Consider the following 70,154-nt stretch of genomic DNA (forward strand, 5'->3'; position numbering starts at 1 on the left):
CCAGCCTGTGTTCCAGGAGATTCTGCAGCTGGTGGGCCGAGGGAAGGCTCCGAGGGAGGGGATGTGGCCCCTTCTGAGCTGAGGGCGCCTGGCTAGTGGAAGGACCGCACGCAGGGCAGGTGGGCAGAGAAAGAAGAGGCAGGGAAGCCTGGGTGGCAGCCGTTGGGATGGTCCTGGCTGGACTAGAACGGAAGCCCCCAGAGCAGAGAGGAAGGGACAAGGCAGAGCTGGGACAGAACTCGGAAGCGACCTGGCTTTGGGGCAGAGAGGCCAGGGGAGGGGACTCATTCATGACCCCATTGCGAATTCCATCCTTCTTCATCAGGGGTTTATTGAGCACCTAGTTACGTGCCAGGTGCCGGGAACACAGACATGGAAGGCGTGGCCCTGCCCTCGAGGAGTCTGCAGTCTGGAGGAGGGGATGGGCTGTGTCACCTGATAATGACAGTCAGCCTGGTAAGGGTGGCTTGCAAGGGCTTACTTAGAATGGGGTCTGGTGCGTGGTCAGCACTCACAAGAATCTTAACCGTTGCTACTAAGTGGCCAGGGAGGGAAGAGAGGAGAGCAGGTTAATGCAGAGCAAGGGGGTTCGGGTGTGAGTAGCTCCATCCGCCGGTCCCAGACTGGAAGCTTGGTGAGGACAGGGCCAGGTCCCTACCCTTCCCCCTTCCGGCAACCCCCCCCCCCGCCCCCCGCCTCGCCCTCCGTCGATAGCCATGGGCAGCCTTCCCAAGCCGGAGTTCCCTGGTCAGGTGTCTAGTCAGGTGTCAGGCCTGGGACGGCGAGGGCGTGAGACGCAGGAGTGGGGCCGTGGTGGGGATGTGGGGAAAGGGGCGCCCAATTCCTGCAGAGCAGACGGTGGGCGGTCGTACTCCCTCCTCTCCCACTTGGTCTATCCAAGCAGGCGCTGAGTTGAAATCGCTGCCTTCCCAGCCCACCCCGTGCCCTTTACCTACAGGGGAACTTCAGGGAAGCCAAGGAAGGGTGAGGAGGGGGTTGGTGGGGGGTCAGCGGACATTCCGTCTCCCAAAGGGAAGAGCTCCAGGCTGTGTGACGGCTGGAGAGAGATGGACAGACGCAGTGCGGGCTGGGTTGGGTCTGCGGAGACAGGCTCGCCCCCGCTGCTGGTCACTGGTGCAGAGCACAGTAATTACCCCACCTCGGGGACGGCTCTCGAGTCACGGGCTGGGAGTTCAAAGGCACCACTCCCACATTCCTTAATTAAGAGAGCAGCTGGCAGCTGGGCCCTTCTGGGAAGCCTGACCCAGGGAGACGCTGGGGCTCCAGGCTGCGGCCCCCTCTGCACCTTGCCCTCAGCCTACCTCCACTGCGGGCGGGGGCGGGGAGCAGGTGTCCCCAGTGACCACGCGGGCCGCCTGAGCTCTGTCCGGGGCCAGTGGAATCTGGGGGAGGGTGTGCGTGTCAGGGAGGCACCTGCCCTGCCCACTCACACTTGTTAATTCTCGGACTGGCCTGGACACAGAATGGGGCCACCCAGAAGAGGGGAGAGGTGGAGGAGGGACAAAAAGGGGTGCAGGCAGGCAGGGGGGCAGGAAGGAGGGGCATTCAGCAGGCTTTTTGGGAGCCGGGGTGGGCGAAGGGGGCAGAGATGTTACCTTCTGAGGGGTGGGGGGGTGGGGGCTGAGAGGCCAGGTAGAGCCCCGCCTAAGCCGACACGGTGCCACCGGGCGCCGGCTGGCCCCCAAGGCTGCCCGGGGTGGGGCAGCCCATGCCCGCCACTCCCTCCGCAGCCAGCTTGGGCAGCAGGGGCAGTGCCCGCACGTGTGGAAACGGTGCACCTGACCTCCCACCAGAGGACACTGTCAGCCTGCGCGCACGGCCTGAGCTGCCTCTTTAATACTTGTGCAGATGGTGCCTGTCTTGTCCCACCCTGGTCCTGGCCTTGCCGGGGACAGGGACAGGGAGCGGAGTCTTTGCTCTTTGGTGCCCGGGAGCAAGGTGCAGGCAGCTTGAGACGGAAGGTGGGAGAGAAGGGGACCAGCCCGTAGGAACTGGGTGGGGCGGTCCGAGGATTGGTAGGATTTGCTTTTGAGGCACAAACGTACTTCCCCAGAGAGCTGAAGGCAGGCTGCATACAAAAGCGACAATGCCAGGACTGTGCTTCGTGGGGGTAGCGAAGGAGGGGCTGGACTCTCATTCGCTCATTCAGTCGTTCAGCAAACATCTGCGGGATCCCCACCCTGGGCACCTTGCGCCGGTGAGCGGGTGTGTAGAGCACTCAGCTCGGTAAGCCCGTGAGCGGAGGACTGGACGGCGGTTCTCGGCCCCAGTCACCGCCCATCTGCACCCCGCAGGCAGAAAGAATCCCCAAACAAGTACAACGCAGGCCGATCTTTCAAAGAGCCTGAGAGTCAATATAAAGATGGAGGATACAGGGCTGTTTCTGTTTTTTTTTTTATTTTTTATTTTTAAATGTTTATTTATTTTTGAGAGAAAGAGACAAGTGCAATTGGGGGAGGGGGAGAGAGAGAGAGAGAGAGAGAGAGAGACAGATAATCTGAAGCGGGCTCCGAGCCGTCAGCACAGAGCCCCATGCGGGGCTCGAACTCAGGAACTGAAAGATCGTGGCCGGAGCTAAAGTCTGATGCTTAACCGACTGAGCCACCCAGGCGCCCCCTGCAGGGCTGCTTAGCGGATGCTTGCTTAGGACAAATTGTCCAAGACCTTACTTTCTAGCCAAATCTAAAATAAACCCAGAATTTAAAGAAATCCCAGGATCTGCAACCTGCCCGGTTCAGGGAAGGGCCACGTTTCATTTTAGTCGTTGGCATCTAAAGCGTTTAGCCGCACACAAAGCAAGGCCCGGTGCCTGATGGCACCGCGCGGTGAAGCTGTCCGGCGGGTGGTCGGACCCAAGGGGGCCAGCAGAGGGCAGCCGCGAGGCCCCGTCCGCTCTCAGTCTCCCCGAAGGGGCGGTGGCTGCCTCCGCCCTCAGCCCGGCTGGGCTTGGAGTCCTTTCCCTCCCGCTCACCCAGCGGGTGATCTCTGTCGCCTGCCCAGCAGGTGCTGCGGCCCCTCGGCCCCTCGGAGCCCCTGTCCCTGGAGCAGGCAGACAACTCGCAGCGGCTGGGGGTGCTGTTTGCATTTAGCTCTGATTCGGAGAGGAGAATGATGTTTTGCAGTGCAGGGCCTTGCGGGCAGCGGTGCTTGGGGATGCCATGTGTCTCCTTCCTTGGTGTCTGCAGGGTCTGTCCCCAGAGACCCGTGACAGTCCTCTTCTCCTCGCCACCACTACCTTCCAGGGCCTGCAGCAGGTTCCTGCTTCCAGGGCTGGCAGCGAGCCCTGGGGCCCGCCTGCTGCAGCCAGAGTCTGGGGTCCCGTCCAGGGTCCCCTCTGAAGGCTCCGCCTTCTCTGTGGTCTTTTTTCCCCCCTCTAAAGTTTATTTATTTATTTTGAGAGAGGGAGAGAGTCCCAAGCAGGCTCTGCACTGTCATCGCAAAGCCCCATGCAGGGCTCGAACTCACCAACCGTGAGATCATGATCTGAATGGAAACCAAGAGTTGGACACTGAACTGACCGAGCCACCCGGGTGCCGCTGCTTTCTCTATGTTCTTTTGGGGGATTTTCTTTGTCTTCACTTTTCTGAGTAATTGTTCATTTTTAAAAATGGCGGCTCATTCTTTTCTAAACTGAGGGGAAAGGCTATTTTTGGCTCTGTCAATAGAAGTGGGGGTGGGGAGGAATTCTGGGGGAGGAGCATAGTGGGAGGGGGGCGGAGACCCGGCCAGGCGTGTATGTAGACCGAGTCTGTGTGTGTGTAGGGTGGGACTTTTCACCTATCTGGGTCAAAGGAACTGTTTTTCTTTATTTTCCCATCCATCGCAGACCCATACTTTTGTAGGATACAATAAAAGCAATGTACTAAAAACTAAAAGAAAAAGAAACATACAAAATCTAAGCGCTTTTTTTTAGGACTATATTAAACAAACAAAATTGCTCCGTCAGGGTGCTATAAAAGGGTGTAAGTTCTTGCTTTTCATTGTTCCCCGTAGCCCATCCTGGGCCGGTAAAGACCATCCCCAGCTGGGCCCCGTGTCGCTGGTGTAGGGCAGAGGGCAAGAGGCGTGAATTCTCAGGGAGGAGGCGGTCCGTGGGGATGACCGGCAGGGCCGGCTCCTTCCGGGTCCCCAGCATCAGTGTCTCCTTCATGAGCTGTCCTGTCTTTGACCGGACTGTTTACGAGGGGCCCGGCCCGTTTATAGAGGGCGCGGCAAGGCTTGGCTTCTACAGTTGCTTCCTGATTGACCAGATAGGACCCTGTGCTTCCAATGACCTGGCATGTGCTTCTCGGCCTGGCAGACAAGAAGCGACGGGGAGGGGCCCCGGTGTATCCTGGATGTGGATTGGAACAGCCAAGAGAGAGATGGGGAAGAGGAGGCAGAGGCTGCGGAAGAGGAAGGTCAAGTGGGGGGAGGGAAGGAAGAGAAGGCATAGGGAAGTGAGAAACGCCAGCACATGCGTTGGCCTAGTAGCTCTCTGGGCCCCCTTGTGTCATCCAGTGACGCTCCAGAAGGCGAGTGGACAGAGGTATTCCCATGAAGTTTGGAGGCAGACCAGGCTTTTTAGACTTTACTGGGCAATACGAACCGCCTAGAAATCTTATTTTCTTTTAATTTTTTTTTTCAACGTTTATTTATTTTTGGGACAGAGAGAGACAGAGCATGAACGGGGGAGGGGCAGAGAGAGAGGGAGACACAGAATCGGAAACAGGCTCCAGGCTCTGAGCCATCAGCCCAGAGCCTGACGCAGGGCTCGAACTCACGGACCGCGAGATCGTGACCTGGCTGAAGTCGGACGCTTAACCGACTGAGCCACCCAGGCGCCCCTAGAAATCTTATTTTCAATGCGGACTGAGATTCAGCAGATGTGGGGTTGCCTCTGAGTGGCTACGTGTCTATTAAGCTCAAGGATGAACCCTGACCGTGTCCAGCTCCGGGAGTCCGGGCCGGAGTCCTCTGAAAACGTGGACCTCTTCCCAGGAGAGGCGGGCGGGGTCTGCGGGACCCCACTCTGTGACCCGGGAGCAGGGACCCGGAGGGAACCGGGGTTCGGAGGAGAAGCAGGGATAATTGATCTTCCTAGTTACTAGTGCGACACTCTCAGCGTCACGGAGTGTGGGCTCCACAACCCCAGACCAAACTGAACCAGCAGGCACTACAAGCGATTGGTATTGGTGAATAATATTGATGCTTTTCTATGGACAAATACGTTCTACCAGCATGCATCTTTGCAAACACAAGGGGTAACAGTTTTCTGCGGTGCTCCCCACGGGGGGATTCGGGGCAGGCCTCATTCCATAAACGTGGGTAACCTGGGAGCCTGGAAGGGGTGTGGACAGAAACGGGTTGCATGCGAAGGCAGCGTTCTCCGGGCCTGGGGGGGGGGGGGGGGCTCTGGCTCAGGAGTTAAGAGTTGTGTGATATTGTGGGCTCTAGGCCCTTTCCCCCGACCCTTGATGCCCCCGAGCCTCTGAGAGGCCCTCAGCCCTCTGGTCACTCAGGGGCCTCAGCAGAAGCTTGGAAGTTGGAAATGCTTTATGGGAGCTGCCCAGGGCCAGCCCTCAGGGTGTGCAGATTAATTCTCTCCGGCAGGGTGAGGCCAAGCACATCCATGGGGACCGAGGGCTGTGGGAGAAAGCACTTACAGATGTGTAGACAGAAGGGATTGCAATGCTTCCATTCGTGTGAAAGAAAACATCTGTGGCTCCCGTGTCCGCTCCCCTCGTCATGAGTGAGTGCGGATGTCCCTGCCCACACGCTGCCTGTTCTGCTCAGAGGGGGGCTCCGAGATCATTTAGGCGCTCCTCGAGTCTCCTGGGGACCCTGGCCAGGACATGGGGCTCCCTCACTGCCGGACTCAGGGACTGGGGACCTACAGAAGGGGCTGGGGTCCCCGCTGGCCTCCTGGGGAGCACCAGAGGGTGGTGTTGGGGGGAATGCCGTTAATAGTGGAGAACCTCCTCGAAGTGACCAGGGAGGGCCTTGTGGGTCCTGCTTCTCGGATTCCGTTTCGCGGCTGGAAGCTCACCAAGCTGTGATTGTGCCACCTCCGTGTAGATGACAGAACTGTCCTGTGGGAGAGGCGGGTCGGGATCAGGAGGCAGATGTAACACAGAGGGTGGGGGGAGGGCAGGGGGCCCAGCTCACCTGAGTCCCCGAGGCTGAGGCAGCAGGCCCGGCTGTGGGGGAGAGAGAAAAACACTCCGGTTAGGGTGCCTGGCTCATCCGTGCACCTGCAGCCCACCTCCTCCACGCTGTCTTCTCTTACAGAGCACGGACCAGCCCAGGGAGTGCTGCTCCCCCTTTCGCCTCTGGGGACCCCTCGTTCTTCACCAGACACAGGAGGTCTGGGTCTTTCCACCTCAACCACAGCCCAGCCATGTGACTGCGGGCCAGCCACTCAGCCCTGGGACCTCAGCTTCCGTAGCCAGGGAGAAGGGAGGGGGTGGTCACAGGGATTATAAGGAGAAGAAAGAGAGATGAGCCTATCAAAGGTGCCTTTAAAACAGCTACTTCATTAGACAGCTACCATGCACCAGGCAATCCTTCCGGTGTGAGCATTATATTTATTATATTAATCTCACACCAATCCTGCAAAGTAGCGATGATTGATTCCTTCTCCAATTGAGATGAGAAAACGGAGGCTCAGAGTGGCTGATATTCCCTGCGGTCATGTCTGTAAGAAGGGGAACTGTAGACAAATATCAAATCTTTGCATACGTGAAGCATTCTTCCAATGATAGAAGATCCAGCGTCCCCTTCCTGTGAATCTTGGAATACAATGGCCTTTCCTGACTCTGGGATTCCGAACCCCTTGCCCTCCCATCAGGGAGAGCCTATCATGAGCTGGGAGGAGGCCACCCGGCCCTGAATCATGCCTTCGCCTTGTTGCCCTGCTGCGATTAAAATGGCCACATTTCCTTATTGCAGCCAGTGAAAACCATATTTGGAGGTTGGCTTCTTTTTTTGTCTCTCTCGTGTTCAAGTCCCCGTCGTGACTCTCCTCTGAAATGACCCGTGTCTATGTGCGTGTGCCTTCCCGTCTACCCGGCCATGCTAGGGTCCTGGGGAAACTGCACCTGAGTCCAAGAGACTCCTTGTCTGTCCACTTCCCCTGGTGCCCTTCATGGGAAGGAGCAGGAACCCCAGGCTGATTCAAACCCATCGTACAGCCCAGGAATAGAAATAGCAGCAAAACAAGAGCTAGAAGCTTCCTGGTTTTGAACACCTGTGGCACAGCAGATAACCTGTAAAGTGTCGAGACCTCAGTTCCATTCCTAGTAATTTAAAATAGCCTTGCAAAATTAAGCGTTATCTCCATTTTTTTTATACACTAGAGAGCTTAAGAGAGAGAGCTTAAGTAACTTGCCCGGTAGCAGCACAGTGAATACACAGAGTCCAGTTTCGAACTCAGATCCGACTGACTCAGAAACCCATACTCTCCCCATGACGCCATGTTGCTTTCCACCCCCGTTGGAGGGATGACTAGCCTTTCCCTGTCCCTGCCATCTGATTCTGCTGTCGGTGGCCGGAGCTCAGGGTCTCGGCTCCTCTAAGAGCTGGGACTGTCCTGCTGAGACTTTTACTCTGGGGCAAAGGCACACTGTGTTATTCTCTCTCTCTTTTCTTTGTTCCTCCACAGTGCTGAGAAAAAGGCAGAAACACTCCCTAGTTAGGGTGGCAACGGTGGTGGAGATGATGTGGAAGACAGTCATTATGGTGGACGTAGCGTTTTTGGGGGGCATGGTGGTGATGGTGGGGGTGGTGATGGGGGAGGAGGTGATGATGATAATCGTGGTCATGGCACAGCGGTAATGTTGATAGTGATACTTCACTCCAGGCCCCAAACTTCCCCTTTACATTGGCAAAAATGTCCAGTTTCATCCAAGAATACTCACCTTTACTCTTCCGGGAGGTTGCATACACTATAGAGTAATCATCATCTTCATTCTCATTCTGCCAACGAACTGAAAGAAGGAATGGGGCTCGAATAGGACCCACCTGCTCTCCCACCTCAAGACCCCTGTGTCCTGAAGACACCTATGGAGGGAAGCCAGTCGGGGGCTCTGTCATGGCGGTAGCTGGGAGTGGGTGGCAGCCATTAATGTGGGATACCCATCTTGGCAGAAGGTGCCCGCCCCCACAGCAGGTTCCAGTAGCTTCACCAGCCCCAACTAGAGGTTTAAACTCCTTTTCTGTAAAAAAGAGTCAACCCTTGAGGCTTTGCAGGCCATACGGCCTCTGTTGCCTCCACTCAGCTCTGTAGTGTGAAAGGAGCCATACACAAAACATATACAATGTTCTTCACAAATGCAAAATTGTGTGGTGAACTAGATTTGGCCCACGGGCCAGAGTTTGCCAACCGTTGGTCTAACCTCTCCACGCCCTCTCGTCGGAGGCCGGGCTTCCCTCCTACCTCCCTGTGCCTCCACCGGCTTCGTGGCACTGTCCCCTCTAGCTCTCCCCAGAAACCATCCGCTTCCTTCCCCGATGACCGATTCCTGAGACTTGGGGGCTCCCGGGGGGCTCATTCTTGCTCCCCTTCGGAGGCCCTCCTCTGCCGTCCAGGACAGACCATGCGTGGTCCTTCTGGAGGGACTTACCTTCGCCATACAGTAGGTCCTGCTCTCCACCGGGCGCTGGGGGTAGATTCTGAGATGGAAGGGACTCTGGGAGATACAAAGGCGCAATTTGTTGAGTTCCCTGAGAAAGTGTGCTGGAAAGTAGGGGGTAGAGAGTCTGAGAGAAAGAACGTCGGTGGAGGCTGCTGGAGGTCTGAGTCTGGTTTGTTTACGAGGGCTAATTCACAGGTCTGGACACGGTTAATTTTTATGGGATGTTTCCTTTGAAAAATACCCTAGAGGGTAGCATGGCCCCATGGGAATCACAAGCCGGGAGGAAGTAGGGTCCCCAAGGATGGGTCACGTCCCCTGCACGGAGAGGGCCCAGATTCACCAGTCAAGCTGCTTTACAGAAGAAGGAGAAGCTGATAACTGTGACCACCCACTATGTGCAAGACACTGGGCCAGGGAGTCCAAACACGATGTCTACTTCACGGCACAGTGGCTAACCCCGTGCCCAGCACATAGCTGGACGGCAAAAGAGCCTCCCTTCCTAACCCTTCGGGGTCTGAGAGTCTTTTTACAACCGTCTTGCGAAGGTCGACCCTATGATATCACGGTATCATACGTAGTATTATGGAGGAGGTGACTGAGGCTGGGAGAGGCGACTTCTCCAAGGTCATACAAGGTGAGGGGTAGGGACAGAATCTCAATCCAGGTTTATATGCTTTTTCTCCACTGGCGTGCTGCCTATGTGAAAGCGGGTGCTTCCAGAACCTTAGAGATTAGCTCCTGGGATAGGAATTGGGCCACATGTGGATTTTAGAGCACCTGCTCACACCTGGTGCCCAGGAAATGTCCATTAGCTCTGACAGCAAGAATTTTCATGTTTTGAAAATTGCCTTGCGAGATGCAGCCCGTTGGGCATCTTTGGTGGCGGCATGGTTTTTGCTTGTCGAAGAAGTGGCTAGGTTATCTGGAGATGGTTAAGAATCTTCCAGAACAGGGTGTGGGGGATGAAGCTGTTGATCTACAGCTTTTCTCGGGGAGCTTTGGAACCGGGCCCGGAGGTGGTCTTCCGTGTGATACTCTAAACGTTTTGTGTCGCTGAGCTTCTGAGATAGGAGGACCGCCACCAGAAGCCCTATTTTCTCCGGCGACAGGTTCCTTAATACAATAGAACCCAGCTGCTCCCGGGTTGGCAGTGGGGGTTGGGGGAGGGGGAGCCTGGACCGTGCAGGGGCAGAACCTCCACGTGAAGAGGGAGGCTTCTTCCTCTTGAGGACCCCTCCCCAGCGACTCCCCCCACCCCCAACTGCACTGCCTTGTCTTTAATGTTCTGACCCAGAGATGAGTGGACAGAAACAGAAACACCCGTGTTACCGACACCAGGTAAATGGCCAGGCCCTTTGCAGAGGGTTTTGTTGTAGACGCAGGGATGCTAGAAGTCACACGTGCAGTGTTGGTCCGCTATTCCAGCTGCCTCCCCATCTAGCTCTGGGCCTGCCTCCACCTGTCTCCTGCCATCCGGGTAGCTACACCTTAAAGCAAGATAGCCTGCATGGAACCTTGACTCAGGACTAGAGGGAATGTTCGTTGGACAAAGACTGATAAGTCAACAAGGGGAGAGGAAGTTGGAGGCTGGCCCGAGCCCTAAGGCAGGGGAGAGGGTCCAGGGCTAGGGAGAGGCCCTTTCAGGTATCCTGGCTGGTGCTCAGGGAGGAATGCTTTGAGTGTATGACTGGGTGGTCTTTCTCACGGAGTGGTCTGGCCCGGCTCCCGAAAAACTCATCGCGAATTCCTTAACAGAAGGAGCTGCCAACTTGAATAAGTAAACCCAGCTTTGGAGGTCCGTGGGAGCAATCGCGTTTTCCCTTGGCAAGTGGAAAATAAGAATGCTGTCCCTGGGGAGGAGGGGGTGGGGTGGACTTGAGTCTCAGTAGGTGGGTTTGAAGGCCTAGGAGGAAGCTGGGATCAAACAGCTTTGGCACCGATAGGCCTTCCCTTAAATGTGGCCTGAGGCGAAGAAAGATTAGAATAGGAATAAGTGTGGAGCCACCCAAGGTGATGGCTGTGGGAGCCCCCGTTCCTGCTTCATCGTCATGACCGGACAGGAGAGGAGGAGGGTCTCCCAACATCAGTGGGCTCCCTGGAAATGCCATTTATCTGATTGCTTTCCCTTTTTCTCTCTATGGGTCCCACTGCATCTGAATTCTAACCACGCTTCTTATTTTCAGCGGTTCCGACGGGAGAGACTAGGGGACGTGTGGCAGGAGAAGGGGTGGTCTGGGGAATCTGCGTCGACTAGACGGAGAATGTACTGAGCGCCCACCAAGTGCCAGCCCAACACGTCACCTGTCAGGTAGCTGTCATCAGCCAAAATGCTCACAGTAACCCCGGGAGGGAGACACTTCACGAACTGGCCCGAGGTCACAGAATTAGTAAATAGTGGTGTTGGGAGCGGGCCATTGCTTGGTCCTCTCCACCGTGTTCCTTTCGGATGACTGAATGTCCCCTGGGCACTCACCTCGGGCTTGGCGCTGGACAAGAGGGGTGTGTGCGCACAGGTGCACAGACACGCATCGGGCTTCTCATTTTTTCTCTCTCCTCTGCTGAGCTTAGTGACAGAGGGTTGGAGGCCTGGGGTTTCCCTGCTATATTTGCAGCCACAGATTATCTTTCGAAAGTGAAAGAATCTGATGGCGCTTGCGTTTGGCGGGTGAGAATTCCTCTGCTTGTGCCTCCATTCATGCCCAAGCGTGCAGTCGTGTGTTGTGCACATCCTTGGGTGACTGCGTGTGTGTGCGTTTTGGAAGCTGTAAGGGTCCCTCCGTGGACTACTTTGGGTGACATGTAAAGAGAAGTCCCTCCTCTCACCCAACACCCCGGAAAAGGAAGCAGCTGGCCCCGGCAGGCCTTCCAAAGGCTGGGTAATGCCCGGCATAGGGATTCAACCACCAAGAAAGTCAAAAAGGTTACTGACCAGCTTTTCTCCAGGGTCTGAAGCAAGCCAGAAGCGCAGTGGCGATGACCAGCACACCAAGCAGGCTCGCGGACAGCCCGGCAACCAGCCAGTGGGGGCTGTTGGGGGCAGACAAGCCCCGGGTAGGGGTGACCATGAGTGCTGAGGATGAAATTCAGAATTGTACCCCAGATGGACAGAAAGAGGCAGAATGGCTAGCATCAGGGGGGATGGCGTGGCCTGGGGAGCTTTGCAGATGGAATCAGGGATGGCCCCGAGGACGCCAACAAGGACGGGCAGCCGTCTCACCCACCCGCCACCAAGGATCTCCTGTTTTCCCTCCAGGTCCAGTGGACGGATACTCTGAGCAGCGTCCAGGCTCCGTCATGCAGTGCCTGCTGCGGGCCCAGCTTCGTGCAGGGTGTGGGTGGGGGGCACACGGAGGGGTGGGACCTGCCCCCTGCCAGCTTGCTGGGGCTCAGAGCCCAGCTGGGGGACAGGACGTACCATCCAGGGAGAGTATTTTGGGCTCACTGGTCTCTCCGGAAACATAATTCTCTGCCCGGCAGGAGTAAATGGCATCCCGCTCTGACGTCACGGTGACCGGGAAGCAGGTGGCTCTTCCATAGGGAGATGAGATGTTCCCTAGGATCTTCCCGTCCAGGTAGAACAAGTACGAGATTGGAGGGGAGCCCTTCTGGGCCTCGCAGAGGAGCTCCACCATGGCCCCCACAGCGAGGCCGGTGGGGCCAGGTCTCAGGGTGAGTAGCGGCTGGGACACAGGAACTGGGGCAGCACAGAGGGGGGAGGCTTAGCTGTGCCACCCAGGCCCCTGGCCCCTCCTCCCCTGGGGATCCCTCCCCATAGGCCCACGGGTCCCGTTGCCCAAAGCCCAGGCCCCTGGGGAGGGTCTCCATTCCCTCCCCACTCACCCTGCACCCTGACTTCCAGCTGGGGGCTCTGCTTCTGGGCCACACCACCCTCAAGGGTGGCCCGGCACCAGTAAAGCCCAGAGTCTCTCTCCTGGGCTCCTGGGAGGTAGAGCTCCGGGTGGGGGCCCCAGTCCTGCAAGGTGCTGGCATCTCTGTGGAAGGAGAAGAGGAGCCTCGAGGCCGACTTCTGGGGGTGCAGCTTCGTCTGGCATCTCAGGGTCAGCGGGCTCCCCTCACGGAGCTCGGGAGAGGGGACAGCGCTCAGCACAGGAGGCGGGAATGGCTCTGGGGAGACGTGGGCCCAGGCTCAGGGGGGGCCTCCAGAACCCTGAGTCCCCAGAGGCCGGGGTCCAAGCCAGAGCGCATCCCAGGTCACAGCCCCACGCCCCAAGGGAGACCCTGTCATTGTGTCCCAGGACCCGCCTCCCAGCTATGACCCACACCGCCAGAGCCTCTCTGGAGTCCCAAGCCAAAGCCAGAGGGCCGTAGGGGTCAGCTGGTCCCCAGAGGGGAAGGGTCTGGCCCAGGCTGGTTCAGGGCACTTCCTTCCCCTGGCTCTAGACGGGGGCCCTGTGGTCGCCTGGCATCAGAGGCAGCCAGAGGGACAGCTGCTGACCTCTAGAGACCAGATCCCTGAACAGCATCCCAGCCCCACCCCCGACCCTCCTGAACTGGTGACTCACCTTGGACTTGAACCTTGACCAGCTCTGAGGTTTGTCTGCCCAGATATGGGACGTAGGCCACCTTCCCAGAGCAGCTGTACTGGCCGCTGCTTTCCAGGGTAGCCGTCCCCATGGACAGGGACCATCTGGTCTTCGGGGTTTGGAGTAATCTTCCGTCTTTGTAGAACTTCACCTGGGACAGGACCTTGTTGGCCGATCCATGACATCGCAGAGTCAGGGCGTCTCCCTCGAACACGGGGTCTGGCCAGGCTCGGAGGTGCAGCCAGGCTGTGAGACAGGGAAACAGGGTGGCCCCGGAGCCACACACTGTGTGGCCGTTTTCTCCCTCTGTCCCCACATCCCCCCCCCCCCAAGCCCGCCTCAGGTCTCCCCCTGGGGACACAGGCTGCTGGATGGCACCTGTTGAGCTGCCCGCCCCCCAGGCCTTCCTGCCAGACCTGGGCGGGGCCTCTGCTTTCCTCTCCCCTCCCCTCCTCCCCTCCTTCCTCTCCCCTGCCTCTTCTCTCTACTCCCCTCCCACCCTCCTCCCCCTGCCTCTTCTCTTTGGCCTTTATCCCTTGCATTTCCCCTCCGCCCCTTTTACTTCGCCCTTTCGACGTTGCCAAGCTTGGGTCCAGTTGAATTCCTTCTATCCATTGTCCTAACTCCTTCCTTCTCACCCAATCCTCACCTCCCTAGACTGGTTACTTGCCCCCTGGCTCCCCCAGTCGAGCCTTTCTGCAGCGTCCACCTCTGAGAACAGCTGGCCCCGGACCGCCAGCCAGAAGCCAGATGGATGGATGTAGGAAGTGCCCGCCAGGGCTCGTCCCTCCTGCCTTCCTTTCAGGCCCCTGGCCTCTACCTCCTCCCCCAGCAGGGAGTTTCGTTTTCACCATGGTGGGGAGGGATCTGTCCTGTCTGTCCTCATTCCTAAAATGCATTCTATGGCCTGATGTGGACAAGAGAAGAGCTCCTGGGAACCCCAGCCTGAGTCTGTCCCTAGGCCATACTTCTTTGACAGATCAGACACCATTGGTCCCAGAGAGTCTCAGGAGCCAGGCCTGATAAACTGAGAACAATAATGAAGAATCAGATAGGGACTTCCGGTATATCCTGCCTTTGCCTCAGTCCTCAGGACCCGCCCCTGGAGCCTCACGGGGTGACTGAATGACGAGCCTTGCTTTTACTCCTGTTCTGTCGAGCAGAGCTGAGCATGGCTTTGAGTTCTGCCCAGCAGCCCCCATTGCCTCCGGAACCATAGAACATGTCCTTGGAGGTGAAGATGTTCATAGGTCAGGCTTCTTCCTACTTGATAGAAAGCTCCGTGAAGGTCAGGATGGACTAGAAGGCAGAAGGAGCTGAGGGTCAAAGCTGCCTTCTCTGAACATACAAGGGATGGAAGGGAGTCCAGGGCCTTGCTGAGTGGAGAATACAGGAGCTCCAGAGCCACCCTGAGAGGGACAGAGGCCAGTGCCACTTACAAGGGAATAGGATGAGCCCCAGAGCCACTTGCTGGGGCTTGAGCCACCTAGAATTATCCTCAGCCTGAGAACAGTGGAGTCCCAGGTCTCATTTCTGCCTGGGTATCAGCCAGGGCTCCTGAGGAATGGGCCTAGTATGCTGTTGTGAAGACGCCTCCGGGGGACCCAGTGGCCCATCAACTAAGTTTTGGTCCAGAGACACACTTGGAGATGGAAGGGACATACACAAGACTCACCACTTTGCCCAACACAGGGAACTGTAAGAGAACAGAGTGATAGAATTAGGGTAAATAATAGAAACTTTTCACAAAGAGGCCTGTCCCCTCAGGCATGGGTGCTCATGTCCATTCAATAAACCAACCACCCAGCTCCCTAAGCACCTATTCATCCAACTACCCAGCCACTCAACCACTCAGCTACCTAGCCATTCAACCACCCACCCAGCCACTCAGTCCTTCAGTCCCTCAACCATTCAGCCATCCAAGCACCAAACCACTTAGCTTTTACGTTGGACCCAGCGCCTGGAACCCTCTGCTCCCTGTCTCATTCAAATGTCGCTTCCTTAGGTGGTTCTGGGGCTCCCCATTGAAGGACTTCTCCCCAACCCCTATTATAACACCCCACTGTACTGTCATCAGAGCACTTATCTCTATTTGAAATTATCTTATTCTTTAAATTGCCTACTTGTTATCAGCCGCCTCACTCTGTCTGGAACGTAAGCCCCACGAGGCGAGATTTGTTCACGGTCTTGTCACCTATGTCTCGGACCCGTGCCTGGAAGGGTCAGTGTTCAACAAGCATCTACTGAATAAATGCTTTCCTCTGTGCCCAGCCACGTGGGGCAGGGCACGCGACGTGGGAGACACAAGAGTGGACTCTTGCACTAGTGGGTCTGAACGCCTACCCGCACCCGCAGAAGAACTCAGAGAGCAGACCTGGCGTTTCCTGCGGCCAGATCTGTCTACGCGGCTCTGGAGAGTAGAGCCTGGAAGTGACGGCTGAGGGAGGTGAGGAATCCCCGGATGGGCGGGTCAGATGGGACGGGTGAGGGGATAACACACAGGCCAGTGCATCACGCACTATGCTTGGACTTTTATATGTGGTATGAATGTTTTTATTTATTTTATTTTTTTAAATGTTTATTTATTTTTGAGACAGAGAGAGACAGAGCATGAACGGGGGAGGAGCAGAGAGAGAGAGGGAGACACAGAATCCGAAGCAGGCTCCAGGCTCCGAGCTGTCAGCACAGAGCCCGACGCGGGGCTCGAACTCACGGACCATGAGATCGTGACCTGAGCCGAAGTCGGATGCTCCACCGACTGAGCCACCCAGGCGCTCCATGGTATGAATGCTTTTAAATGAATGAATATTTGAAGAGCATAGGTGGCCCGGGAAGAGAGGCCAAACCACAAAGTGATGACAGATGAGGTTAGACAGGTATGAAAGGCACAGGGGATGGCATGGGGGGGGGGAGGCACAGCTGGGCGTGAAGTGGTGGAGAGTGTTCTAGACTGTGTGACAAGGGGTGAAGCAGTCAGTGGCATTGGGCGAGCGTGGTCGGGCCGGCCGTCCTCAGGCAGTTACTGTGTCCTTCACACTGACATGTCCTAGGTGCTGTGTAGACATGGAGGAATGTGGGAATGGCCTTGGGAGGGCCATTGAAGACCCTCTCACCAGGGGCTTGAGGTGTGGCTGTTTGGTGTGTTGAATCACTCGCTGTCACTCTTGCTGTCCATGTGGCCTGGGACCCAGACGGAGGCTTTTAGCCTCAGTTCTCTGCTCAGCTCGGGATTAGCTCAGCCACAGGCTCAGTGTGTACAGAATTATGAGTCTTTCTTGTCAACCCTCTATCTCCCACTGGGTCCATCTAAACATATCTCTTGGAAACTTTTTTTTTTAAGTTTATTTATTTGAGACGGACGGACATAGGACGAGCTGGGAAGGGGCTGAGAGAAGAGGAGAGAGAATCTCAAGCAGGCTCCACGCTGCCAGCACAGAGCCCGAGGCGGGGCTCAAACCCATGGAACCATGAGATCATGACCAGAGCTGAAACCAAGAGTTGTGACGCTTAACCGACTGAGCCCCCCGGGGGGCCCCTAAGCGCATCTCCTCCCTGGGCTTAGTGCAATGGGAAACACGCAGGGTTCGGAGTCATGTGACTTGAACTGGACTCGTGAATCCACCTCTTTCTATGTGAACTTGGACAGCTCATTGAAATTCCAATAGCCTTGAATTCCTGGTCCCGTCTACACAGTGGGAGCCGTCACAGCCATTTCTTCCCTGCAGACTGTTTGAGTAGATTACTGTGACCCACCACCTGGAAAAGTGGTTACCGCGTTGACTGAAAGCAGAAAGGAGGCCTGACCTCAGAGTGACTAATACCTCGCAGTATAGTGATGTCCCTCTTCCTTTTCCCTCCTCACCCGCAAAACACCTCTGCAGCTTCAAAGTGATGAGTAAACAGGAGTGAGGGCAGTGAAGCCCTACAACCAGGGAGGGGGCATCCAGAGAGCAGAGAGACACTTCAGATGAGCTTGTGTCCCCAGACCCCATGAGACCTGGGAGCTGTGCCCGCAAAGCCGGTGCCTGTAACGAAGGCAGTGGGCAGTGGGGCGCACAGAAGGGCAGCGGCCACGTTACAGCACTTCCTACAAAGAGGGCCATGGGCTGAAGATGAGGTGACAACACAGCCAAGAGCTGCCGTTGAATAAGCTGCACAACAGAGTCCTGGACAATGGAGGCCACAGCCCCGCTGACCTTGGCACTACTCAGGCCATGGTGGGGGGCGGGGAGGGGAAGGCACAGCGCCTGGTCCACTGACAAAGGGCATCGAGCCCAAGCAGACCAGGCTGATGAGCAGGGCCAAGAAACCATTCCCCACTCGAGGAAGCAGGGACACAGTAGTCTCCAAATATTTGATGGGCTAAGTGTAAAAGAGGGAAGAGACTTTCAGGTAGAAGTGAGACTAATTCAGAGGAAATGAGAGAGACCAAGGAAGCAGATTTCAGCAAAGCGCAAGGGACTTTGTCACAATCGAGCTCTAGGACATTGGAACCCGCTGCTTCGCCAAGCTATGGCTTCCGTGGTGCTAGGGGTGGCCGTGACGTGGAAGCCCAGAGACACCTGTCATGGACGGTGTGTGTGTCTACGGGTGGTGGGTTCCAGTCCTGGGGCTGAACCTGGCTGATGCTCAGCTCAGAAGGAAATTAAGTCTCATCTCCTAAACTTCAAATCACCTTTAACATACGGCCGTGTCCCAGCACGTTCAGGGCCAGGGGCCCCTCGCCTGTCGAGTCCCTGATGGCCAGTAAGAGTAATGGGCACCATTTATTGTGTGAACACGCCCCACCAGGCACTTTAAATGAGTTTTATTTTCCAGTCTTACGTGATTAGAACCCAACCAGAGTCCTGCCCGAGGCATCCGGGTGGGATGCAGAAAGCATGAGTCTGGCAACAAGTGGAGTTGGAGTTGTATTTCTGTTTTGCTCTTGTTGCCAGAGCAATTCTACACAAGTCTCTTAACCTTTTTGAACCTCAGTTTCCTCAATTGCTTAATAGGGACAAAAAATACCCACCCAATAAGATTCGAAAGGTTAGATGAGATAATGTCGAGCAGGGTGTTTTCTCTGTCTCTCTGCCCACATCTAAGAGGAAATAGCAGCTGTGCACTTATGGTAACTCTGTTCCTCCACATCTAGCCATGGGGTCTCCATTTTAGGCTGGTCTTCTGGGGTCCCCAAGCATCACGCATGACCCTGTCGAATCTGGGTCCTCTACCACTCTGTCCCCTAGTCAGTCAGCTTTTGACTCTCTCCTCTCTTGCTTTGGTCTTCCCCATCCAGATACTGGGTTCCAAACGCTTGGGCTTTATCCAGTCAAGTCCAAGGGCTGTTCCTTTTACAAGGTGGTGATTTGCCCATGATGACCTTTCTTCTGGAATATATCCAGGCACTAGGCCATCCTGACCTTGTCCAGTATGACCATTAGACCTTTTCCCTTGTCCAAATGGCCATTTGTAAGCACACAGGGTAACAATGAGATGGGAGAAGGAAGAGCATTGGGCGGAACAAGTGTTTCTTTACAGGGTCAAATACCCACAAATCCTGTCCAGGAAGAGATCACGTTTAGGAATGGTTTGCTTTTCTGGTTCAATGAAAACAAACAAAGAAACAAACAAATGAACAAACAAACAAACACAAAGTATTGGGAACCAGTTTAAAATAAAAAGTAAGTCAACTCAGAAATTGTAATGTGAAACATATGCCCAGAATTGTTTCTTCTAAGTGTGGCAGGGTGATAGTGGCTGAGACTGAGTTGAGTCGGGGAGGCCCAGTGGCCCTCTCCCCACTCTAATAATCCTCTACCCTTGGAGGACCAGTCCCTTCAGTCTCTGGTGAGGGTGACGGGTGGCCCCTGGGGAGGTGGCTTAAAGAGAGAGAGATAGATCAGAGAGAATGGATTTGATTCTTTGAACCATCCCCAAGGACCAGTCAGACCTGAAACAGACCTCCCCACCACAATCCCCAATAGAGAGAGGCAGGAGGAGGATGGCCAGTTTTAAAGGGCTTGAACACTCCAGACAAAGCCTCTTAATCAGGTGAGCAGCCTGGACATTGTAGAGTGGTTCTAAAAAAATGCGGAGGTTTCATAAAAATTTATCTTTGATTTCTTCCAAAGTTTATTGATGTATTTTGAGAGAGGGAGAGAGAGAGAGAGCTCAAGTGGGGAGGGGGCAGAGAGAAGGAGAGAGAGAAGCCCAAGCAGGCTCCACACTGTGGGCTCAGAGCCCACATGGGGCTCGAGCTCACGAACCATGAGATCACGTCCTGAGCTGAAATCTAGAGTCAGATGCTTAGCCGACTGAGCTACCCAGGTGCCACCCAAAATACTTTTTGTGAAAGCCCACCTTCTACTGCTGAGCAAAATGCACAGAACTGCATTCTCCCATTTCCCTGGTCCTTCAGCCCACCCCTGCCCAAAGCCTTCCTTCTTCCATAACTTCATTTTCCTTTTGAGGCAGCCTGATGAGTAACTTAACCTTATTTCATGGGGTAAACATGTGGGTGGACCTCAGAAGGTGATTTTCTGCCTCCTTAGTTTAGCTCTGATACACTGAAGGCCTGCCCTACCAAGGAGCCAGGAAAATGTGATGGGAAACATCAGGGAAGCCCCCCACCACACCCCATGTGCACACACTCATTTCAAGCTCCAGCCATAAAACCCACTTGAACCTGGAAAGAGGGAAATTAGGATTCCCATAAATGACTTACAGTCTTTGGTGCCCAGGAAGTAAAGCCCATGCTCGGTGACTTACCGAAAAACAGCAGAACCCTGCAGAGCAGCATGGGGCCTGGCCTGGCACAGAGCGGGGATACAGGTCCGACCAAAGGCAGACGCGAAGTCGGGGTGGAGGGGAGAGCTCTGAGCCACAGGCCCAGGGGTGGGTGAGTGACCCCTCTGACGTAGGTGGTGTTACTGCTTCATAGTCTATATAGAGGAAGTGGGGAAGAAACTTCAAAAGTTCAAATTTCCTCTCTGGTTGAGGGGGTATTATTTAAGTGAACTTTCTTCACCATGAAGCATGAAGGAGTCAGGGAATTTACTAGTAAGCACTTTTGAACATTCTCCATGGCTTCGAAAAGCTCGTGCTAGTGAACCAGGATGGGACATGGCTATGGGAAGATCCAGAGACTACCAGAATTTGTGTGATTTCAGCATCACTTAGCTTGCAAGGCAGCACAGTTCTGGATACACTAAGATCCGTTCCCTACCTTGAGTGACCTCCAGTTCTCCAAGCTTCCTTCCTATCCAAGGAGAAATGTGTTTGGACACTGCAATGAGGTGGAAAAGAGGAATCCTGAAAATGGTCCACAAGACCATCAGAGGAGCTCAGAGATCGATGAGGTCAGAGTAGATCAGGCTAGAGTTTCTGAATCTGAGGTTTTAAGACTGTCAGGCTATTATTTTGAGAACTAGTCCTTAAAAAGACACCATTGAGAGAGCAATTAGGCAAGCCACAGGGTGACAAGATATTTTCAATACATATGACTGAAAAAGGACCCATATCCAGAATATAAGACTTTCTACAAGTCAGTAAAAAAAAGACAGACAACCCACTAGGAAAATGGGCAAGATAATTGGGTAGGTAATTTACAAAAGCAGACACCTGAGCACCGAATAAACAGAAAACGAAGCTTGACTTCATAAATCACTGTAGAAACGCAGATTTAAACTAAATGAAAACACTATATTCCCCATAAGAATGGCTAACACTGTTAACATAGACAGCCAAGTGCTGGTGAGGATGTAAAAAGCAGCCAGAACTCTTGTAGACCTCCGGTAGGAGTGTAAATTGGTACAACCACTTTGGAAAACTGCATGGCAAAATCTCCTAAATGGGTTATACGAATACCCGATGACCCAGCATTTTTGCTTCTAGGTACATACTGAACAGAAATGCATATGTATTGGCACCAAAAGACATACACAGGACTGCTCACTGCAGCATAACTTTTAATAGATAAAAATCTGGAGGGGCGCCTGGGTGTCTCAGTCCATTAAGCATCCAACTTCAGCTCAGGTCATGATCTCATGATTTGTGAGTTCAAGCCCCACATCGGGCTCTGTGCTGACAGCTCGGAGCCTGGAGCCTGCTTGGGATTCTGTGTCTCCCTCTCTCTCTGCTCTCCCCTGCTTGCATACTCTCTTTCTCTCTCTCTATCAAAAATAAATAAACATTAAAAAACATAGATAAAATCTGGAAGCTACTTAATGAGCCCTCAACAGAGAAGGAGGCCATGAACCCTTATCTCCTTTGAAGACAGGACATGTGAGTTTAAACTGAAGCGTGGAGGGCCGGGTTAAATACCAGGAAGCAGTTTCTGAGAGGAAGGTTTTTCTCAGAAGTCCTTAGGTGAGAAGTTCCATGGAGTCTGGAAAGAATTCCATGTGCTTATTGCCAAAGACAGGAATGGAGAGTGTGACCTTTCTAACTTTTTGTGTTCTAGATTTTCTGATTGACTGGAAATGGGAAACCAATCCGACAATGACAGGCAATTCTTTCATGACTCTGTTGATCGGGAGAGAGGTGCACTTAGCGAGGAAGTAATGTAGGAAACCGGTGTCTTATCCAGTCTCCCTAAGATGGTAACATTTATGCATTTCCCTTACTGTTCTCTTTCCACCAGATCTCTTGACTTGAGTTGTCTCCACTCCACCTCTGCTCAGCTGCAGGTCCAGAGTGTGGGGCAGCAGCTCTGCAGGGCTGCAGCTAGAGTAGATGGGGCAACCGCAAACGGTCTAGCTTGCAAGCACTTACTGTGCTTTGCATGCAGAACAGTTGAGGCCTCTACCCTAGCTGCTTCTATTTTCACCAGGTTCTAGCAGTTTGGGCATGTGAACTCTCCCTGACTTCTCACTCTACCCTTGAAGAATGAGATGTTGCTGCAATTTTATTTTATTTTATCTTATTTTTATTTTTTTAGTGTTTGTTTATTTTTCAGAGAGAGAGAGAGACAGAGAAAGAGAGACACAGAGAGAGAGAGAGAGTGGGAGAGAGACAGCACAAGTGGGGGAGGGGCAGAGAGAGAGAGAGAGGGAGACACAGAATCTGAAGCAGGCTCCAGGCTCTGAGCTGTCAGCACAGAGCCCGACGTGGGGCTCGAACCCATCAACTGCAAGATCATAATCTGAGCCAAAGTTGGACACTTAACCAACTGAACCACCCAGGAGCCCCAGATGTTGCTGCAATTTTAAAGGTGTTAGTGGGATTTGCTCTCCAAGCTGAGCTGGCTGCATACCATTGCTTTGGGGATGAAGGTGGGATGCTGCTAGGTTAGGAATTATCCAGAACCCAGACTGACCTTGAACTGAGATGGAAATGGGTTGGGAGAGGGATTAAAACCTATAATACTAAAACTCTAAGGGAAATTCGGGGTTAAAAGGAGGTGGGGAGGAAAATGGGGGCGAGGTAATTCTCATCCAGATGGGTTTATAGACTTCATAGATACATATCAAGCATTGCATCCCCAAATGTCGGAATACACATTCTTTTCAGGTGTGCATGGAACATTCTCCAGGATAAGCCACATGTTAGGCCACAAAACACGTCTTAATAAATCTGAGAAGATTGAAATCATATCAAAAATCTTTTATGACCATAATGGTATGATATTAGGGATCAGTTGCAAGACAAAATTGGAAAAAAACATAAACATGGAGGCTAAACAACATGCAAGTAAACAGTCAATGGGTCAATGAGGAAATCAAAGAGGAAATAAAAAAATACATTGAGATAAATGAAAATGAAAACAACCTTCAAAAATCATTGGGATGCAGCAAAGGCAGTTCTAAAAGGGAAGTTCATAGTCATGATAGGCTTACCTCAAGAGACAAGGAAAATCTCAAATAAACAATCTAACCTTATACCCAAAGGAACTAGAAGAAGAATAAACAAAGCTCAAAGTTAGCAGAAGGATTGGGGATAATAAAGATCAGAGTGGAAAGAAATGAAACAGAGACAGAAACATAGAAAAGGTCAATGAAACTAAGAGCTGGTTCTTTGAAAAGAAAACAAAGTAGGTAAAACTTTGGCCAGACTCATCAAGAAAAAAAGGGAGGGGCCAAATAAATAAAATCAGAAGTTAAAGAGAAGTTACAATTGACACCATAGAAATACAAAGGGTCATAAGATAGTACCTATGAACAATTATATGCCAACAAATGGGACAACGAGAAGGAATGGATTAATTCCTAGAAACATATAATCTTCCAAAAATGAATCATGAAGAAATAGAAAATCTGAACAGACTGATTACTAGTGAGGAGATTGAATCAGTAATAAAAAAAAATTCCGACAAAGGTCCAGGATAAAACAGGTTCATGGGTGAATTCTACTGAACATTTAAAGAAGTATTAATACCTACTCTCAAGCTATTCCAAAAAAATTGAAGGGGAAGAAACATTTCGAAACTAATTTTATGAGGCAAGGATTACCCTGATACCAAAACCAGACAGACACCACACACACACACACACACACACACACACACACACATTACAGGTCAATATCTCTGATTAACATTAATACAAAAATCCTCAACAAAGTATTAGCAAGCCAAATTCAACAATATATTAAAAGGATCACTCACCACGATCTAGTGGGACTTATTCCAGGGATGCAAAGATGGTTCAATATACACAAATCAGTCAACATGATACATCACATAAGCAAGATGAAAGACAAAAATCATGATCATCTTGAGTTTGTTCAATATTCACAAATCAATCAACTGTGATACACCACATTAATAAAAGAAAGGATAAGATCCATATGATGCTCTCAATTGATGCAGAAAAAGCATTTGACAAAATATAGCATCGTTTCTTGATAAAAACCCTGAATAAGGTAGGGATAGAAGGAACATACCTCAACATCCTAAAGGCCATATACAAAAGACCCACAGCTAATATCATCCTCAATGGGGAAAAAGTGAGAGTTTTCCCTGTAAAGTCAGGAACATAACAGGGATGTCCATTCTCACCGCTGTTGTTTAACATGGTACTGGAAGTCCTAGCTTCAGCAATTAGACAACAAAAAGAAAGAAAAGGCATACAAATTGGCAGGGAGAAGTCAAACTTTCACTCTTCGCAGATGACGTGATACTTTATGTGGAAAACCTGGAGGACTCCACCAAAAACTGCTAGAACTGATACATGGATTCAATAGTCACAGGATCTAAAATCAACATACAGAAATCGGTTGCATTTCTATACACCAATAATAAAGGAGCAGAAAGAGAAGTCATGGAATAGATCCCATTTACAATTGCACCAAAACCCATAAGGTATCTGGGAATAGGCCTAAGCAAAGAAATAAAAGATCTGTACACTCAGAACTATAGAAAGCTTAGGAAAGAAATTGAAGAAGACACAAAGAAATGGAAAAACATCCCATGCTCATGGATCGGAAGAACAAATATTGTTAAAATGTCTATACCACCCAAAGCAATCTACACATTCACTGCAATCCCTATCAAAATAACACCAGCATTCTGCACAGAGCTAGAACAAACAATTCTAAAATTTTTATGGAACCAGAAAAGACCCCAAATAGCTAAAGTAAAGTTGAAAAAGAAAATCAAAGCTGGAGGCAAAACAATTCCAGACTTCAAGCTGTATTACAAAGCTGTGATCATCAGGACCATGTGGTACCGGCACAAAAACAGACATATAGATCAATGTAACAGAATAGAGAACCCAGAAATGGACCCACAAATGTATGGCCAACTAATCTTTGACAAAGCTGGAAAAAATATCTAATGGGAAAAAGACAGTCTCTTCAGCAAATTTTGTTGAGAAAACCGGACAACAACATGCAGAAGAATGGAACTGGAGTGCTTTCTCACACCATGCACGAAAACAAATTCAAAATGGATAAAAAACCTAAACATGAGACAGGAAATTATCAACCTCTTTGACCTTGGCCACAGCAACCACTTACTAGATATATTTCTGGAGGCAAGGGAAACAAAAGCCTCCCTCACTGGGACCTGAAGATAAAAAGCTTCTGCACAGTGAAGGAAACAATCAGCAAAACAAAAAGGCAACTGATGGAATGGGAGAAGATATTTGCAAATGACACATCAGATAAAGGTTAGTATCCAAAATCTAAAGAACTTATCAAACCAACACCCAAAAAACAAATAATCCAGTGAAGAAATGGGCAAAAGATATGAATAGACACATTTCCAGAGAAGACAATTCAGATGGTTAATAGACACATAAAAAGATGCTCAACATCACTCACAATCAGAGAAATACAAATCAAAACCACAACGGATACCACCTCACACCTGTCACAATGGCTAAAATTAACAACTCAGGAAACAACAGGTGTTGGCAAGGATGTGGAGAAAGGGGAACAGTTTGGTACTGTTGGTGGGAATGCAAACTGGTGCAGCCACTCTGGAAAACAGTACAGAGGTTCCTCGAAAAATTAAAAATAGAACTACCCTACAACCTAGCAATTGCACTACGAGGTATTTATCCAAAGAATACAAAAATGCTGATTTGAAGGGGCACATGTGCCCCAATGTTTATTGCAGTGCTGTTACAAATAGCCAAATTATGGAAAGAGCCCAAATGTCCATTGACTGATGAACGGAAAAAGAAGATGTGATACATATATGCAGTGGAGTATTACCTGGTAATCAAAAAGAATGAAATCTTGCTATTTGGAACAATGTGGATAGAACTAGAGTGTATTATGCTAAGTGAAATAAGTCAGAGAAAGACAGATACCTTATGATTTCATTCATATGTGGAACTTAAGAAACAAAACAGAGAAGAGAAGGGAAGGAGAAGGAGAAGGGAAGGAAAAATAAGACAAAAACAGAGAGGGAGGCAAACCATAAACGATTCTTAAATACAGAAAACAAAGTAGGGGTTGCTGGAGGGGCGTCAGGTGGGGCGATGGCCTAAATGGGTGATGGGCATTAATGAGGGCACTTGTTGGGATGAGAACTGGGTGTTATATGTAAGTGACGAATCACTGAGTTCTACTCTTGAAAACAAAGTTACACTATATGTTAACTAACTTGAATTTAAAAAAATAAAAAAAATCATGATCATCTCAACAGATGCAGAAAAACCATTTGATAAAATTTAACATCCATTTATGATAAAAAAAAATCTCAGCAAAGTGGGCATAGAGGGAAAATACCTCGAAATAATAAAGACCATTTATAAGCAACCCACAGCTAACATCATACTCAACAGTAAAAAGCTGAAAGCTTCTCCTCTAAGATCAGGAACAAGACAAGGATGCTCATTCTCACCATTTTTATTCAACATATTATTGGAAGTCCCAGCAACAGCTATCAGACAAGACGGAGAAATAAAAGGCATCCAAATTAGAAAAGAAGCAACACTGTCACTATTTGCATAGATGTAGAAAATCCTAAAGATTGCACCAAAAAGCTCTTAGCACTAATAAATGAATTCAGTAAAGTTGCAGAATACAAAATAAATACACACAAATCTGTTGCATTTCTATACACTAATAAGGAACTATCAGAAAGAGAAATTAAGAAGCCAATCCTATTTATAATTACATCTAAAAGCATAAACTACCTAGGAATAAATTTAACCAAGGAGGCAAAAGACCTATACACTGCAGACTCTAAAACATTGATAAAAAGAACTGAATAAGACACAAATAAATGGAAAGATGTATTGTGCTCATCGATTGTTAAAATGTCCATGCTACCCAAAGCAATCTAGAGATTCCGTGCAAGCCCTATCAAAATACTGATGGTGTTTTTCCCAGAACTAGAAAAAATAATGCTAAAATTTGTATGGAACCACAAAAGTCCCCGAAGAGCCAAAGCAAATTGAGGAAAAACAAAGTGAGAGACATAATGCTCACTGATTTCAAATGATACTACAAAGCTACAGTCATCAAAACAGTATAGTACTTGCACAAAAATAGACAGAGGGCAGTGGAACAGAATAGAGAGCCCAGAAATAAACCCACGCTTTGTCAAGTTAATCTTTGACTAAGGAGGCAAGAACATACAATGGGGAGAAGACATTTCTTCTTTTCCATCTCTGTTCCATCTCTTCAATAAACCGTGCTGGGAAACTGGACAGCTACCTGTAAAAGAATGAAACTGGACCAGTTTCTTATATCATACACAAAAATAAACTCAAAATGGATTAACGACTTAAATGTACAACCAGAAACCATAAAACTCCTAAAGGAAAACACAGGTAGTCAGCTCTGGGTCATTAGTCTCAGCAACGTTTTTTGGGGTGTGTCTCCTCCAGCCAGGGCAACAAAAACAAAAGAGTTTGACTACATCAAACTAGAAAGCTGCACAGCAAAGGAAATCATCAACAAAATGAAAAAGAAACCTACAGGGAGAAGATACTTGCAAATGATGTAACTGATAAGTGGCGAATATGCAACATATATAAAGAACTCGTACAACTCAATACGTAAAAGATACGAACAATCTAATTTAAAAATGGGCAGAGGACCTGAACAGACATTTCTCCAGAGAAGACCTCCCGATGGCCAACAGACACATGAAAAGATGCTCAGCATCACTCATCATCAGCGAAACGCAAATCAGAACCACAACGAGATACCACCTCACACCTGGTTGGAAGGGCCTTCTCCAAAAGAGAAGAAATAGCCAATGTTGGCAAAGACGAAGAGAAAAGGAAATCTTCACGTACGGTCGGTGGGAATGCAGACTGGTGCAGCCGCTGTGGATGACCCTGTAGGATGACCATCCTCAAAAAATTGAAAATAGAAAGACCTTACAGTCCAGCAATTCCGCTTCTGGGTATTTATCTGAAGAAAACCAACACGTTAATTTGAAAAGATACACGCAACACTATGTTTATTGCAGCATTATTTACAAGAGCCAAACTATGGAAGCAACCTAAGTGTCCACTGACAGATGAAGGGACAAAGAAGCTGTGGTATATATACCCACTGGAGTCTTACTCAGCCATAAAAAGAAGGGACTCTTGCCATTTGTGACAATATGGATGGACCTAGGGAGCATCATGCTAGATGAAATAAGTCAGAGAAAGGCAAACGCAGCACGTTTTCACTTAAGTTTGAAATCTGAAAACTGAAACAAATGAACAGGGACAACAACAAACCTGAAACAGAAAAAAACTCAGAAAGAGAAGTGTCCGGTGGCCGCCAGAGGGGGAGGAGGTGGGCAAGATAGGGGAAGGGGACTAAAAGGTACAAACTTAAAGTTATAAAATAAATACGACAGGGGTACCATGTGCGGCACGGGGGATCCAGTTAACAGTTTGTAACAACTCGGTGTGGCAACCACAGATGGTGATCACTTCATAATGTCTAGGTCGTGCACCTGAAACTAGTATAATTTTGTTTGTCAACTACTCTTCAATTTGTTAATTTTTTTTTGAGAGGGGGGCGGGTGGTGATGAGCAGGGGAGGGGCGGAGAGAGAGAGGGAGAGAGAGAATCTCCAGCAGGCTCTGTGCTGTCAGTGCAGAGGCCGACGGGGGGCTCCATCTCACGAACTGTGAGATCATGACCTGAGCCGAAGTCGAGAGTCGGACGCCCAACCGACTGAGCCATCCAGGCACTCCCACTTCAGTTTTAAAAGTGGTGGTGGGGGGTGCTTAAACCTCAGTGTCCCCATCACTCAGGGTCAGCCGTGAGGGACAGTGGCTGTTGAGGACCAGAAGGTCAGTCCCACTCATAGGAGGCTGGGGGGAGAGAACCACAGCCCAGATTAGGGGCAGCTCTGGGTGCAGAGACAGCGTGTTGGGCCCTGAAACTACCCATCTGAGCTTAAATCCTCGCTCTGGACCCCAACCCGCTGAGGGCCGGGCTGCGATTGCAACCTCTGTGCATCTCCGGGTCCGTACCTCCGGTGGATGCATGGTTACCTTTGCATCGTAGGGTTGTTGTGAAGGTTCCGTGAGACAAAAACGTGAGAGGCCCCTCGTGCTGCCAGAGCTTTCTGTGGCAGTGGAGCTGTTCTCTGGGCTGTCTGATCAGAGAGGGAGCCAGCCCGGAAGCCTTGAGCCCCCGACCCTGCCTCCCCCGTCGGCTTTTACTAGAGCGTCCCAGAGAGGTGGGGTGATGTGTGCGAAGGTACTCAGCCACGAAGCCTGCCAGGATCCGGGCCGCATCCCTGGCTGCGACCGGAGGCCCAAGGCAAGACCCGGAGCCATTTCCTGAGTCTGAAAAACAGCAAGCTGCAGAAAGGGGTCGGAAGCCTAGTCCTTAGGACAGAAGCTGGGAAGACCAGGAGTCGATGAGGATGGAGCCGGACGGAGGACGGAGGTCTGAACTGGTCTGTAGGGGAGGACTCGCCGGGAGGCATCTGGTCACCACACTCTCCCTCCCAGCCTTGTTCTTGCTCTCCTTCCTTCTGGCAGCAGCTGAAGAGAGAGGCCGAGGGGCCCGTGGAGAGAGCGTATCAGGTCTGCAGCGACCCCTTGTGGCCACATGGACAGCAGGGAATTCGTCCTGGAAGGTGGCTCGCCACCCACCCAGCTTTCTTTGTTCAGCTCTTGGTCAGTGCGCAGCCCAGCCCTGCCTGGGGAGCTCGGGAAGAGACGGGCTTATACTCGGTACAATCTTTGTGCTTCTTTACCTTTTTTTTTTTTTAACGTTTATTTATTTTTTGAGAGACAGAGAGAGACAGAGCGGGGGAGGGGCAGAGAGCTAGAGGGAGTCACAGATTCCGAAACAGGCTCCGGGCTCTGAGCTGTCAGCACAGAGCCCGACCTGCGGCTCGAGCCCACAAACTGCAAGATGGTGGCCTGAGCCGAAGTGGGGCTGAGCCACCAGGTGCCCCTTTCAGTAGTTCCTAAATGCCTCCATTATTCTATTTTGTCACAATGCATCATGATTGTTTCATTGCCTTTCTCGACTTCCAGGCCGTGACCTCCTCAGAGGCGAGGCTAAGTCTACTTCCTGTCGGTGTCTCCAGGCCGCGCACGCTATGAGCTTCTAGACACATCGAAGTGTAACTGTCAGGAGTTCTGGAATCAGAAAGATCTGGGCTCTAATCCAGATTCTGCCGCTTCTTAAGTAGGGGACCCCGGGCTGCGACTGAGTGTCACTGACCTCCGCTGTACAACCGGTCAGATTTCTAGTATCGGGGGGGGGGGGGTGGGATTACATTTCCACACACACAGCATCTGGACTCCCGTCCCTCCGCCTGAGAGTGAATTCCGCCCCCACGTGTTCTTAGGCGCCGTGGACTAGGCCTATCTGGCGGGCAGGTTCCCGTTGTGTTTGCTTGTGTGCTCCCATTGTTACCGCAGACGACCCCGTCCGTCCTTAAACATGGGGCACGGGGACACCAGGACGCCTGTCCTGTTTTCCTCCCCATTCCCTGGCTTCTCTTTCCCGCGCTCTCAGCCTCCCTCCTCTGGGAGCTTTAGATGAGTTCTACAGACCCAGGCCCCAGGGCCCTTGCTCTCTCTATGTTCTCTCCCTAGCTATTCTCATCTGTGACCATGGGTCTGAATGATGGCCTCTAAGGCAAGAGTCCCAAATGTGTCTTTCCAGAGAAGGCGGTAACCCCCTGTTTCGGGACGTGAACCAACTTACCTGGGGGCTAAGCTGTAATGGGCGTGCAGGACTTGAAGAGTAAGGACGTGCCGATGGGATTCACACGGAGGCGGATCTCGGGGTGGCGATTCAAAGGAGCAACGCAGGCTAAGTGGGCCTCCTGCCAAAGAAAGTGACCGTCCCCTCCTGTCACGGAGGAAGGAATACGGGTGGTGAATTATTTGGTTGCCAGGCTAACTCAGAGTCAACCAAGCTCCTTTATGTCGGAAAATCTCGCCTAAGATTCACTAGCATAGAAATACACACAGTGCCGTGCTTCCCAATGCATCTGGCTGTGTGGCACCTGGAGAAAATCACATTTCAACGGAACACCGGGTGACGGGATATCACGCGTGGGGGGCTCGGAGGCTCCTTAAACTCCGCGTGTCAAGACCGCACCCAGCCTCTGCCTCCCAGCCTGGTTCTTTCCTGATGCTTCCTGCGTTGGTCGGTCAGCAGCACCACTCACAACCCTGCTGTGCAAGTCAGAAACCTGCTGTCACCACTCTGATTTGCCCCAAAGTGCAAATTAGCTCAGCAAAAATGTTCCCATGAATGGCACCTTTGGGATAGCAGCTATCGCGTGTGTGTGTGTGTGTGTGTGTGTGTGTAGAGAGAGAGAGAGCACACGCTTTGTATTTCTGTTGTTCGTACTTTCCCCACCGCCTGCCCCCACTGCCAGTCTGGCTAAAATCCTGGTAACGTCCCAGATTTCAGTTTATAGAACATTCCCACACAACCCCAGCCTGACCGCTGTGCCCCACCCAGGCTGGGTCAGGTGCACACACATCCTGTCCCTGCTCTTAGCACATCCATCCCGCATGCGTGGCCTCTCGCACGCATGTCCCCAGGACTGCCGGCTTGCGGAGGGCACGGCCGTGTTTGTCTCGTGCTTTTCTGTACCCTCAGCGTCTGGCACGGAGCGTGGCTGAGGGTGGAGACTGAGACGGGAAGCCGAGCCCGGGGGGCCCTGCTCCCCTGCAGGTGCGGTGGGAGGGCTGCTAACTGGGGTCTCATGGGCTCTCCTTCAGGCCTTCCCACCCTCTGCTTCTCTTATTCCCAAATCAGTGGATCTTAGGTGAGATTCCCCGGCATAAGGGTGCTCGGCTGACCCTGAGTGAGCCTAGCATCCAAACAATTCAGTACCTTTGCTCCTCACTGGTGGTTCTGCCAATCAGTCTGCAGCTTCTGTCCCTGCTCTGCTGCCCGTCGTGCATGCCCGTGACATTCTTCCCTGCCCGTGTGGTCCTGGCAGCACGTGACTGGTGTTCAGGTGTGCTCCAGGGAAGACAGCCCGGACCCGAAGCCTCGGGTCACCAACAACAGACTTAGAAAGTAGGTCGGGCGCCCGGGTGGCTCAGTCCGTTAAGCTTCCGACTCTTCATATCCGTTCAGGTCATGATCTCATGGTTTGTGAGTTCAAGCCCCGCCTCTGGCTCCGCGATGGCCTGCTTGGGATTCTCACGCTCTCTCCCCTTCTGTCTCTGCTCCTCCCCCTTCCCAAAATAAATAAAAAGAAAGAAAATAGGGAGGAGCCCTGCCCAGAAGGGGCTGGGAATGGACGGAGCTGTATTCTTCCCTGGAGATGGGAGAAGAAAAGCATACATAATTCAAGTGATGAATTGGATTGTTTTGGGTTCTCTGTTTACCACCGTCAAACATAATCTATTTCACACATTTATACAAAATGCATAAAATAGGTCAGACTTCATGTTTTGCGGTTTGCTCATTTTCTCCTCCAGTTCCCTGGGCCAACGCGGCCCCCACATGGAAGCGGAAAGGCCGGAAGCCGTGCGTGCTGAGAGGCGGTGGATGAAGGATTTCACACGCTGGGCCCCGGGATGGATGCCGGTGAGCAGGCACAAGCTGTCAAGAGGCCGGGAGATATTTGGGAAGGAGCGTGGCATTCGGGGTCAGACAGGAACCCCAGCTCGGCTGCATCCATAGAATTTGGATCTCATCCTCCTCCCTCCCGCCACCCGTCCCTCTCGGTGCCGATGTGCGGGGGCGCCCAGACGTCATCCCCGATGAGACGGCCTCTCCCTTGGCCTCACTCGCTCCTTCCAGCGCCCACCCCACCTCACTCCTCCCTTCGCTGCCCGGCTTCCCCAGGGTGGCCCACGTCTACCTCGTCCTCTGCTGGAGTCACGCCCCGTCCCGTCGTGGAGGGTCTGGCTCCGCTGGCCACACCTCTCAACTGACTGTGCCCCAGTCCCAAGGCTTTAAACAACGCGTGGTGGCCCCCAAATCCCTGACCGACTGACCTCGCGGGTGGACTTGAGGCTGGAATATATGGGAAGCCTCTCCCCCTCCCCTTGGGTAGCTCTCTCGGACACCTGCTGCGCCCTGTCCTTCTTGGTGGCAGTGGACCAAGACGCCCACCGCCCTTTGCAGCACCCCTGCCCCCCTCCTCCTCGGTGGCCTCGCCTCAGCAGATACCGCCAGCAATGACTCCAACAGAAACTCCGGGGTCACCTTGATCTCGCCCCCAGTTCCACTGGCTCCTCTCCAAAGTGTGCCTCAGACCCCCCCTTTCTCTCCCCGTCCTCGCCGGCCCTGCCTCCGGGGACCCTCCACGGTTTTTGCCTACGCTGCTGTGAAACCCTCTTAAATTCTCTTCCCGGACTCTGCTCTGGCCTCCCGTGCGTGTCACACACAGAAGAAAGAAGTGACCTACCCAGAACATAAACAGACACAATGTCAACACGCCTCTGCTTAAAACTCCCACTGTGCCTCCACCTCCAGAGCATCAAACATACCCCTTTGTGTCATGCCCCGCAGGCTGGACCCTGTCTGCCTCTCAGGCCTCCTGTGAGGCCGCGGCCTTCTCTGTCTGTGCGTCCCTGTGGGGGTGAGGGGTGTGTGTCCTTCAGTTCTTCGAGCAACTTCCAGCTCCTTCCTCCTCGGGGCCTCCTCTTTGCTCTTCCCCTCGCCTCTGGGCTCTGCCGTGTGTGTGCACAATGGCATCGAACATTCTGGAAGGCAGAGCAGGTGGCACAGACACCTGGGTACCCACCATCCAGCTCTATTACTTTAAATACAGTAATACAGAATCAGCCGAGGCCCCGCCCCCACCCCCGCTGTGCCTTCCAGAAGTCACCCCTGAATTTGGTATCTGTCGTTGCCCTCTCTATTTTTGTACTTTCACGACACGTATTTGTCCCTCAACTATATCTAGTGTTTGGGGCACATGTAAAGTTGATGCAAACGGTATTTTATTGTGGGAGGATCGCGTATGGCTCGGGAGATGGGTCCGCGCTGACGCACGTGGCTCTAGCTGTCACCGCCACCTTGGCCCTCATTTCATCGGATACCTACGTCTAACTTGATCGGCTCTCCTAATGATGGATAGCGGTGACAGGTTTCGATTTTTGGCCATCTTAACCGCAGCTGCAAAGAACATTTGTCCACGTCTCCTTTGGCACGTATTTGAGTTTCCCTAGGGTAGACCCTTAAAAGCAGCATTTCAGAAGAAAAGCGAAGGCGCCCCTCCAACTCGGCCAGGCGGCGCCAGGTGTTCATCCCCGCGGTTGCACCTGCCGGGGCCTGGGCGCCGTCGGGGCTGCTGCGCTCGGACGCGCCGCCAGGGGGCGCAACGACGCGCGCCGCGCGCCGCCGCCGCCGCCTGGGCCGCGCCTGCACCTGCTGGTGCCCCACGGAGGGTCCGATCCCAGAGAAGCGACGGCGGGCGCTCTGTGGCCCCGGGTCGCTGAGGGGGGAGGGGGGGGATGTGGCCTTAATCCTTCTTTCAACCAACTCTTTTCGAAAGTGAAAGCAATACAGAACAAAAACTTCCCCACCTTGAACTAAAACTGTAAAGGACCCAGGATGTGAAAACACACATTTGTGTGTTTCACACCCGGAAAGTACAATGCCAGCATCTTAACGTGTATGTTTGCTTCAGATGTTTTCTTTTTAGGAAATTTAACATTCCAGAGTTTGCTTGGAGTTCTCCTCCCTAGTCCTTCACTTAAACTCTCCCCCACACCCCACCCCTCCAGCAGGCAGCTAAGCCCCTGGGTTTGAGCAGTGGCTTAGCCAAAGCATTAATTTCATAACACAGGTATGTATCCATAAGCAATTATATAGTAGTGTTTGCCTTTATTCACACAAATGGTTCTGTACCTAATATTCTGCAAGCTTCTTTCTTTAAAAAAAAATTTTTTTTTAACGTTTATTTATTTTTGAGACAGAGAGAGACAGAGCATGAACTGGGGAGAGTCAGAGAGAGAGGGAGACACAGAATCCGAAACAGGCTCCAGGCTCCGAGCTGTCAGCACAGAGCCTGACGTGGGGCTCGAACTCACGGACCGAGAGATCACGACCTGAGCCGAAGTCGGACACTTAACCGACTGAGCCACCCAGGCACCCCCGCAAGCTTCTTTCTTATACACCCAACACTGGTCCCACGGCATAGCCACGTCCACGCCTGTGTACTCAGTTCAGTGTTCATCCGTTCTCCTAATGACATATTTTAAAATTGTTTTCAGGTTTTGGCCATTTAAACAATGCTGTATATACACTCCGTGAGGGTGGAGATTTTCGTGTTTTGTTCACGCTCGGTTTTGAGCTCCTAGAAGCGTGCGATATGCTAGGTGCTCAGCACATCTGTATCGAGATTAATGAATAAACGAACAGCCTCACACGTTTCTAGGCTCACATGCAGAATTTGCCCAGAATATACATACCGGCGTGAAGTGCCTGGAATTTCCAGGTGAGCTGGCCACATGACTCTCTGAAGAATACTGGAGCAATTTACATACCCCTCAGCAACTTGTAAGCTCCCGTTCTCCCAGTCGTGCTAGCTCTGGTGCTTTGAGATTTGGTGTATGTGTGTCCAGCTTGACCTATATAAACTCATATCTTATTGCCGCTTTAATTTGCACTCCCCTAATTCCTTTCCAACCACCCCCCCGCCATGATTTCCTCTGTAGCTTTTGGGTTATCAGATGAGCAGAAGTGGATTGGGGCGGGTTGAAGGTCAGTCACCTTCAAGCTCTCAAGGGTGCAGCCTGACGCCTGCATCGTGGGCCTGGAGCTCTCTCCATGCATCCCCAGCCTCCTTCCCTTCCCGGAGGGTTTTGAGTGCACCTGCCAGGCCAGACCCAGGACCCGCAGGACTGAGGAGTAAAGTGTGCAGACTTAGGCTCCCGTGCGGGGCAGGAGAGGGCTCCCTGGGTGCCCGTGCTGGTCTGTTCTTCTCCAGGCCTCCAGGTGGGGCCCAGGGGTGCTCTGGTGTTCACAGCTGCCTCGACTCCACTGAGAATCTGGGTGTTCCTGCACTGGGGGCGGGGGTGGCCTTTGGAGCCCCCCGCACTGCCCCTCCTTGGCACCCACTGTGCCCTGAACCTGTGGGAGAACATACCATCTGGTCTGTCTGCTCGTCTATACTTGACAAATTGACCACCACTTGACAAAAGGAAGAAAGTATGAAGGTCAGGGGACAGACATCACGGGAGGGGTGGGGAGCAGGGGAAACTTTGAGCTCATGGGGCACCCTTGGCCTTGGGGCACTAGGGAGACACGCCAGGGCACTGGACTGAATGCAGAATTGGGGCCACCACCGCTGCGGACCTTAGAATAGGGTCAGTTGGCTTAGGGCAGCGGCCCGAGATTTAAAACGCGACACCAGCGACTTGGCCAGGGCCGTGGCTGCGCGGGAGCGGGTGCCAGCCGCCGTGGGAAAGACACGCATCTCTAGCACGCGGGCGCGACACTCGCTTGAGGTCCTTTCGCATTTGAAAAGCATTAAAAAATCACAACCCGCAAGCCCAGAGGCTGGAACAACCCCTTTACTTTCTTTGGCAACGCGTTAACGTCATTAACTTTCAGCAAGCGGGGAAAGCGGGTTCTTACTTAACTCGCATCTTCTGAAACGTCGTAAGGATCAGCAGCCGTGAGGCCTTGTCTCTCTTTGGCAGGCGTGAAATCACAAAGCACCGCAGCGCCGCCCGGCGACGGGGCCCTGCTGTCGCGCGGAGCCCGGCGGGGTGGCCTCTGCTCCGAGGCCTGTGGCGCCTGCGCACTGGCGATCGGATGCAACCCACCCAGACCCTCCCGCAGGAGTGTCGGCGGCGTCTTCACCGAGCGGATCTACCCACGTGTGTTCCGCCGCCCGCTGGGGGCGCCTCGGCGCCAGTCGGCTCCCTGTGCTCCGCCCTGTACCCATCTTTGCGTCACACTTCGGGGCACGCGTGCCACGGATCCGCCACTAGATTATATGCCCTGGATTATTCTTCCCGGTTCTGCGTCTCGGGGCAGGTACCCGGTCAGTCGGTTGCCACGTGTTTACGGAGCACCCGGGTTCCAGGCATTGTGCTGGGCGCCGGCAGCATGGCGAGGTCCCGACACTCTAGTAGGAGAGAGAGACAATGAAAGGAATCATAGGTGAGCAAGGGCCGTGAGGGAGAAGGACAGATGCTTCGGGAATATGTGTGAGCGTATGTGGGGGGCGCTTGGAAACCTTTTCCCAAGAAACGGTTTTAAACCCAGACCAAGGGCGGGGGCGGGGGCGGGTGTTGGGAGCTGGGCACAGTTGGGGACAAAGCCTCGCTGGCAGAGGGAACAGCACCCCCCAGGCTGTCATGGGCAGAGCCCGGGATACCTGGTCGTGCGCCGGACGGGGTCAGCTCGGCAGGCGGGGTGGCCCAAACCTTAGGCATTCCCAAGGTCGTCAGGCCTGCCCCTCAACTGGCTCCTGTGAGGTGATCTCTGAGCTCTTGAAACATCCTGCCTCATAAGGACGTCTTTGGGCACCTGAGACCCTGGGCTGGGCAGAGGATGTGTGCTAACAACGTGACTGTGTGGACGCCAGGCTGCTTGGGGCCGGGCGGCCTCACTCTGCCCTCTGGGGCTGCAGACCCAGCGAGCGGCGCAGGTCAGTCATGCCAGGGCTGCGTGCCTTTGTGACTGCCCCCAGCAAACCCCCTGGGCACTACTAAGGCTCCGGTGAACCTCGCCGTCAGGCAGTATTTATGCATTTTCACAATTCCGGGGGAGATAAGTGTGCCCGTGTGATGCCATTGGAAGCCCATGCCTGGTTTCCCCGGGCTCTGTCCCTTGTGCCTTTCTCCTGTGCTGATCGTCATTTGTGTCCTCTCTCTGCAATAATATGATTGGTAATATGACAGCTTTTTTTGTGAGTCCTTCTAGCAAGAGTGGTCCTGGGGACCCCAAAAAGGACTGGATTCTTTGGGGCCTCGGAGATCAGGGTCAAACGTGGCGTTGTTCTCTCTGTGCACTTGATCCCAGTGTGGTCACTTTGTTCAATTCTACTCCACGCCCCAGGCTGCACCCAGCTCCAACCAGCCCTCACAACGGCTGCCTAAACGCGCAAATTGGTGAATTTGCTTGGCGTGGGCCTGGGGAGCCCAGCGGCACAGAAGACACACTGCAGGAGGTGAGCAGTGCCACCACGTGGGGCATCTACACTGGTTATTCCCCATCTGTCCCACCCTGGGTTTGGAGCAGACTCACTACTCAGCACGCATCACTGAGGAGGACACAGTGATGTCTTTAGTATAAAAGGCAGGGGGGACATCCCAGAACTGTTGGCGGTGCTGAATCCCACACACCGAAAGCTCAGAGGTGACATCACCACTTTGTTTCGTGATCACATATCCAGGGTGACAGAGTGAGTCAAGGGAAAAATAGGGTGAGAGGGTGGCCGAAGCAATTCAGGGAATTTGTTGGCACAAAGGATTCGGTTTTCAAGGTTGCAAATAAGTCATCAACTTGAGGCATAGACGTGCACCAAGTGTTTCTCAGATTTCTGCTCGCTTGCACAAGCACAGGCCTTCTCGAGAGTACGCCTCGAGTCCATAATAGCGGAGACAAATTTTAAAGTAATGGAAGAGGTGCTTATGTGACTCACTTCTAAATCAATAGGGGACTATATTTTTGATGGTGCAGGAGGCTTGAGGCGGAAGCCGGCTGGGGTGGCGGCCGGTCAGGCAGGTCAACACTCCCAGGACAGAGCGGCGGTGCCCGAGTGTGGTGGGGGGGGGGGGGTGGGGGGTGGTGGTGCGTGATCCCAGAGCTCCACCGGGAGCCTGTCGGTCCAAATACTTTGTTTCTGGGGAAACACGAGATGCTGCTGTGTGTTTTCTAATGAGAACAATGTCCCCTCTCCACGCCTGAGAGACAAGGCATTTACAGTTAGAGAAACCCAGGTTTGAGTCCTGGTCTAGCTATGTGACTGGGCATGTTATTCAAACTCTCTGGGCCTCAGTTTACTCATAACGTGCACTGGTCATTATCATGACCTTGTTCGTAGGGTCGCTCTGCGGATCGACTGCGATAATGTCTGTCGAGCACTTGGCGTGGAGCCTGGCACCCATTAAGGGCTCCAATAACGACAACAAAGCCAGAAAGGAGATTCGAGTTTTCAATAAATCATCGGATATTTTCAAGGGCTCAATGACATTCACACGTGCCTCCAGATCGTCCTGCTGGGCGAGGACATCACAAGCTCCGAGTCCTGTAGTAGCAGCTGTGACAGAGGTGACCTGATGACCGGCTTCCCTATTCGGGACTTAAACGCTGGGGCTGCATTTTAAGGAACAGCCACAGCTCGGATGCATTGGCTTCAGCGTCAGGTGCAGTTTATTCCCTGACCTCCTCGGAGGATGGACAGAGGGACGTCAGAGGTTGTGTTAACACGGCCCTCGAGGCCGAGCTCTGACCATGAAGACAGACTGCCACACGTGACTGGGGCTGGGGGGAGGTCGGGCAGTGGGAGCAGGGTCCCTGTTTGGTCCCAGCTCCGTCGCTGCAAATGTGGGCAAGCTAGCCAGCTCTGCACGCCTCAGTTTATCTATAAAAAGGGAAAAATACCTGATTCGCAGAGTGGTTGTAAGGAGAAGAAGGCATAACACGATGTGTGTAAAGCAGCTGCTACACGGTCGGTGCTTCATAAATGTGATGGTTCAGTCACGACGAAGCGTGAGATGCATTCGTGGTCACTGACGCTGTTTCGCGACGCAGCAGTCCCGTGAGACCAAATTCGTTTCCTTAGGAAAAATGGCAACGCAGACAGCAGAAGTTTTGGTCTGAGGCTCGGCGCAGGAGTGCGGTTCATTCTGGGAAATGGTTCGTGACCTGGATCAAATCCCTGGCCCCATGACGTGCTCATCATTCTCCTGGGGAGACCTGGGGGCCCGGGCACGAGGAGCGGACTCCCTTCACCAGGGGGAGGAGGGGCCGCCCTGTGGGACAGGTCCCTACGTGGTGGGTGCAGGATACATGATGCAGACGGATCTCTGCAGCAGGAGGACGCGTGTCCCCCCCCCCCCCCCGCCCCCAGGGCGGGGACACATGGCCTGGGAAGAGCCCACGGAGAAGTACCCCCGTGGGGCTTGCGGCAGGCGAAGCAGAGGAGGAAGAACCAGGGAGGAGTGTCTCAGAGAGCGGCCCGTGCGCCTCCTGTCCCGATTCTGGTGGCTCGCGCATCCGAACAGCTTTCAGGGAGAGGAACCGAAACGGCGCCGGCCGCAGAACCCGAATGACGTGGACGGATGTCTTCCACTTAGAACAGCCTCCATCGGGCAGGGATGGCAAGCCGCCTGCCAGGCCATAAACGTGAACTTTAAAGACACGGGGGTGTGAGTCCACATCACTGCAGACGTTGAAAGTGAACGGTGTCTGTCACCATCTTGGAAAGCCACCCTGGGCAAGGGGGCGGGGCTGGGAGCGGGCAGCAGGAACCGCTGCAAGAGGGAAGCGTTTGAGGGCGTCTGGCCCTTTCTCCCCCCTCGAGACGTGTGCGTCCACAGGAGAAATGCCCAAGCATGTTCCTATAGAACGAAAAGCTCATGGAACGAAAGCTCATGGTTGCCTTTGGTGCTTGCTGGGCTGAGGCACTGGTTCCCAACTGGGGCCAATTTTGTCCTCCTGGGGGACATTTGGCAATGCCTGGAAGCATTCTCGAGGTCCCATTTTTGGGGGGGGGGGGTAGGCACGCTACCGGCATCTGGTGAGTGGAGAGGTCACGGATGTTGCTAAACACCATACGGCGCACAGATGGCCTCGCAACCGAGAAGCGTCAGCCCCAGATGCCAGCGGTGCTGAGCTGGAGGGACCCTGGTTTGAGGAGGGGCACAGGCTCCATGTCCTCAGGGGTGGCCCCTTCCTCACACGTGTCATCTCAGTGAAGGTGGGACGGGGAAGGGAGGCCTGCAGCCCCTCCCTGGTGGTCACAGGAGAGGCGAGCAGGCCTCTGCTCCCAATCCCCAAATATCTGGGGGTGGGGGTGCGCCCAAAAGGCGCCTCAGGCTAACCTCCCCAGGTAGGTGGAAGGATACGGGCAGAGTTTTTCATCTCAAGTCAACTCTTACTTATTTAAAAACCGATTTCCTTAAGCACATAATTATATGTTTATTTCCCCGAGGAACTCTTGAGGCAGCAGAGATCTGCTTAAATTATGGGGACGGAGGCTGCATAGGGGGCTCTAATGGGGTTAGAAAAATGTTCCGTCTCCTCTGAAGGAGCCCCGGGAGGAAGGGAAGGGCAGGTTCCCCTCCTGCCGTCCAGAGGACAGGATGCAGGGGGGTGGGAGCGGAGGGCAGGAGTGTGAGGACTGGCTGTTCGACAGGGCACGGCAGGATCAGAGCAGACGTGAACCCTGGGGTGCAGCCTCGAGCCCCCACTTCCCTGTTCCCATCCTGGTAAGTGGAGGGGAGGGGTCCGGGGAGCAGGCCATCCACAGGCTTGCTCCCTTCACGCACGTGTGTGCACACACACACGTACGCGCTCCCCTGTGGAAGGGGGCTCTGGTGCATGCATGCACGCACACACACACACACACACACACTCCCCTGTGAAAGGGGGCTCTGGCACACGCACGCATGCATACACACACACACTCTACTGTGGAAGGGGGCTCTGGCATACACACGCGCACACATGCACACACAGACGCTCCCCTGTGGAAGGGGGCTCTGGTGCACGTGGAGAAACAGGCCCAGGTCTCCGGTGAGGCGGCAGGTGGAACAGGTGGCCGGGCTTCGGTGCATCGGTCTCCCAGCCGCTTCCGGCTCTGCTGCAGCCTGAGTGCCTGCAACTGTGGGTGCCTCTCACGCACGGCCTGGCTGGGCTGGTGGGGACCCAGGGGAGCAGGATGAAAGACGGATTACTCGGCTCTGATAGTCCTCAGTGGAGAGGGGCCCTTAGTTAGTCCGCTGCAGGACTGGAACTTAACGGCCTGTCTCCCTTCCGGAGACAGCGGCAAGACTCCAGCCGTAACACTGCGTGAGAGAGCAGAAAGATGGGTCAGGAGCGGGCGGCTTGGGCCTGCCTCTGGCCTAGGCTATACGGGACGGGGTCCGCGGTGGGGGGCTGGCCTCCTTCCTCTGTGTCCACTGCATCTGGAAGGCAGGTCTGTCCCAGCGCCCCTGTCCCTGCTGCGGCCCTGTCCGCGCCCGTCCCTGCAGGAGGTGGGGAGTCATCTCACTCAGCTGGAGCCTCCGCACCTGACAAGGCCGGGGACGCACAGCACTCAGGACACGGTTCAGGACCACCTCTGCCTCGTGCAGCCCGGCCTGCTGCACAACAGGGGACGGGGATTCAGACAGAAGTTACAATAAAGAGTCCATGTGGCTGGTCTACCCCATTCATCCTGTGTCTCAAAGGCTCTGGGCCTTCTAGAATGGTCTCCAACCGGGAAGGGAAGGGAACATCAGAGAAACACGCTAAGAGTCATGGCCCCGCATCCCTTCATCTAACCATCAAATAGCTCTCTCCACACAACCGCCCAGGCTGGCTCGGTTCCAGCCTCCCTGGGCCTGGGGCTGGGGGACAGCATCACAGGCAGGGGCTCACGGGGGAGCCCAGAAGCCCACGGCTGGTGAGAGACGCCTGGTCCTGGGGAACTGGCGATAGTAGTTATCTGTGTGCACAACACCCAGGCCTTCTCCGTCTCGAGAGGGTGGACAGGATGACACAGGAGGGGCATGCGGGCCCAGACTGAGGGGTTGTGTCCACAGGACGCTTCCGGCCTGTGAGCATCAGAGACCCCGGGCCCCTGGGGATCTGTGACCTTTTCGCTGACCGGCTCCCCAGGAGAGACATCAAAGATTGTCAGGGAACAGACACATAGCGTCTCAGCATCTTTCAGGGGCTGAAGATGTGTGCTGTGGTCCTGGCCCCCCCTTCCACTTTCTAGAAGCCTGGCCTTGGGCCTGGGCCTGAGCTACCTCACCCAAAGAACAGTGATGGCCCTGCTGTCATTCCTGGGTCACAGGGCTAGTGTGAGGCTCCAGTTAGTTGGCATGTGGGAATGCTTTGTAAACTGCACGGGGCTATGCACTGCGAGCTGGCTCTTTGAAGTTATTTATTCGGGGAAGCAGCGGAGGCCCCCCTGCCCCCCCTGCAGTGCAGCCCCAGCCCTCTCTTTGGTCAAGGCCTGCCTGCAGGGAAGGACCACTCAGTCTCTCGAGCCAGCGGGAGGGCCTGGTGCTTCCAGTGCAGGTCAGGGCATGGGCCAGGCAGACGGGTGCCGGGGGCCCTTATTTAGTCCGCTGGTAGAACTGGAAGACGGCTTTCTCCTGTTCGTAGGTCTCGATGGAGCCGGGTCGAAGGCGCCGGATTTCAGCAATGGCATCTCCCGCGGCCAGGCCCCTCTCTTTCACCAGGTAACAGGCCAGCATGGTGCCAGTGCGGCCAAAGCCCAGGGCACAGTGCACTCCCACAGCCTGCGAAGAAGCAGCTTGGTCGGGTGGAGCCTGGTGCCCTCCCCCACCCCCCTCGCCCTTCCCTTACACCCCTCCCTCTCCCTGCAGCTGCTGCTTCTGGGTGAGGCCCAGGACCTCACAGGCCGGCTCAGGCCCCTGGCTCAGGCTCTCAGGGGCCGGAGAAGTGACATCAAAGTCAGGGAGGGCTGTCCCGTCCCTCGTGGTTTGGAGGCTGCCAATCACACCCCAAGTAGCTGGTTCAAGAGCCGGGTTCCTGGCCTGCCCGCCCACAACCCTCTACCTGCGCTGTCCAGTGATACCCCCACTCCCCGCCCGCCTCCCCCCTGTCCCGCCCCCCGCGGAGCGCGGAGCCGCTGCTCATCCGGATTGAGATATGACATAAAGTACAACCAGGTTTTGAAGACGTGGTACAAAAAAGTATTAAAATATCTCATGAAGAATTTATATTGATTATATGCTGAAATGGTAATATTTTTGACTTACTGGGTTAACCTACATCATCAAAACGAGTTTCCCCTCATTCTTCTTTACCTTTTCAAAATGTGGCTGCTAGAAACTTTAAAATTGCAAATGTGGCTCCGTTATATTTGGACTAAGTGTGGCTCCGGAGAGCGCTCACGAGCCACTGCCTTCCACCCGCATGTCGCCCCAGAGCGGCCACCCTTCTGCCTCTCAGCTCACAACACTCGTTGCTTCCCTGCGGGCCCTACCCCGCACTGCGCGCCTCCGCCAGTCTTCGCGTCCTGGCCCCTGGGCGTTCCCTCTCCTCCCCGAGTCCAGCGAAGTCCCTCCCTGCCCGGCCCCGCCCAGCCCCCCCGCAGGCTCCTCCCTGTCCCCCTCACCGCTCACCCCCTGTAGGCCCCTCCCTGCCCTAGCCCCGCCCTGTCCCCGCCCAGTCCCCCGCGAGCTCCTCCCTGCCCGGCCCCGCCCTGCTCCCCGCTGACGCTTGCAGGCTCCTCGGTGCCCGGCCCCGCCCCGCCCCGCCCCGCGCAGGCCCCTCCCAGCCCCCCGCTGACCCCCGCAGGCCCCTCCCCGCCCGCTGACCTCCCCGCGCGCGTTGGCCTCGTCCACTATCCGCACGAAGCGGTCGATCTGCTCGGGGGCTGGTGGACAGAAGTCCGGGATGCGCAGCCGGTGCAGCGTGAGGCCGGGGCAGGTGTCGCTGTGCGGGGGCCCGCGCTCCGTCAGGGACACCAAGTGCCGCACGCCCCGGTCCAGCAGGAACTGGTAGTGCGCGGGCAGCCGCGGCAGCGCCAGACCCGCCAGCCGGCCCGGGAGCACCCACGAAAAGTTGGGGGGCTGCACCCCCATGGCGGCGGCAGGGCACGCGACAGCGCCAGCCCCTTGTCCCCCGCCCGCCCCCGGGGCCCGGCACCACCCACCCGCGCCCTGGTACCACGTGGGCTCCGCGCCCCGCCCGGCGACGCCCCGTCCCGCCGCGGGGATTGGCCCACCCGCCTCGGGGGCGGCGCCGGGGCGCCAGACCGAGAAGACGGGCGCCGCGAGCCGGCCGCAGTCCGGAGCAGCGCGCTCGTTGATTGGTTGGGTAGCCGGTAATGGGCGGGATTGCCGCAGCGGTGCTCACGGGGATTGGTGCAGCTACTCAAACAGCCGGAGGCAAACCTAGAGCCCTGGATGAATTGCTTTCCGCGCACGACGCCACCCGGGGTCGGGCTCTGCTGCTCCCTGGCGGCCGGTGGCAGTTATTACACCAGTGTCCCCTGCCCCTGCAACCCCAGGGCCTGGCCTCAGGGAGTCTTTCTTCACAGTGGACACCTAGCAGATCTTCCGCCTCCGGGGAGGAACCCCTTCTATGATGACCGACTGGTCTCTTCAGTGACTTGGTGAACCCGTCCAGCTGGGGCGATCACCGCTGCGGGGACTCTTCTCATTTTCTATTGCTAGAATTCTTCAAAAAACTACGGGGCTGCCATCTGGTGCCCTGAAATCTTACCCGGGTAGGAATTAGAGTCCAATGATAATAACAACCCACAGCATAAGAATTACCGTTTATTGAGCATTTGCTACATGTCAGACAGTGTTCTAAGCACTTTACCTGTAGGAACTGATTTAATTGCCACAATAATCTTACGACGTGGGTAATCTAATGCACCCTGCTTTACAGGTGAGAAAACTGAGGCTCCAGAGAGGTTCAGGAATGCCACCGATATGACTAATGTCCGGGGATTTGAAACCAGACAGCCTGGCGCCGGCATCTTTAACGCCCCAGTTTTGTTTGCTCAAGTTAAATGAAAGGATGCTGCCTCTTCACATAACCATCCCCACACTCCCAAATCATCTGCGTGAAGCAAGTGCAGCACTTCTTAATTTCTTTTCATATTTCATGACTTCCAGGCTGAGTCACCCTCCGGTGGGGAGACCAGAGTTCATCAGCCTTGCTCGGAGAAGGTGGGGACCCAGCTCTGAGCACAGCGCCTTGCCTGTGATCTGACCCGCCCACATCCTCTTTTGGACAATACGCTTGCTAGTGATGCAGACTAATTATAATCGTGAAAATAGTTAACCCTCCTTGAATTTGCTCATGTGCCAGGCCCTGTGCCAGGCGTTTTCTGGAAGAACAACACGCGGACGGTATTTTTATGTCCCTCTTGTACGGGAGTAATCTGGGGCTTAGACAAGTTGGTTAACCTGGTCAAGGACACTCAACCAGTATGTGGCTGGGCTGGCTGAGCCGGCCTCCCTGAGCCCAAGCCCAGGACACTTAGCCATAAAGATGCGCTTCCCTCCCCCTGTCCCCTCCAGCCCCTGATACACACATTGGGCCATTGAAAGCTCTGGTTCCAGCAATATGGAAAGGAACTTTCTTCCCCCAAAGTTCAGAGGCTCTGCTGACCCTGCGGAAGATGCACTTACCGTTCACCCAGACAAGGCTGAACATTGCCTCCCCCTCACTCGCTGGGTGCCACGAGCTGAGCCATTTCCCCTTTCCCCGCCTTCCCTGCAACCCGAGCCTTGATGAGGCTCTTCCTTTTGGCACTCACATTTCCCACCAACTCCTGATCACTCTTCTTGCCTATCCCCATCCATCCATCCCTTCCTTGCCAGCTGTGGCTCCCCAGGGCTTCTGGCTGCACTGACTGTGGAGAGAAGTCTCCAGGGCTCCTGGGGTTGAACATTTCTTGGTCCCCCTGTCTTGCTCTCCCATCTTTGCAGCCCTCACTCGTCAGAGGAAAACTTCCCACATCCCTCCCCGCCACCCGGTGCCCCTTCCTTGTCTCCTTGAGATCTACCTCAAAGCCTATCTTCTCCGGAGCTATTTCTGGGGAAGACAGAGATTCCCTTCTCCCTTGAGCCCCTAACAGTGACTCTCCCCTTGTGCATCCTCCCACCTGCCTGGGCCCCCTTATGGAGAGCCTGTAGGAACTCCTTTCTTCTCTACAACTGTGCCCTTCCCTTCCAACAGAGCCCCCATGAAAAGGGCCCAGGGTCCCTGCCTTGGGCTGTGTCCCATGGCCAGGGGTGCTGTTTAACTTTTTGTCTTGGGCCTCGGGAGTCTCAGACTGAAAGGAAGACCCCTCTGTGATGGTTTCCTGGCCCAGACCCTTGCCACTAACCACGTCAGCGCCTTGCACGCCCCGTATGATACTGGTTTTCCTTCAGGTGTTACCTGACAGGAAGATTTAGGCTTTTTTTTTTCTCTTTTTTCTGGGCTCACCTCTCACCTTGTATAAATATGTACTCCCAGGCAACAGTTATTTTATTGCATTGTGGTTACCTCTTTGTGTTGAAGCCAAGGCTGCATCATTCTGTCTTTGAATTTCGTCTTTGAATTCCACAGATCTAACGTGGAGTCTGATACGCAGTGCTCAAAAGTGTGCAGTGAACCAACGAATGGGGGAGAAAAAAAGAGTGCATAGGCCAGACTGAGAAGACACACTTCTGGGAGCCTACGTGAGTCTCTGGGACTTTGTGACAACGCGTGATGTGTCGCTTCTTAATCGCGCGGATTTGAGGACCGTATTGGGTATCCTGTAACACCTCCTTACGGTGTGTTTTTTACATGTCTGTGCTTTTAAGGAAAGAACACCTGTGTCGGTATGATCCTGGCTAAGTCTAATTACTAGTTTTGTTAAAGAGGATAAATAACCCTTGGTTTTTTTTAGAGCTCCTCTCCTGTTGTGCGCGCGTGTGTGTGATTGCGTGTGTGTGTGAGTGTGTTGGGGGGGGGGGTACATATTCCCGGAGAACGTTCTGTTGACACTGATGGTGAGCTGAGTAAGAAGCTTAATTTCCCCGACTTGAAGGAATTTACAACATACTTGCGAGGATTTAGACTCAAATGTCATTGTTCTCGTATAATGAAGCACTAAATTCCTCATCAAAGATAATCAGATAATATATATTAAAACGTTAATTGTGTAGTAAAAACAAGCACAAAGAAGTCAGCGGGGGGGGGGGGGGGGGGGGGGGGAGATAAACCTGGGTTAGAATCACCAGAAAGTCCTGTGACCTTACATTTTGTTCCCTCCATTGCGAAATCCTACAAGTCACTTTTCATTGGACCACCTGGGTGGCTCAGTTGGTTGAGCCTCTGACTCCTGGTTTTGGCTCAGGTCATGATCTCGAGGTTTGTGAGTTCGAGCCCCATGTTGGGCTCTGCGCTGACACTGGGAAGCCCCCTTGGGATTCTGTCTCCCTCTCTCTCCGCCCCTCCCCCACCCTCTCTCTATCCCTCTCTCTCAAAAATAAATAAACATTAAAAAAAAACAATAAAGGGGCGCCTGGGTGGCGCAGTCGGTTGAGCGTCCGACTTCCGCCAGGTCACGATCTCGCGGTCCGGGAGTTCGAGCCCCGCGTCGGGCTCTGGGCTGATGGCTCGGAGCCTGGAGCTTGTTTCCGATTCTGTGTCTCCCTCTCTCTCTGCCCCTCCCCCGTTCATGCTCTGTCTCTCTCTGTCCCCAAAATAAATTAAAAAACGTTGAAAAAAAAATAAAAATTAAAAAAAAAACAATAAAAATAAAAAATATATTAGAAGTAACTTTTCATTGACAAGCTCAACAGAACAGTTTGGGGGCATCCTGTACCCTAGCTCCCCCTTCCCCAGTCCATACAAATGTTTTGACCTACTCTTACACGTTGAGATCTCAGCTCCCTGACTGGCTTCATGCCGGTGGCAGTTGGAAATGAAGCCAGAGTCAGAGTTCCTTGCTCCAAGTAAGCCTCTGTGTCCCCTCAAGGCAAAGGACTGCTTGGGCTGGGCCCCTGGATTGCAGTCAGAATTCTCAGCATCTTAAGTATGCTGCTCTTCCTTTGTGTAAACACATTTCATACCTGGAACCTGATGATTTGCTGATTGGGCTTAAGAAGGGATGGTGTGATGCTGGCCTCCAAGGTGGCCCCAGTGAACCACCTCCTGCCTTGCCTCGTCCTTTCCCTCAGTGACAGAAGTGTAGCCGGCAGGATTCTGTGGAAATGATGGCGGGTGACTTCTTAAGTCATGAAAGACATTGTGGTTTTGCCTTGGAGAATCCAGCTGCCATGTTGTGAGGACACTCAATGAGCCTTATGGAGAGATGAGGTGAGGAACTGAGGCTTCATGGTCATATCATGCGAGGGAGCTAGCTGTTGGAAGTGGATCCTCCAGCCCCATCAAGACTTTAGATGGCCAGCATCTTGACAACCTCATGGATTCCCTGAGCCAGAACCACCCAGCTAAACTGTTCTCGAATTCCTAACCCATGGGAACTGGGAGATAATAACTATTTCTTATGCCATCAGATTTGGGTGTGATTTTTCTGCAGCAACAGGTAACTAATACGAGGGGGAATATCCAGATAGAATCAGATCGAATCAACTCAAGATGTAAAATAAAATCAGATTTGTTTTTACAAGAAAAAGTTATACCATAAACAGTTGTGGTCTATAAGTGTGTGGTATGTGCATGTTTCTTGGGGATAAGGTGCCGTGGTAGATCAATGCCAATATCCCATTTAGAGAGCCGGGCTGGGTACAGGATCAAGGCTGAACAGCTTGAGTGTGGGTTGTGTGTGTGTGTGTGTGTGGTGTTGGAGGTATGGGGGCTTATGTGGTATCCGTATAGTTAGGGATGATATACAAATTATTTAATTACTGCCCATGGCAAAGGAAGCAAGCTATAAGAACAGACCCTCCACCAATCAGCTCCGTGGCTGTAAACAAAGAGTGAAGCCACCCTACTCTCTCGTGGATGCTCATCAGCACTGAGTGTGGAGGCTTCCACACGGTCTGGGTGTGGCCAGATTACCTTGGACATTTCAATACAGGTCTTTCCACAAGATGGCACTGATAGCTTTTCCTTGTTTTTCTTTGTCGTCTTGTTGAAAAATTTCCGACTCGTATACTGTTACAGAACGTTCCATGACTGGACCCTCCCAATTCACCAGTTGATGCCTTCTATTCCCGACAATTCCATCACCTTCATGACATTGTAAATTTTTCCTTTAGAGCATTCCAGGAGTTCACTGAGACTCTAGGTTGAGATGTTGGGGCACGGTGTTTATACCAGAAGCTGTGATCAGGAGCGTTGGAGGTGGGCAAGGGCAGGGGATCGGGCTTTGGTCCTTGGCAAAGCTACCAACCCAGGCAGGTGAGAGAGCCGAGTCAGAGGAGTGGGAACGCTCACGTAGGTAAGAGCCACCTGCGGGATGGAAACCCTCTCGGTGAGCTCTCTCACATCTACGGTTCATGCTGCTACAGCCTTGGTTTTGCCTTGAATCTGAATGGAAGAGATTCCTGAAAATCTCCACGTTGCAGTTTTCATGGCATAAAGGTCAAAACTGGAAGGAAACTCAGAGCTCTCCTGGATTTACCTCTCCATTTCTAGGTGAGGAAACTCATGGGTGGTCCAGACTGGGGACCCCATCCATTCTATCAGAAGTCACTGGGTCACGAAACTGTGTAGCTAGACCAAGTTACTTAACATTTCTAGGTCTCAGTCCCCTCGCCTACAAAATATAGATGTCTACAAGAATACTGATCATTAAGGATTATCGAGAGGGCTGAACATGCTAGGAACGTGTAAAGTACCTAAGCAAAGAGCCTGCACATCATTGGTGCTCACAGCATGGAGGGTGATGCCACCATTATCCCAGGTGATTCAGAGCCTGATGAGAATAAGTGAAGTAATCACACTTATGCTGAAATAGCTCCAATGTGGAACACACACTCGTGAGATGCTGTGGTTGGCAGAGTTCTAAGACAGGTCCAAAGGCCCACACCCTTTGGCGAGCGGATGTGGCTCCCATGATTATGTTCGTTGCACGGCCAGAGGGGCGCACATGGCAAGGTGGCCTTGAGGATCTGAGGCAAGGTCTCGGCTGATGGCTACCAAGAAAGCAGGGACTTCAGTCCTACAGTTGCAAGGAAGTGAATCCTGTGTCTGAATGATCTTGGAAGAGGACCCTGAGCCTCCAATGACAGTCACAGCCCGTCTGGCATCTCAATTTCAGCCCCATGAGACCCTGGGCAGAGGATCTAGCTAAGCTGTAATTGGATATCTCTTTAGCTCCCAAGTTTGTGGCGGTTTGTGATGTAGCAATAGACCACGAACGCAGATGCCCTATTGACTTTCTTTCTTTTCTTATTGTTAGTATGCTGGCTGCAATAGTAGATCTTTGAGGCTTCGGAATTGCTGTCTTATTTCTTGTGTCTTGTCCCCTTGTTTTAAGTCTCCCAGTGTCCAAAACTGTAAACTGCACAGGTCCGTTGCCCAGTGCAGAGGCAGCAAACATAGTGAATCAATGGAACTCAGGACCAGTCAATATCTTCTTCCCTCTGGTCGCCTGACCAACCTCCTGGCCATTCTTCTGAACGCTTTGGAATCAGTCTTTCTCAGAGTGGGGCCCACAGTTGCGTGTCACCTGGGGGGCTTTGAGAAGTACAGACCCAGGTCCCGCCCCAGACCTGTGGGATCCCCAGGTGGTTCATATGCACATCTTCGCCTAGAAGTCCCGGTGTAAGTCCGCTTTGTTCTGCGGCTCTGTGGACCTCTTCTGCTTGACAGTCATTGATAGCACCTAAAACATGGCTTGGTCACGAGGGGACATCTCTAGGTGTCTCCTCCCTGGAGCTGGGAAGCTTTGACTGAGCGGGTCTGTGGGCAGAGGAACCAACCAGTGCAGACAGAGGCCTCGAAGAGGCCCGACTGGCCTGGGTAGGAGCCCGAGGTCATTTAGTAACACCGAACAGTCCCTGATGGAAAGAATCTATTGCTTTCTCTACAAGTTAGGCAGATGTCCAAGAAAAATATGCTTAGATGTACATTGTGGCTTTCCTGTTTTGTTTCAAGGAAGGGTTTGGTTCTCAGATTTCCTTTCTGGAGGCATTCTTGAAACATCATTTTCCACTCTCTCCACCTTAACAGCACATTCCAGGCATGACAGAAATTGCCTGATTTATCATCCCCCCCCCCCGCCCCCAGCCTCCCTGCAATTTGGGGAAAAGGGGAAGAGAGCCACGGACCACCATCTGTCACATCCCGCAGCCCCCCAACAGACCTCTTCCCACCCAGACCCCGTCCCTCGGGCATCTTCTTAGGACCCATCAGCCCCGTGGCCATCTGGACTGGCCTCCACCATTCCAGCCTCTACACGTTTCCCCTCTGTGCAGCTACAGTGACTTTCACAGAACAGAGATCTTACGTTTCCAGTTCTCCGAGAACGCCTGACGGCCTTCAAGACAAATCCCAATTGTGGACTGGCCTAGAAAGCTCTCTGGGATGAGGCCTCTTGCTTTTCTCTTCAGCCCCACCTTAACCTCACTCTCTGCAGCAATGTGTCCCTGTCAGACTTCGTAAAGTAAGGGTCGTTGGAGAAGCAGAGCTCTCTGCCCGTCTGTGCACCTGCTGTTCCCGTTAGCTGTCCTGGGCTCACCTTGCAACTCCTCACCTCCCTCAAGGTCCACTTTGGAACACAGCACCCTCTCTAGGACACCTTCCCCACACCCACACGATCGTGTTTTGTAGCTCTCTTTGAGCTTCTGCAGTTATCTCTATCAAAACTTTTATTACGTTACCTATCTAAAACATCTTGAAGCATTTATTGCTTTACCATACAAATGACGTGTTTTTAGTCCAAAGGCATTAAAAATATATATGCACAAAAAAGAAAAGAAATGATCACCTCTTACCTAATTATATGAGTTGGCGTTCAAGGAGAAGCCGCTGTACGTTTTCCAAGTATGAAGGGAAGCAATACAAAGCCTCTAGAGGTTTACATACCCGTGGGATGGGATGTGGTCCCACATGATTGATCTTAGCCTGGGACGTGTGCGTGAGAGGCTCTCAAAGACCTTGCCTGGAAGCCACTCTGCTACGAAGCTGAAGAATGTCTGGAAAATTCCCACCGATGATCTCAGTCTGCAGCACTGAATGTGGAGAGTCTCAAGAGATTCACCTGGATGCTGTGTGGACCCCTCTATGCATCTGCCCACCTCTGGAAAATAATGGCCTCTTCTCTCCTTTGGAAACATTGTTCCCAGCATCTCCTCTGTGGTGCAGAGGCTTTAATAATGAGGGGTATTGCTGGGAGGTTTACAACAGACAGTTCACCTAAAGATAACCACATCTTGGTGCACCACCTTTCACAGGTATTTGTGTGCGTGTGTGTATATAAGTGAATAATAGACATATAAAGCCCTCCCTTTACTGTGCTCTATCTGTGTATCTCTATACATTTCTCCCCTCTGGCTCCTTGAAGGTTTAATGAGCTTGCTTCTCTACTTTTTAGAGCAAGGATTCCCAGCACTGCTTTGATGACACCCTGGAGTGTCTTCATTTATCTCAGGGGGTGCCTTGAAATTCACAAAACAAGATTAATTTAAATTCATTTTCATTTAAAAAAAGTAAACAGACATTATATAGTAATTACAGGTACAGGGTGTGTGTTGAAATCAAACTAATAAATGCTTGCCTTAGAGAGAAATCAGCAGGATGGGGGTAGGGTTGGAAGGGCCCACAAAGGTGGTGTAGTTTGAATCTTTTTAAAACATCCCCTCCAATTACTTCCAGGTTGGTATTTCCTCCAATTAATCGTGTTTCTCCAAGTGGGAGTCAGGGCTGTGGGGGCCGAGAGCTTCCAGAGTGCAGGTCTATCTGTCTGTGCTGGCTCTGGGGCGGGGCCTGTAGGAAGTCCTCAGAAAAACATTTTGATTGATTGAGGAGGGCGCCTGGCACTGGGGTCCCAGCTCTGGGTAGCAACTCCATTCAAGTCCCGGGAGACTGTAGACGGCCAGACAGCCCGAGGGAAAAGGACCCAGCCTGAGATTCACTGCCTAACGCGACCGGTGAGAGCTTCTGTAACCGCCTTTCTGTCAACCATTTGTGCGAATCAGAAAGTTGGGTCAACGAACATCATAAGCGTATAAATGTGACCTGCTGCCGAAGGGACGGTCCCCAAGGTCATGGATGCGGGAAGGAATTTTGGATTCTTGACAAGACTAGCATCTTTGAAGCCGAGGAGCTGGTGGTGGGTTCGAATCCTAGGGCTGCCATTTGAAGCTAGAGACATAAACTGCTTTCCCCCCGCAGCACCCTCCTCTATTTGGTGGAGATAATCATGGCACCTACCTCATAGGATTGTGAGGATTACACAGGTTAATCCACGCAAAGTGCTTTGAACGGCGTTGGGCACAGTGAGAAATCAATAAATGCCGGCTCTTGTTCTCATCATCATCACAGGAGGCTCTAGGTACTTACCAGGACTAATTGGTAGTAGGAATGATGTCCGTTCCCCTCCGCCCCCATCTGGTCCCAAAGAATAGGTTCAGGCACTCTCCCTGTTGTTCCCCAGATGGGCGTAGGAGCATCGTTTGCAGAGCTGGGGTCGGAAAAGTAGGCAGAGAGTTAATTACATAACAAGGACACAGACAAAAAATGAACACACACACACAAATAAAACAAACAAACAAAAAAACCCACCCCAAAACAACAACAACGACAAAAAACAGAACAGAAAACCAGCACAGGCAAGTCTAATTCTCATGAATCCCTTCGTCACGCTTTGAAGGGATATTCTGCTTCATGGGGAAAAACAGTGCAAACATACTTAGATTCTTAGAATCACAACTGGTAGCAAGGGAAGAAAGTGTCTTTTAGCAGCATTTTATGACCTATCAATCCAGGAACGCAAGACATCATTAATCAAGAGGCAGTTTCAAAATGTGTTCATCATTACCCACTACTGTTGATGGAAACCTCACCCTATTCTAGAGAAAATGATTGATGGAAAGAGAGCTTGTGAGGCCATTAAGACACGTTCACTATTCTCTTTATTTTAGTGAAAAACTAAACATACCTTTTCCTTAGATGAGAAAGACAAATCAAGTCTCATGTCTGATCTTAGCAAAATTCAAATACGGGCTTTGAAATGCCAGTAATTCTATTCACTTCCTTTTCTCTTGTCCAAATACGGAGGAATAGACATTGTGTGATTATTGAGATGTTCAAATAGTTATGTAGGATCAGAAATTTTTCAAATTCATATAGAATTTATTTCTAGGCTTGCCTCTGACCATTACAGAAACAAGGTCGACGAGTTATTTATTTGAAATTCATGATACCCAAAGACCTTCAGCTAGAAAAGGTATCTGGTTCACCAGAATGTTGGAAAGATGGTGAGAAAAAGTTCTTGTGATGGTTACCATTGTTATATAATATTTTGGGGCCTCCAAGGCTGTAGTAGCCCTAGCCTTTCTAGTCCTTGCATTTTGAAAACTCTGTGCTTCTTCAACTCAGTTATACAAATATATACCAAATATGCCTAGGTGCACAAAATATTAGGCTATATACTTAAATGACGATACAGAGAAAAACACAGAACTTACATTTTGGTGCTCTGTGCATCACAGCCACAAGTCCAGTGAAACTCACCTCCCAGTAGCCACACCCTTATGTATTCCTCTTCCGTGTTAAGACCAGGCTCAGCCACACAACTTGTTTGGCCCGTGAGACATAGACAAGTGTGACAGAGGCAGAAGATTAATAAGCACTTTCACAATGAACCCTGTCCGCCAGGAACCCTGAGATCACTATACTATGAGGAAGCTCGGAATTCAATACCAGGTGGCAGGAAAGGGCTGTTGGGTCCAGCCCCCAAGAGTCCCTCAGCTGAATGCAGCTGCACAAGTGATCCAAGACATGACCTGTGGAAGAGTGACCCAGCTAACTCACAGAATCATGACAAGTAATGAATTGTTGGGTCGCTGCGTTTGGGGGTGGTTTATTACACAGAGATGGAAAGCAGCTCTAAAAATCGGTACCCAGAAGTGGCTTGTTGCTGTAATAAAAACCTACACTATGTGGAATTGGCTCTGGGACCGAGTGGCTGGCAGAAGCCGTAAGGGCAGCACGAGCAAACTTCTGGTGGAGCCCAGAGCAGCACGCTCACCACCAGGGACCTGTAAGATAGAAAATGCGCACCATGAAGTTGTGGCTGTTGCTTAAGTTTTCCATTTGGAAGGCTGAAGAGGTCAATTAACTTAAAAAGTTGTATTTAATAGGGTATGGGAAGAGAGAGATGTGCACTCAAGAAAGAACTGCTTTGTTCAAAAGCAGAATTTAAGTCAATATGCAGGGTCCAGGATATGCTGGGCTGGGAAATAAAACCACTTCACGTTTCCAGTCTCTGCAACTGGCAAAAGATTCTCAAAATGAGGAATGACCTCAGGGTATAGATCAAATCAAGAGTGGCTGTAAGACTTTGTGGGGACCACAGGAAGATGTAAAGTGATGTCCATCGCACTCTGTTAGCAAGACAAAAGGGCCTCTAAGAATCTTAAGGGCATTGTTTTTTTTCATAGCACCTTGACATGCTGACCAAAAATAGTTGTTGGTATAGCCTTTGTGTAATGAAATGGACCAGAGCTTGGTATGTAGAAAGCCCACACAGTTTATAAGGGAATTGGATGAGCTTAGACTAAATGGTGCAGGGAGACAGCAGAGAAAATCAGTTAGCTGCAAGCTACAGGCTCTCTCTTATTGCAAAGGAAGACCATTTCAGAGGGCGAGGTCAGACACCTCCAGGGAGCAGAACCAGTTCTATGCAAGAACGATTTCCTGCACTCAGAGTAGGAGGTCCTGCAACAATTGCCTGGCTAGATTTCAAAATCGCTATGGACCACAGTGACTGCTATGTGGCTCCCCATTCCTCCCCCTTTAAAATGGGAGTGTCTATTGGGTGTTCCATCTTAAAATTGTGTGCTGATATGTCTGGAACACATTAAATTTCTTTTAGTCCAGGTGTTCTGAATGATGAGAAGTCACACCCAAGAATCTGCAGGAAGAAATGCACCTCAGGAGCCTCAGGCACATCTGGACCTGAGACAGATCAGGAGAAGGAGATGCTGGACTGGAAGCTTGACACCATGATTGGATGAGATCTTTGGTGGTTTGGGAGGGGTAGTGCATTTTTCAAATGAGGGAAACATGAATCACTGGGGCCAGAGGGGAGACCATGGCACATGTTACAGTGCTAACCCTCAATGAATTATGCCTTGTGGTACCCACGCTGTGTGTAGCCCCCTCCCACATTGGCTCTGGGCATGGCCATAAGTCTTGCTTTGGTCAATGGGACATCAGCACCTGTGATGCAGACAGGCTTGAAAAGTGCTTTCATTCTGACCTTGTCCTCTTGAAACTGCCCTGAGATCACCATGCTGTGAAGATGTCTGATGAAATACCACATGGGGAGAGAGGCCCTGTCGCCCCAAACAGTCCTAGTTTAGCCCAGTACCTGGCTAACCCATCAGCTAAATGTGGCTTCGACTCACAGCATCACAAGATATCAAATATTGTTGTTTTAAGCCTCTCACTTTGGGATGGTGTATCATGTGGCAATAGATTAGTGATACCGGTGTCCCCTCTTACACCTGTATCACTACACCTAGGAAATGGTAGAATAGGAGGATGCTATCCACTTGGGACACATGGCTTTCTGAAAGTCATTGATGTTCTCTTGGCAACTTTGTGTACAGAATGGAGGATTGGTGATGGAGTGAGGGTAGGTGTTAAAAGTCTCAGCTGTAGGTAAAGACGCTGAATAATGGGTAGAGTGCCCGATGAACACAGGGTAGAAGGGAATGGAAGTGGTCTAGGAAACAGGGAGACCCAGTGCAATTGTAGTTCTGTGAGTTAACTTTGGGCAGGTTACTGAATTTCTGAGTCTTTGCTTCTGTGCCTGTGAAACAGGAATGTAGGTGATCGCTATCAAGATTAACTGTGATAATATGTACAGAAACATGTTTGCAGTGCCTTGGGCGTGGAAGGTGTGCACTGTATGCCGATCTCTTTCTTCTTGAGTTTTCTCTGTTCACCACACAGCATTTCATTGTGGAGTCCACTGGGACCTTGTCCTTGGGGATGATGGAACAGCAACTCCAGGATGAGGGTAACCGGGCCATGATGGCGGGATTGGGGATCTGCAAGCCAATCTAGGGACAGAGGAGAATTTCTGAGTTGTCTTCAGGATTCTCTCACATGTGATGTTCTCGGTCTTCTTGACATTGTGCACTGGCTCAGTCCCTGGAACTCTATTCCTCTCTCACCTGTGAAAATACTCTGTCCTCAGTCCCGCTTCCTTAGGGTCCTGCTGAAGTACCTCTTTGTCTTATAAATTACTGTCAAGATATGAATTCCATCTAGAAATAGAGTCAGTAACATGTCTCTGATACAACCCATGGCATATGAAGGAAGATATCCCTTATATGAGACAATGAGGACCTTACTTCTGGGTCTGGGATGTGGTCAACCCAGGCAAGGGCAATGCTGCCATCTCAGATGAGATGGTCCCCAAAAACCAAGCAGAAGACTCAGTTGGGCACTGCATTCAGGACATTTCTGGAATAAGGTGCCAGGGGAACCCCTGGCCAACTGGAAGAACACTGTGGTTGCCAGTGGTTGTCTACTTCAGTCTAAATCCCCTTTTGACTCTGCTGGCCACCAAGATAGTTTGTGCTAGCAAGAAATGATCACTCTGGTGTAGTGGGGAAAAAGTGTTAATTGACTTCAAAACATAAAATGGTGGAAGAAGAAAAATGTTGCAGCCCTTCTGGGGCAGGGAATGAGAAAATTCCCTTAGATTACTATTCCTTACAGTCCCTTTGCGAAGGGAAATCATCTATCAGGAAGGTCTTCAAAATGTACATAACAGTAGATGAGGGATACATTGTCAACCTATTCCTCCCCACCTTTTTTTCCCCCTGATCTTGCTGATTTTTAGACTGGTATCAGGAAATAACTCTTTGGTTTCCTTTTGTTGGTTTTGTTTTTGAATTTCCATTTGTTGAACAAACTTAAATGCGTTAGATGCTGTACTAGGCATTTTACATGTGTTCTTTTCCTGAATCCCCATACCTACCCTACATTGCAGGTATGGTTTTCTCCACTTTATAAATGATATTGACTTGGAGAGATTTGAGGGCAGATCTGCCTGACTTTGGGGATCCTGTTCATTCACCGCAACATGGTGGTGGGGCATAGGGCAATAGCAATGCCTTTTTTTTTAAGTCTTTTATTTTAATTCCAGGATAGTTAACATATAATGTTATATTAGTTTCATGTGCACTGCCTTTTACATTTTTTAAATGTTTATTTACTTTAAGAGAGAGAGAGAGAGAGAGAGAGAGCGAGCGAGCGCACACACATGCATGAGTGGGGAAAGGGCAGAGAGAGAATGAGAAAGAGAGAATCCCAAGCAGGCTCCATGCTGTCAGCACAGAGCCTGATGCAGGGATCAAATTCACGAACCATAAGATCATGACCTGAGCTGAAATCAGGAGTTACATGCTTAACCAACTGAACCACCCAGGTGCCCCTGAGGTGCACTGCCTTTAACTCAAGAAAGACTGCACTTATGTCTGGGAGAATGGGTCACTTCACTGATTGGATTCTGGTTTTCCTTCGTCACATAAGTCCTGTTGATTGCAAAGTGCCTTCTGGAGGCTTCTCACTACCAGAACTGCTCAAGTTCTGCTTTAATTCAGAGCCGATTTGTTTACTCTTATTAATGTTATCTTGTTGAAGCCTTCCTTGCTCTGCCTTTTTTTTTGTAAAGGACAGTATTGTTCTATCAAATCATAGAACCATTATTTTGGGGGACTTCTCACTTAAATGTTGTGCTGGTTTTGTCTTTCATAAATTAGAGTCCCGGATTTTTTTCTGACTGATATTTTCTATGAGGAACGGGTTGGACTTAGGTATAATATTCCATCATTAACCATGTTACACTATCATGTGTTGGAAAATTTTGTCAGGAATACCTTGAAGATTACTTATAAATGTAATCGACCTTGCCCTGGTCTTTGTGCATAAACCTAGTAATGGACTAGCATATCAGGGCTTGTCAGGAAATAGCCCACACAAACCGGAAAAATGAAGAGAGGTTAATAAAAGGGGCTCTCTACAAAGGTGTAAGCAAGGTTGAGGAAGACCCGCAGGGGTTGGTATGGAACCTTGGAAGCCATTGCATCTTGCGGCTCGGGATAAACGTGGCATTCAAAGAGTGCCACTCTGTGAAGACAAGAGCTGCAGCCTTGGTGGCCGGGCAGGGAGGGAGCTGGGCGGACAGAGAACCTAACTTTTCTGTCCTCCCATCTTCAGTCTCCTGCGGGTATCACCCATTGGCTGAGTTCCAGAAGCCTGGGGGCAAGGGAGCCTGTTTCTACAGCCCACAGGGCCAGCCTCCTGGGGCACAGAGCAGAGGTGGGCCTGGGGTATGGGGAGGCCAAACAGAAGACTTTCCGCACAGCTGGGGTGCAAGATCCAGACCCAACAACTAATGCTCATGTTCAACCTGAGCTTTAGACCAACGAAAGCCTTCCTGAGAATGGCCTCCTAAAAGATCAGATAATAATTCCAGCCTTTAAAAATGGGACAGTGTTCCGCTTCGTCCGATGCTTCTTTCTAATTTGTTTCTTAATGATTTCAACAATTTGCGCATGATCTGGCTGTGCATACCCCTGTTATGCAGAGTCTAAAAATAACTATTCTCGATGCTGGGGAAATAATTTTATTGTCACTAACCAGAAAAGGCCCCTCCGTCTTACCGCAAGACGGAGCGGCTTCACTTCGACTTTTCTAAATCCCAGATCATCGTTTTTGGCAGTTAGCATTTTCAATTTAATTGGCTTATCGCTGATGATTATATATAGCCGGCCAACTCCTTCAGCTACTAAGGGGTATATTTTGCAGCCATTTTTCTCTGGTGGTTTCACTAGAAAATTATGCTGTTAAAAGTAGATATTTCAGGGCGCCTGGGTGGCTCGGTCAGTTGAGCGTCTGACTTCGGCTCAGGTCATGATCTCACAGCTCGTGGGTTCGAGCCCCGCGTCAGGCTCTGGGCTGACAGCTCGGAGCCTGGAGCCGGCTTCGGATTCTGTGTCTCCCTCTCTCTCTGCCCCTACCCACTCTCATTCTGTCTCTGTCTCTTTCAAAAATAAATAAACATTAGAAGAGAATTTTAAAGTAGATATTTCTTGGGTGCGTTATTGACGTTTGTTTGTTTGTGTGGCCTAGGACATTAATAAAATGTTTTGAAAATGGTCTCAGGTATACAGGGTAGCATCCACACGTGCTTGGTAAATGCTGGCTGAATGGGAGAGTGAGGGAACTCCCTCGTAGCTTGGATTGTGTCTTTCTCTCCTCACTGACTTCAGGAGACGGTTTTTGGGAACGGTCTAGAGGAACGTTTTGGTCTTGCTGGCCTCTCCTGAAAACCCCCACTTGAAGGAGGGATGGCTAGCAATCTGGGTCTTGGCTAGGAGCTTTTATTTACTTTAAAGGGAGTGAAACTATCTTTTGTCCTATTGGCTTGCAAGCTGTATGGGAGCCTCCTTCGTTAGCGATACAGATTTCATGCAGTTCATGCGCCTGTCACATGTTAAAATTTGGACATTTCTGCTGCCCAAGGTCCAGAGGCCCTTAATAAGAAGCATGAGCAATTCTGATTGGCGGCCAAAGGATGTACAGTTCTTTTGTTATTCCAGACCAGCAATAACCAGGAGAACTTTCTTCAATGATGGGAATGCTCTATAAGTGTGCCATAAAGAATGACAGCAGCGGGGCACCTGGGTGGCTCAGTCAGTTGGGCGTCTGACTTCAGCTCAGGTCACGATCTCTTAGTCTGTGAGTTCGAGCCCCGCATCGGGCTCTGGGCTGATGGCTCAGAGCCTGGAGCCTGCTTCCGATTCTGTGTCTCCCTCTCTCTCTGCCCCTCCCCCGTTCATGCTCTGTCTCTCTCTGTCTCAAAAATAAAATAAAAAAAACGTTAAAAAAAAAAAAAAAAAAAAGAATGACAGCACTAGTCACCGTGGTCACCGAGCATTTGAAATGTGGCCATTAACACAGAGAAGAATGGCATTTATGCTTTTTAACTTCGTCTTAATTAATTTAAATGACCAGGTATGCCACCACCCCATTGGACAGTGCAACTCTCGATAGCCTAGATTTTATCCCTCGATTAAATCAGACCGTCTCTTCTTTGGCTTTCAAAAGAAAAGCATTTATCGGACTGCAGATTTCTGTTTTTGGGAGAGAGTGGGGGGGGGGAGGGGCAGAGGGAGAGAAAGAGAATCCCAAGCAGACTCCTTGCGTGGAGCCAGACTCGGGGCTCAATCCTACGACCCTGGGATCACAACCTGAGCCCAAATTAAGAGTTGGACGCTTACTGACTGAACCACCCAGGTGCCCCTGGGCTGCAGATTTCTACTGTGTAATTTATGGTGGTTTTAAAACATGTCCTCATATTCTTGGACACGCTTCCATCAAACTATGGGGACTCATCACCCTTCCCTTGAGTGGGGACTGGCCCTAGCGACTTGCGTCTGGCCCTCTCCCTCTCAGCCTGAGCTTCCCTGCAGGAATTCTGGCTGCTCCACGGCTACCATGCTGAAGTCTTGTGGAGACACCACCTACAGTATCTGAAGAGGCCCAGCTGTTCTAGCTCCTTCTTAGGCTCCAGATGATTCCAGACCCAGCTTCGTCTGACTGCGGCTCTGGAAGAGACCTTGAGTGAACACTGCTTGGCTGAGCCCAGTCAGTCCGCAGTGAGATAATAACAATAAATGATTGCTATCATTTTATTCACCTGTTTTCTAGCTGCTATTTTTGGGGGTTGTGGCATAGCACTGGATCACTGGAGCACCCTTGCACAAAAGAATGAAGCAGGGAACTGTTCTATTAAAACCCTGGGCGTATTCATTGTTGGCTTGTTTTGAGGACAAAGTCTGCTGTATCACTTTCTCTTAGACCTCAATATCAGTGAGAGCTGCCCGTTTTTGGACAACGAATACAGTTTTACTTTAATACCTTTTTGCTTTGGTTGCTAGGAGGCTCAAAGGTGAATTCTTGCCCCACCTTTATAACTAAGTAGGGCTGTAGAGAATTTCTTTCTGTGTATTTACTTTTCCTTTGGCCTCATCTTATTATCCCCTTTCCCCTTGTTTCTTTTAAAAAGTTGATTGATTGATTGATATAGTTTATTGTCAAATTGGCTAACATACAGTATGTAAAGTGTACTCTTGGTTTTGGGGGTAGATTCCCGTGGTTCATCGCTTACATACAACACCCAGTGCTCATCCCCACAAGTGCCCCCCTCAGTGTGTTGGGCATTTGTTGAACCGACCTGAGCTCCAAGCTCAGCCCATGGGTTAGTGATGATGGCGGGGAGGGCCTTGGCGGTTCATAACTCTCAGGCGGCCTTAGTTCCTAGGAAGGAAATGAGGGCCTGATGGCTGAGGGGTACGGGGCTGCTGGGCAGCAAAGCCTCAGCTCAGGTGAGGCTGTCTTACCACCCCATCACCCACGTGGCGCTCACGGTCAGACGCTGGTTCCTTACCAAGGGCCCGCTCTGGAGTTGGGACAGCGGTACAAAGGTAAAGAAGACCTCCCTGAGGGATTGACCCTCAAGATTGTGCCTGGTGGGAAGTAGCACACATGTGTAGACATAAAGTGACATGCATCATGAGGGAAGTATGGATTCAGAGTGGTGAGAGATCACTGGCAAGCAGAGGACCATGGGAGGCTCCACGAAAGAGCGCCAGGAGCCAGGCGTGGAAGGGGGGTGTGACTCAAGTGTAGATACCCGGGGAGAGGGTGGGGTGAAGGGCAGACAGGACTAGCGGCGGTGGGTTTAATGCTGGGAATTCGAGGCACTGCGGCATTTGGCAGGGAAGATATTTTGGGCGGCAGAGACGGTGACACATCTCACATTATGCTACGTGAGTACTTGCTTACTCTTGTGTTTACGAAACCAGCTCTGTCCAAGGGCATGCGACCTGCACACGTGGACGGGATGGACTCAGGGCGAGAGACAGATGCTAATTAAAGCTTCCCCAGAGCTGAGTGCTCAGAAAACCCAACAAAAGTCATGGGACTTTGTTCTGAGGGGACTGCCTAAAACCTTTTATCAACAACTAGCATGTAGACTTCAAAATGGAGAGGAGGCTGGAAGAGATCCTCCAGCATTGAGTAACCCTGCAAACGGGACATTTCAGGACACGTCTGAGGAGTCCAATGGTGTGTGCTTGGCTGCTTCTTCGATTGCCCTTTGTTTCTTGGAGCCTCCTTGTGACCACGGGAGCCTGGTGTTCCGTGGGCAGGACGCCCAGCGAGGTTCCCAGTGGGGCTCCGTGGGGATGAGTCTGAAGTCCTTTCCTGTGCCTGACTGATGTGTTACAACTAGTAATAGGCGGCTTTCCTGAAATTCCACAATTGCCTTTTGAAATAGGAAAACCCCGGGGTCAGATGGGTAGGAAATTACTAATGGTGTGAAAACTTCTCCCGGCCATTATAACCGAGATCCTTCCCCCTGCCTACAAGTGAAAGTTTAAACAGACTTCCTTTCTTGGGTAGGGAAACAGCAAAAAAAAACCCCAATGTCTGATCACGGCAAAGTTCAATGCCATTCTGCCAGACTCTTCTGGGCACACAAAACCCTAAAAGGGCAGCGGTCCACAAGCGTCTGGACTCAGAATCCAAGTTCTTGGGGCGCTTTCCACAAAGTGCTTGAAACAGTGTTAAAGCATCAATAGTCGTAGAAGCTGTCTTCACTTTGCGCCGAGCCATACGGCCGGTAGATCATTTTCACACACAGTATCTCATGTAATCCTGTTCGCAGCCCAGGGAGGGGAATATTATTCTTGTACTTTTGCAGAGGACAAAACTGAGGACCAGATGATTTAAGAAAATTGTCCTAAATCTCAGGGTAGTGTCAGTGGAGGGGTTTCTAGCTGGTCTCTGGGGTTGAAGTCTGTTTGTGTTCTTGAGCAGCGTCTGAAGATGAAAGGCAGGGCTGGAAAGAGCGTGTAGACGGGAGACTGCAGAAGTACGCCGGGCAAACACCCGATCACGTAAGGTTACGCTGTTTCCAGAAAGGGCCTATGGGCAGCTTTCTCTCTGCCTGGGAGTGTCACGTGCTGGGGTCACAGACCCCCGGACCCGGAAGTGACACAAGTTATCACGTAGTTCAAAATCCTGTTTTTCAGGGATGGACTCAGAGGCCCCAGAGAACATAACTATCTTGCAGAGACTTCCACAGCCAAGTGGTGAGAAGCTGGGATTGCTCCCCGGTTTTGCGGATCTTCTGTGGGACTTTCTCCTGCTTCGCCTTCCTGCCACAGTGTCTCCCTGGGACCAGGTAGAAAGCTGTTTACGGTGGAAGGCAGTTGGGCATCCCCTTAGGCAAGTGAGCTCATATTAACAATCGCTGGGATTCATGAGTGTGCCGAGTACTTGCACACGCCTGATTTGGAATCATCACAAGAACTCTGCAAAGTGTGCATCCTTGTGCCTGTGACGAAATGAGGCCAGGGATGAGGAGGAGGGGCTTCGCGGGGACAAGGCCGAGTTCATGCTCTTTCTGCTGCGCAGTGTGGCCTCTGTAATGATTTATCTCTTGTTCTAGAAAACAGAAATGTTTGATTTTTTTTTTTTATATGGCCAAGTATCATTTTGGGGAAACCATTAAAATTCGAGTTGTCTGCGTTTAGTCCTAGAACTATATTTGATTAAAAAGGGAGATAAGGGAGACGAATCAGTTATCGCTTTCAGACAGTCCTTAGACGTCTTGATTTTTCTTTTTATTGTGAAGGAAAACCAACAACGTTTTTAAAAAGCTGTAATTCAAGTCATATGCTTACGTAATTCTTCTTTTTTTAGAAGAGATACTTTTTTTTCTTTTTTGTTTAACCCATATTCATCTAGAGTGCTGGGGGCAGAGCCCCAGAGACTCTTCTGTATTAATTAGTTCTTCCCTTCATGTACGAATACCTTCAGGGGCACTAAGCATATTCATCATTTATACCTCAGTTAGAGTTTTCTCTGACACACCTGCTTCCCTCTTAGCATCTGTGACTTGCCTTCCAAGTTAAAAAAAAAAAAAACGTTCTTTTGTTTTTTTTTTAAGCTTGGACAATGTTGAGGGATGGAGAGATGTGACTTCCATGCCTTCCAGGAAGAATTTGGAACCACAGATGGGCAGCATGGATTCACTGGAACCACAGAACCAGCAGGGAAGGGAGCCAGAAGGTGGGGACATGGAACCGGTAGAGAGGGAGTTGGGACAGTGTCAGAGTGAAATTTCTCAATTTCCATTCCACCCCCCCCCCCCACCCCGACCCCTCATGGCTGTTCCTGGCCAGGGTGCCCCCAAATCCCGATACAACATTGTCAGCTGAACACTGTCTTAACAGTCCTGACCGTCACCAGGCACTGCGCTGGTGGGGGCGGGGAGGGGGGGTTCACAACGCATCTTTCAGTGTGATTCCACACACGTGCCTCTGTCGTTTCACTACATCCCTTTTCACACGGACCCTCTGCCTTTACCTGCACAACCCAGAAGGGTCACATCCTAGACCGCTCCCACAGAACTGGGGCAGGTACCTCAGCGTCAAACCCGTCGTGAGGTTGACTCTGAATCTGTTGACTTTTCACTTGGTTTCTGGCCCTTGGACTTGTGTTGCCTGGCTCTGGTGGCTGTGGGTTTCTTGGTCCCTAACTGCTGGCTTCGTTTATAACCTACACGCTTAATCTTGACTCCTGATAGGCGCGGGATGTCTGAGTGGTCATTTGGCTTCCAAGCCCTATTGGCTTTTCTGATGCCCAGCTCCTACCTGTAATTCTTAGATTTGTTTTATTTTTCTGCCTGGCTTCCCACCCTGGTCCAGGATGCCTCCTCAGCAGCTATCCTGACCCAGTGGGGAGATTCGATATCATTGAACAGCTAGGTATACAAGAGGACCACGGAAGGGTCGACAACCTCACGTTACCATCTCGCAACTGGCAGAATTGTCACGGCCTTTTTGATGACGGAGCCATTTTATATGTAACAAGAGTTCACAGAACGCTTGAACAGGAGAAATGTTTTGTAATCAAGGAGCAGTAATTGTTATTCTTTCCAGTTGTTGAGTTAGCTATGCCTCTATAAATTATAACGTAGTGTTCCAAATTTATATTGAGTTCCTGCGGTGTCCTGAAATTGGGGTCAGCCCACCTCTCCAAAGAAGACCAGACATGTTCCTGTGATGCGGGTTCATGAATGATAATTTCGATCGCTTCTTCCTCATTCTAAAAGCGAACAAAAGTCAGCGTCCCCACAGAGCCTAGATTTCTGAAGTAACTTTACCTGTGTGAAATCCCAACTTATCTCGATAGGATATTATCAAAGGAAGGGAAATTTCCCATCCAGGATAAGTAAAAACAAATCAAAACAAAACAAAACAAAACTCAATATCTGATCCCCAGCAAAGCTCTGGCACTTTGTCTCACAGGTTTGTTGAGAATTTATAACCATGGTTGATTTCTTGGGCATTAATTTCTTACCACTTTCTGGGAATCTATTGAGGCAGATGCAAATTAGGATAGGGTGGGTCCTCAAATATAGATTCTTTCAGACTACTGTTCTTAAGAATTCACATTGAGCTTATTTCTAAACTTATAACATTATGACAGAGAGGTCAATGAGTCAACTCTTTGAGTTTGCGATGACTTTAAGGGCATGCCATCGACCACATTTCTAACTCAAATCAAGCTATTTTAGGTGTGGCTCTCAAAATCATCGATCTCCGCAATGTCGCACTCGACTGCACTTGTAGCATGTTTTTGAGCTGCAGGGTCCATGGGGCTGGAATGCTGGCCTCGGGAAGGACTCTGGACAGGGTTTGGCAATCGTATGAACCACCGGGGTTCCTTCCCGAAATCAGCCTGGCATCGACTGGATCAACAGCAGAGCCCTATTCCCGGTCTGTGTTGAAATTCTCTGTTGTCCTTTCAAATCCTAAGTAAAGGTTTCCTCCCATTGTGTAAATCGAGAAGCCTGACAGAGAGTTGTGTTCGGCATTCTGTTTCTGGAAACCTCTCTCACAGAGGCCACCCAGAGGTGTTCGAGAGTTACCCCAGTGATGGTCGGCGCTGATGATGCAACAGAGGCTACTAGCCAAGTGTGTGTGGCAATAAAACTCATCCTAGAGGAACAGAGGCAGAGATAAGCAGGGGCAAATCTAAGAAGGATGTAGCAACAGCTCAAAAGATCTATCACTCAGACAACCAAGGTTGTAGGGAGTAGAGCAGGAACAGCGAGCGAACAGTCCTGATAAACCAATGCGGTAATTGGAAGTGTTTCTGGTGATGTGAAGGAGGACTCTGGAGGCCTCCGGGGTGAGATAAGGCAAGCAATCAACATGTCAGGGTAATTTGCTGGCAGTTCTGGCTTTGGGTCAGGTGCATAAACCTGCCTGCTGTGATGTATGAAGCCTGCTAACCTGAGGAACTTGGTCATAGAAGGACAATAGCAAAGTGGAGGCTGCTTGGGACTGACAAGAGGGGCCACCTGGCCCTGCAAATGTGACATCCACGCTGAGGAAGGCAGACCTTGATTACAAACTGCTATTGTAGGGGGAGGGGCGGGCGTGGCCTCCCCCTAGGACGGCTGGGCCTGTCTCACAGCTACTGAGTGGTCCTTGAGGATGATGGTCTCAAAAAGCTGCAAGATGGGTAGAAAGGCTTTTGTGAAAGTTCCTCCATACGAGCCAAAGGGACTCAACGTCAGCTCTCTGACCACCCACTGACTTTGCACACCCTTCCCTCTCACCGAACCCACCCAGATCACGCACCGCTCCTCACTCTGTCGATCTCGCACCTGACTCTGCACGCTTCCCACCGTCCTACGAAGTTCCCTCCAACAGCGCACACCCCTCGCCACTTGGACGGTTTCGCTTCCCCTGGGCTCAGTTCAGATCCCACCACCCAGCCCACTGACGCCACACAGATTACGTATTGCCTTGAAACCACTGGCATTTTGCCCACTCAGTATCTATTCTTCCACTCTGCCTCGAAGTTAAACCCTGGTTCTATTTCCCAGCCTCCCTTGCTGCTACATTTGGCCATGTAACCAAGTCTGGCCAATGGGATTTAGACAGAAGTCTTCAGGGGGGACATCTGGGAAGGGTCCTCGAAAGGGGGCAGAAGGCTGGGGCATAAACTTCTGCCCTTAGTCTTTATATTTTTCCCACCAGTTTTGAAAACAGATATGATGGCTCAGATCTTGTCAGTCATCTTGTGCTTTTGAGAACAGAAGCCAGCAAATACGAATGCTTGGTTCACAGGTTAGAGGGAACTTGGATTCTTGATAACGTCGTGGGACTAGAATACCTTCTCTGCACCTTGTGTCTTTCATTGCTTTCACGTGACAAAACGAACCCTTCGTGTCACTTAGGCTGCTGTATCCGGGTCTCCGTTATTACAGCTGAAGGTGATTTCTCCGGACACGGTGCCCGCCGTGCTTCTGAGCCCACGCTGTGCACACACTCACTAGCCTCCTTGGCCAATGTGCGTCCTCTGCATGCTATCATCCGACCATGATGTTGCATGAGTGGAACAACCGTCTTTTTTTTGTTTTTAATGCCAAGAGGAGTCTGTGCATTTTCCTTTCGACTTCTCCAGTTGTATAGAGGAGAACGGATCAGACTCTCTGAGGTACACAAATCGCATTCTATAAATGTTCACGGGGCGGGGTTACCAGTGGCAAACGTTATCATTTCCTGGAGTAAAGCTGAGTCACGCCCACTACACTTCCCAAAAGTCTATACTTGGAAAAAAAAAATACACATTCATGTCTTTGCCTTGTCTTGAATCTTTCCCCCTAGAAAATCCAGAAGAAATAAGACTGAAGGATATTACACCTGGAAGGCAGGAAGTGGGGGGGATGGGCTGTCCACCACAGGGCCCTGATGTGAGTGGCTCCCCAGAGGGGTGAAAAGCCGGGGGCTGGCCTGGTCCCACTGCTCAGCTGCCGGCAGGGTCCTGGGGGCTTTGCTATGGTCAAGCTCTTACTCTGTTCCAGGGCCTCCTTTGCCTCTTGGGAGAAGCCCCTTCCCCAGGCTCCAGCACGGCGGGGCAGGGAGAGGGGCTCCTCCGAGAAGCCGCGTGTGACGGTGAACGATTCCTCCACCGAGAAGTCTTCAGGCTGCAGAGAGCAAGGCGGAGAAGGACGTGACTGAAATCTGCAGGTGGGAAGTGGTTACCTAGGGCACAAAACCTCCTCAGGGTCCCCGCAGAACGAGGAGGCGTGGCCCGAGGCTCGCAAGCGGCAGATCTGGGAGAACAATGAAAAGACACGATGTTACACGGGGCGCCCGTGGGTGTCCGGACCCCCCACTGCTCGGCCTCTACTCTTCTCACGTGGTCGAAGGGCCTAGAAGAAGCGGGGGGGTGAGGGTCTGCACAACCGTCTTCACGAG

General features: G+C 51.6%; 2 protein-coding genes and 1 long non-coding RNA gene across 3 annotated transcripts; 1 reads left to right on the top strand and 2 right to left on the bottom strand.

The window, feature by feature from the left end:
* Positions 1-5,963: 5,963 nt before the first annotated feature.
* On the bottom strand, positions 5,964-35,427 carry FCRL6 (Fc receptor like 6). The gene is made up of 11 exons (XM_047839869.1): positions 35,402-35,427; positions 34,278-34,450; positions 14,856-14,876; positions 13,160-13,426; positions 12,477-12,761; positions 12,052-12,330; positions 11,566-11,706; positions 8,625-8,690; positions 7,920-7,988; positions 6,169-6,200; positions 5,964-6,092 (listed from the first exon to the last, which is right to left on the bottom strand). Exons 1-11 carry the CDS (start codon positions 35,425-35,427, stop codon positions 5,964-5,966), a joined length of 1,488 nt encoding a protein of 495 aa, XP_047695825.1.
* A 1,112-nt stretch (positions 35,428-36,539) lies between these two features.
* Positions 36,540-44,789, bottom strand: DUSP23 (dual specificity phosphatase 23). The gene is made up of 3 exons (XM_047841614.1): positions 44,475-44,789; positions 39,577-43,430; positions 36,540-37,093 (listed from the first exon to the last, which is right to left on the bottom strand). The coding sequence occupies exons 1-2, from the start codon at positions 44,739-44,741 to the stop codon at positions 43,245-43,247; spliced, it is 453 nt and encodes a 150-aa protein (XP_047697570.1). The 5' UTR covers positions 44,742-44,789; the 3' UTR covers positions 36,540-37,093; positions 39,577-43,244.
* Positions 44,790-64,938: 20,149 nt separating this feature from the next.
* Positions 64,939-69,626, top strand: LOC125155637 (uncharacterized). The gene is made up of 3 exons (XR_007148291.1): positions 64,939-65,056; positions 65,825-65,946; positions 69,131-69,626. It is a non-coding gene; the product is annotated as an uncharacterized LOC125155637 (long non-coding RNA).
* The last annotated feature ends 528 nt before the right edge of the window (positions 69,627-70,154 follow it).

This window comes from Prionailurus viverrinus, chromosome F1 (assembly GCF_022837055.1).
Source record: "Prionailurus viverrinus isolate Anna chromosome F1, UM_Priviv_1.0, whole genome shotgun sequence".
NCBI classification, from domain to species: domain Eukaryota; kingdom Metazoa; phylum Chordata; class Mammalia; order Carnivora; family Felidae; genus Prionailurus; species Prionailurus viverrinus.

What these genes read in the sequence shown, in the direction of transcription:
- FCRL6 (XM_047839869.1), bottom strand. Translation starts at nt 35,427, where the DNA reads ATGTATATTCTGGGCAAATTCTGCAT. An exon ending in CAAAATACTCTCCCTGGATG is followed by an intron (nt 11,707 to 12,051) that starts GTACGTCCTGTC and finishes TTTCATCCTCAG; the next exon opens with CACTCATGGTCACCCCTACC. An exon ending in AACCTCCCGGAAGAGTAAAG is followed by an intron (nt 6,201 to 7,919) that starts GTGAGTATTCTT and finishes TCTCCCCCACAG; the next exon opens with CCGGGCCTGCTGCCTCAGCC.
- DUSP23 (XM_047841614.1), bottom strand. Translation starts at nt 44,741, where the DNA reads ATGGGGGTGCAGCCCCCCAACTTTTCGTGGGTGCTCCCGGGCCGGCTG. An exon ending in AGGCCAACGCGCGCGGGGAG is followed by an intron (nt 43,431 to 44,474) that starts GTCAGCGGGCGG and finishes GCTTCTTCGCAG; the next exon opens with GCTGTGGGAGTGCACTGTGC.